The sequence below is a fragment of the Chenopodium album genome, chromosome 20, assembly GCF_948465745.1.
Source record: "Chenopodium album chromosome 20, dcCheAlbu1.1, whole genome shotgun sequence".
NCBI classification, from domain to species: Eukaryota; Viridiplantae; Streptophyta; class Magnoliopsida; order Caryophyllales; family Amaranthaceae; genus Chenopodium; species Chenopodium album.
Genome location: NC_137853.1, coordinates 15154897 through 15226985, shown reverse-complemented (window position 1 = coordinate 15226985; position 72089 = coordinate 15154897). Strand labels below are relative to the sequence as shown.

The window sequence follows — 72089 nt, the reverse complement described above, 5'->3', positions numbered from 1 at the left end:
CCTTGATGTTAGGCAAACAACATACTGTCCCTGAGAGCGATGTCCCTGAGAGTGAAGAATTTGAGAGACATGTTCAGGCTATTAGAAGAAATGAAACCCCAAGTAATGTCCCTGAAATTGAGTTGTTTTTACCCCCACACACAGACATAGATGCAACATGGGCATATGAGGTTGCTGAGCAAGAGTTGACTAGGAGGGGGAGAGGAAGGGGGAGAGGAAGAGGTAGAGGGAGGGAAACTGGGAGAGGGAGAGGTGTGGTTAAGGGTGAGGTTGGTGAGCAAGCTGATGGGATGCCAAGAGGGAGAGGGAGAGGGAGGGGAACTGGGAGAGGGAGGGGAACAGGGAGAGGTAGAGGGAGAGGGAATGCTTTAGAAAACTGGTTTAATATTTCCCCAACCCCATGGGTGCAGCCTGAACAACCTATTTCTGTAAAAATGCCTATCTCTAACATTGAATCTGATCAACAACCTTCAATGCCAACTGAAATGAGCAACCAACAAACTCAACCTCAACCCTCAACCCAGTCTATCATACCTCCTATGGTCAATGTTGGTGAGCATGGGGTTGGGCAGTGTAATACCCCGTATTTTTATACGTATTTTATTTAAAGTAGGTATTTAATGAAGTATTTAATTAGTTATAATCATTTTAATTAAAGCATTTTATTAATATTTTTATAAAAGGAAAGTTTATTTAATTATTTTTATTTTAAAAGATGGGGTTTTAATTTAAGAAAGTTTATTTTTAACAAGTTTTATTTGGGAAGGGATTAGGAAAATTAAAAGAGGAAAGTTTAGGGTAAAAGGGTTGGTAGAGAAGGGGTATAAATATCCCACTTATGAGGCAAATCAACTTTGCCCAGAGTGGAGAAAACCCAAGGTAAGCTTCTCCCCTTTTCTCCTTACTTTTCTTTCTTTTTTTCTTCCTCTTCCCCTTCCCCTTTCTCACGGCCGGCCACCACCTCAGCCACACACGTGGCCGGACCACCACCGCACACCACCACAGCCGCCGGCGCACGACCAGCAGTTGCGGCGGCAGGCGGCAGCAGCCCAGCCTTGCCGCGGTGGCTGCTGCTGCCGTGTTTGGCTCTCGAAAAAAAAAAAATTAATCTTTCTTGCTTTAATTTAATCTATGCTTAGATCTAATTATAAATTATGAGTTTTGGGATTAAAACTTGATGTTTGAAGGTTGTAATTATGTTAATTAATCTTCAGATTTGATTTTAATTAAAAAGCCCCAATTTTTGAAACCCTAGGTTCTTGATTTATGAAATTATGAAAGTATATGATGTATTAATGTTTAGACCTTTAATTTAAGTGCTTTAAGACTAATTTTCAGCAAGTTTTAATTATAAAAATAGTGCAGGAATTTTATGTAGTAACCTAAATTTTATGTTTTAAAGGAAATTTAAAATTACCCATTAAAGGGGACTTAATTATGGTGTTCTAAATATAATTTCAGCTTATTCTAATTAATTTATGAAGGGTTTTAAAATAGTATATATTGCTGGAAATTTGTTTAGAGTGGACTTTGATACACTATTATAATTTTAATGTGTAGGAGACTTTGAAGTAAGCGATTTTTACTAGTCGTGGCGAATTTAAGATCATATTCAACGTACGTTCGCGTACTTAGCATATTTTGATGATGTTGAATCATGCTAGGCTTAAATTCAATCAAATATAAGTAGTATCATGCTAAGGTTCATGTATAGAATTGTGAATTATTGGTGTTGGTGAGTGAATTGTGGAGCATGAATTATTTGTGATGATCTATGGATTAGAAAATTATATTTTGGCATGATTATATGGACTACATATTTATTTATGGCATGATAAAGAGCATATTTAATCAAACTAATTGTTTAATTATGTTTGGATCATTGAAAAGGAATTTTATTATGGTTCATATAATTTTTATTGATGCTTTAAGCATGAGGAAGGAGCTATATAAGTGTCTATGTACATAAGGAATAAATTGTATGTTGGTGCCTTTGTGCACTTAAGGTGTTTTTAACACCGAGGGATAGGATTGTTGGCGCTTTATGCGTTTACAGGTAGAATTAAAAGGGTTCAACATTAAATATTATGTGGTCACTAAGTATTCAAGAATTAAATTGGTATGTTTGAATGGTTGAATTATCATTGTTGATTGATTTATTATGCTTTGAGAGTCATCATCAAGTCCAATAACATGTAAATAACGTAAAGTGAAAGAGATTACGCACCAAAACTCTTGGAACGTATATACCTTAAGTATGAACATATGGGGGGAGTTATGTGACTTTATATTTGATCATAACTTCTAATGGAGTACAGGACGCTGTACATTCCTTATATTATTATTATTATTGTTATGCGCTGGAATTCCGCCACCAAAGGATGTGGCATAGGTGATGCTGGCACGGTTAGCTCCCGTGTCAGTGGTCCTCAATGGGGAAGGTTTGGTTAAGTTAGAAACCCGTTCGATGCGTAATCAACGCTAAATAAATTATTTAGTGTCCAGTTAAAGAGTCTTGTTGTTTGTCGTGTGTGCTTGTAAACAGGTGCAGTGAGGTAAGTGTGTGTAATGCTAGGAGTTGCATGATAGTGTGTTTACATACGCTTATGTACTCAGCTTTGCTGATTGTGCGTTTTGTTTGTGTCTGGCTATGTCTTTATCTTGGCCCTACGATGATCCATTCTAATGGAGAGTAGTGGGGGCAAGTAGAGATACTCTTTTCAGGTATTGAGGCATGTTCATGATGGGGCATGAGTGAAGAGAGAACTATGCTAGTTTTCATTAGGATGTGATATGTTTATATTTTGAATATTTTGTTTTATTATTTGTTGGACTAACATTATTATTTGATTGGACGGTTTTGAATAAGGGCCTTGAAGGTTCCAAGTTGTAGTGGTTTTTATTTAACTTGGTTTGTTGATTTTCAACTTTACTTTCGTTTAGTTCGGTTTTTAAATTGTGTTATTTCTTAGTTTTGACTTTCAAATCTTCCGCTGTGTGTCTTTGATAATTTCCTTAGCCGTTTTTACGGTGGCGGTAATGTCTTAGATATTCCTAAATCGTGTTTTAAAGAGGGTAAAGTGTATTTTAGAGGAAAGGAATTTCTAGGGTGTTACAGGCAGACTTCTAATTCGTCAAAATCTGACATGGGGTCAATATTCTTTAGGAGAAGAGTTCTTAGGACTACAGCAAAAAGAAAAGGGATTGTAGTAAGCTTGAGTACAAGTGAAAGTGATCAACATAATGAATCTGGGGTAGGAAGTAGGGCCTTAAGTGTGTCAGTTGGGTTAAATGGGAGTGAGAGCTTGTCTGTACATGATGATCAACATGCTGATGGAGGTGGTGAGCAAGAAGATGTGCCATATGAGCCATATGACAGTGATGAGGATACAATTGAGAGTGTGGGCACAGAAGATCCATTAACTGATGATGAATATGGTCCAAAGATTGAAGATTCATGGGATCCTTTTGAGGAACATGTGTTTGAATGTGAGAAAGATGAAGACAACTACTTAGCAAAGTTGTACAACAATGGAGAAGTCTTTAAAGATGAAGGTTATGGGAGAATTGTTCTGAAAGAGTGGAAACTCTTCACTGACAAACAACATCTCAGAGATGTTGTTAGAGACTACTGCATTCAATGTGGTTTTGCAGTAATAGTAGATTATGCCAGCAACACTAGATACTCTGTGAGATGCTCGAATGCTCATTGTGAATGGAGACTACATGGTTCTGTCCTACCTGATGGTATTACTTGGGCAATCAAGCTAATTCAGAACTCTGAACACACATGTCAAGGACTAGGTTTTAGGAATAGCATGGTCAATGTGAAATGGGCAAAAAGGGTGTTGCTTGATGATATCAAGGCACATAATGACATTCCTGCTAGGTCATTGAATGAGTTGTTATGGCAAAGATATGGGGTGGTAATGGCACTGTCTACATTGTATAGGGTTAGAACAAAGGCTTTGATTGAAATTCATGGGGGTCATGATGAGTCATACACCCTGTTGCCCAGGTATTGTGATGTACTTAAAAGCTTGAACCCTAAATCAGTTGCTCATCCTATTTGGAATCCCCCAAATCACCAAGAGAGCCCTTTATCATTTAATAGCATATTTATTTGCTTCAAAGCTGCTTTAGATGGGTTGATTCATGGTCGCAGAAGCCTAATAAGGGTTGATGGAGCCCACCTAAAAGGGAATTATGGGGGTTGCCTACTGTCAACTGTGGCATTGGATGCCAATAATGAAAATTTTCCAATAGCCTGGGCTATTGTGAGAGGGGAGAACAGTGACACCTAGTGTAGACACCTAAAGATGTCTCCCCAAAACCAAACCCGATGATGAACACCTTTCACCGCCGTTATTGTTCGGGTTGAGTATTTAATATTTGGAGTGCTTAAATCCATGTTTCTAACCAATACATTTAATAATCCAATCCATTTCCTAGCTCATTTCCCTAAACCATAACTTACTTTCCACTTTCCATATCCACATTACAAAACCGAGCTGAACTGATTTCATAGCTATATAATTTTGACCTAATTATTATTTTTTTGTATAGGACTTTCAATAAGCTTTCCAACCATATATCATAAGCCCAATTCCGAGCTATAACGAAAAAGATATGAGCAAAACACTAAACTTGGCCCAAAACCGACACCCTTACTAAAACGGTCATATCTTAAAATCTATAATTCATTTTTGACCAGATTCTAATTGGGTTGGAAAGTAGACTTGACAATCTTTCCAATGATATATTATATGCCTTATTCCGAGTTACGGATCAAAAGTTATGATGATTTTAAAAAGGGGTAAAAAAAACTGGAATCACCGCGCACAGTGCAAAAGCACCGTGTCACGGGAACTTTCCCCGTCTGACGGTGCTTTCTCCCGTCTGACGGTGCCTGGACCATGACACGGTACTGTGCATCGTGTCGCGGTGCCATTTTTAAAGCTTTTTTGCGTCAAATTCCACCGTGGCACGGTACCTGTTGCCGTGACACGGTACCTGCTGCCGTGACACGGTATTTCCCACCGTGTCACGGTGCTGTTTCCGTGTAAATTCCGCGTCTCCCATACCGTGACACGGTGTACTGTACCGTGACACGGTAGATACTGCCGTGTCACGGTACCTGTGCCGTGTAACGGAATCTTCTCGTGTCTTTTCCGCGTAAACCCTTCACGCGTTTTTACTCCAGTAGGTTAAATATTTCCCGCGTCACTCTAAATTTCCCCGCGTCACACTAATTTTCCCCATGACACGGTATAACCTGCCGTGTCGCGGTATAATCTACCGTGTCGCAATAGCCTTTTTTAGGGTTTTTATCTTTTTAGGGTTCCGTGTGTTCCCTCTGCTCATTTTCCCTATAAATAGAACCTCCCTTTATGCAGTTCGGGGCATCAAATCCTTCTCTCCTTCTCTCTTTTCCACCAAATATCATTCTCTCTCACCTTACACCTAAAATCATTCTCTTCTCCCTCTTTAACCTAATTTCTAGCTTTCTTATTCTTCCATAATAATTCCCCTAAGCACTCCAAGGAGTCCATATAATACCCGAAGTTCTATACTGAAACCAAGGCGTGAAAGGTATAATTAACTGAGGGTTTGGACCAAATCAACTCTACTTTTATTTAATTTAATTATTTCAATTTGATTTATTTTTATTGAAGTTACTAACAATTTATTCATGATGTAGCAATTTTAAGGAACGCGCGAAATGTGAGTAATTAATTAATTACTTATTATTATTTTATATTGCTAATATCATGATTATTATTATTATTTGATTTGACTAACGCTATTATTGTTGAATTGCTTCCAATATTAATGTTTATTCTATTATTATTTATTGATCACCATATTGCATGTTAAAGGGAATATGTAATTGAAAATCACGCCTAATAAGATAATTTGGACAACCGGTTTAGGTTCCTTTTTAATCTTGTTATTTAATCAAGTGATCACCAATATTTTAGAATTATATGTTGCATTAATATTCAACCAATTTAGCTTAATAATAGTTTGGAGCAAATTGAATTTTGTTTGTATGCCTTTGAGATCACATGAATACTTTTCATTATAAGAATCGAGTAGAGGCCAATACGGGCGAATGTGACTCCATGACTCACTTCGTACTATCATCCCCGATCCTCCTTTCGTGGTTCCGAACCATATGGAGTTAGTAATCTCATGGATTATGAATGGGGTGTAACCTTCACGGGTCAATCGTTGTTGCCTATCGTTGTCCCTTTTCGTGGTTGCCTTTTATGATCCGTGAACGGTTTACAAGTTCCTTAAAAACTTGTTGGCGACTCCCTACTTTCCTTGTCCCTAATCGTTGTCCCTAATCGTATGTCGATTCCCACTTCCTATGAGTGCCAAGCATATTCACCCCATGCTTTTTACGTAGGCGCACTTCGAACGACGCCTACACCTGGAAATTCTTCATATGGCACTTGAAGAATGCATTAAAGGACAGTGGCAGAGGTGATGAGTGGTGCATCATGTCTGATAGACAAAAGGTAACATTTTACAGATTTTATTACATTTTATAACTATTTTGATTAATTTCTCAAACTAATATGTCCTGCTAATTGTTTGAAAAGGGTATAGATGAAGCAATCACTGAGTTGTGGCCTAAAGTGGGAAGGAGATATTGTTGCAAGCATCTTTTGAAGAACTTTAAACCACAATTCCCAGGCTTGCTTATGTTCCAATTGTTCTGGAAGGCAGCTGGAGCTTATAACCCTTTCACATTCAGAAAGGCAATGGAAGCTCTGCAGAAAGCTAATCCTCTAGCATTGGAATGGCTGGCAAAATTAGGTCCACAGTCTGTCTGGTCCAAGAATGCCTTCAACCCTGCTATCAAATCTGATGTGAACAAGTCTAATTTTGTAGAAACCTTCAATGCCACATTGGGCATTGATAGATGCAGACCTGTGCTTACTTTGCTTTAAGGTAATGTCTTTAACTTAAGATGCTTTATTATCATGTCCACCCTACAGTACACTATTAACATGTATGGTTTATTTATGATGCGGGTGTTAGAAGACTTACAATGGTAAGAATGGCAACAAGAAAGGAACAATGTGAGAGCTGGGGGGATGATCTCTGTCCAAATATCATAAAGAGACTTCAGGTTATTAGCAAGGAGTCTAGATCTTGCAAATGTTTGCTGTCTGGAGATGGTGAGTTTGAGGTATTAGATGGGAAATCTGTTCTTCCAGTGAACTTAACGGAGAAGACATGTTCTTGTAATGCATGGCAGATATCTGGTTTGCCATGTAAACATGCAATGAGGGCCATTTATCACTCCAATGATGATCCTCACAAGTATGTGAGTGAATGGTACTCAGTTAGGAGATACAAGCTAACTTACAGGAACAATATTAAGGCCATCCCTGATGTAGAATAGTGGTCAGATAACACCTACCCAGAAATTCAGCCCCCCACCTATGCAAAGAGGAATTGGGAGGCCAGCAAGAAATAGGAGGAGGGAGGAAGGTGAGAAAGCAAAAGGGAAGAGATCTAAGACTATTAGATGCAGCAAGTGTTGCAACTTTGGTCATAACAAGGTCACATGCCAAGGAGGACTAACTGGTAAAGAGAAAGCAAGCATGGCAGCAGAGCAGCAGAAGACTAAGCCACCTCCTAAACCCAAGAAAGGTGTTTCTCTGTCTCAACCTGACCCAACTATAGTTGCTTCTGCATCACAGCCAATAAGAACTTCAAAGAGGGCCATAAAGGGTGTTTCTGCCTCCCAACCAACCTGATTTGTAATCACAACAGCAGTCTTTTTGAACTTATTTAGTGTTACTAGCTTATACCAGTAGCAATTATGCAGGAAAACTAAGTTTTTTGGAACATATTTAGTGTTATTTGAACAGTAGTCTTTTGTGACATGATGTGAAATTGCTCAGACAAAATTTTCATTCATGATTTATATAAGTCATCAGGTTTTATGTTCAAAAATTTTATGTGAACTTGACTGAGTAATGTACTGTATTGAGCAGCAATTGAAAGCATTTCATAAAATTTTGGTAATTTTATTCATCTTCAAATATCATTGCTTACATTCATAAGGCATAAAGCCAAATACAAACACCACTTACTAATTCTTACTAACAATAAACAACAACACAAAATACAGAATTAGTGCCATTTTGACAACAGCTTTGATAAATTTGGCTAATTCGTCTACTTTTTCATTCACATCTGCATTTGGACCTTGTTCAACTTCCATTTCCTCGCCAACCCTAACAATATCCTCTTCCCTAAGCCAAGCAAAATAATTGCACGTCCTGCATTTAAAGAACAACCTTCTTGGATTTTTCATGGTTTCAGAAATCTTCACCGTAGCCACTTTAGGAGGAGCGCAATTGCAGGAAACGTGCTTCACCCAAGCAATCTTGTCGTCCATAGTGATAGGCCGCATCGATACAGACGAAAAACCAGACCTAGCCATGAAAACGGAGAGAGAGTGAGAAATTCAGAGGTTGAAGATGAAAACAGGGAGGAAATTAGGGCTTTAAAAAGGGGGAAATCGAAAAGAGGGAAAATTGGGATGAATTTGGGAGGTCAATCCCTTAGGTAAGGGTATTAGTGTAAAACATGACCATTTAACCAAGATTAACCTTAATTAGTCTTTTAAATGAATTAAATTATCAATTAAGTCACCATTAGTTTACTTTAATTAATTGTTGATTACCAATGATAAAATCTTTTAAAGCCCTTTACCAAAGAGAAAAATAAAAAATTGGATGCTACCATTGAGAATTTCCCTTCCCATTATTTTTTTGTGCAATTTCCAATTTTGGTCAATAAAGTGAGCGGTTAAACACATATAATTCATATTTTGGCAAGAAGTCCAAGTATCAGTGGTGAGATTTATACGTGAAGTGCACTTTATAAAAAAGCTCTTTATACTTTTTTTCTCATCCAAATAAATCCTAAAACAATCTCTAGTCACTGTCCATCGAAGGAATAATAAAAAAGGGTTGTGAAGTTGCGAAAACCTTCATGCTCCACCGTTTTAAAAGATATTTCATCCATAATCACCATCTTTTCTAGAGCTTTCCTACTATCTTCTTGATTGAATTTCCACAACTCAAGTCGACCTTTTTTTTTATCCACCAGATTTGTATCAAGAGTTTGTTGACTAAGGGCCAACAGTTGCTGGTTCTGATCAATGTTTGGGGGGTATTCCTTACACCTCTTTATGTGGTTCTTCATGCCAGAGGTACCTTGAAGTGATGCACAACCAATATATGTATGGCAATAGATACATTCAGCCTTGTTTTCTCCATCCTTCTTTATAAAATGCTCCCAATGAGGAAAGTATCTTTTTCTTGTCTTTTTTGAAGTTTCACTTAAGGGGGCAGCATCATCAGCACCTTCAGAAGGTTGGTAGGGGTCATTATTTTCCATCATTAGACAAGGGTCATACTCCCAAGGCTCGGGAGGAGGACTTGGAATTGGAGGAGCTTGACTTGTAGCCGATGAGTCTTCCATCTCCCCACTACTTCCAAATTCCATACACTCCTACAAATGAAAAAGCAAATAAATTCAATCATGTATAGACAAAAAACAAGAAACACATCAATAAACCACTAAGTTGGCAGATTAAACACATTAATAAGTTGGCAGATTAAACAAGAAATTATTAATGGATATAAAGACCTATAAAAAGCTGCATTTGCACCTAAAGACTGCAAATAGTTGAAATATTGAATTTATACAACTTATAATCTTATGTATACACTTCCAGACAAACACCTAGTTCAGCAACCCTACCATCAAACACATGCTTGCAGCCTTGCATATATTGCATTTAGCTTTACTACCAAACATAGAGGAAAATATCGCAAGTCAAGCTATGTCCCTCTTTTGATATAAATCAAGTCAAGGGAATAACAGTCATGAAGACATAAACTCATATAAATTATCAATTACACAATGAATAACAGATTAGCAGTCATAATAGTATAATAATCATAAACTCATACTTCGTATAAATTATCAACAAACTTCCATGATTCCTTGTAACCAAAAGTCTAAAACCATGATTTATTTTGCTATAAAAGTTAAATAATAGGTAGCACCTTAGAATTACTTGTAAACATTAACTAAAAGAACACTATAATTGCAAAATAGTTAGGGAAACATCAAGAGTATTAAAGTTGGGTTGAAAAAACAATAACTTCTTCTGGCAAAAAATATATATAAAAAAAATTGAATAAAAAAAATTTTAACAACAAATATCGCTGGTTTCAATTGTTCATAACTTTAGCAATTTACCAATAGTTTAATAATCCACCTTAGGAAATCCCTAAATTGACTACACTTAATTTAATTGACGATAAACCCTAGAATGCGAAAAGAAAAACATCTTACCTTAGAATGAAGCTGCCTCAAATCTCAATGGAGCAGAGAAAGCTCACAAGCCGCCGAGCCGCCATGGAGACCTCAGAGTACGCTTGAGAAATAGCCGTGAGGATAACTGAGAAACAAAGTTAACAAATAATTAGAAGTCAATCAATTCATATATTGTAAATTATTCGATTTGGAAAAGGAATCATTACCTGAGATGAGAGAATAGACTTAGAGAACCAAAGAGGCAGAGATGAGAGAAGAAGAGGAGGAGGAGGAAAGAGAGGGGGATGGAGGCTGAGACGCTGAGTAAGTGAGTAAGAAATGAGATTAGGGTTCGTTTGTTTTGTTTGTCTTTTTTTTTTTTAAAAAAAACGGCTTTTTTTTATAACTTTTCTGTTTCAATTTTATTAAAAAAAACTGACATTTTTTATTTTTGGGAAATTCGGGTACCCGAAACTGCGTTAACGGGTACCCGCTACCCGAATTGTTAATTTCTTAATGGTTCGGTTACCCAACTCGAATCCGTTAAACGGTTCGGGTACCCAATTTTTCGGTTTGGTTACGGATCGGTTTTTCCGATTTTTTTGCTCAGCCCTAATGTAAATGTTTAGAGATTCAATGCACAATGTGAGTATTGCTAATAATATTAAAGATCGAAATTATTAGTTCTAATATAAATTAAAGTACAACAGTCTAGATTAAAACATGAAATAAAAGTGAGAACGGTGCTTAAATTATTAGTTATTTGGGCTAAACAACATCAATCGTTGAGACACACTAAATAAGTTAAGACTGGTCTTTATACATATCAACAACTCCCGAGTTATCATGGAGATCTGCAAAGAAAAGGGAATACAAATTAACGGTGCTAAGTTATAAATCTGATTGTATCAATTTTGCCTTAAGGTACATTCAAGACGCCCCTTATAACGAAAAACCAATAACACATGTTAATGTTGCTACACAGTTTAAGAATAAACTAAAATTTACCATTCAAATCAATTCGGCCTTGACTCCATTGTCAACATGGAAGAAATTCATAAAACTTTGGAGTTGGAGAAGTAGAGGGTACAAAAACCCAAGCTCACCAACATGCTTATAAAAGCTTTTAACACATTAATTCTTACCTTAATCCTTGTTTTCTTGCAGATGAACAAACTAAAAATATTTTGACTCCTCTTTTAGAAGACAATTTTCGAAAATAAGCTCCGAAAAATTTCGGCCATCATTAAAAAAAAAAAACAAGGGACACCCCAAAATAAAATAAATAAATTCGGATGTCCCTATTAAAAAAAATTCGGACCTCTTCATAAAAAAAAATAAAAAAAAATCGGTCCTTCTTAAAAAAATAAAACAAAATAAGCACTTAGCCAAGTTTTAAAACAAAATACTTTAAATAACATTTTTGGCTTTAGTGGTAATAAAATCTCAACCAAAGCTCCCAGATATTACTTTGTAACAACCTAGAAATTCCTTTCCTTAAAAATACCTGTTTTGCTCTTTTAAAAACCCAAAATAGGAAAATCTAAGACATTACCGCCGCCGTGAAAACGGCTAAGGCAATTATCAAGACACACAGCGAAAGACTATCTTTAAAAACATTCAAAACAAGCCAACTTAAAAGGTCAACCAAACGAAAGTAAAGTCAAACCAAAGTCAAACAAAGTCAACATACAACTTGGAACCATTATAGGCCCTTATTAAAAACCAATACAAACTTGAAAACCTTTGCGTTAGTCTCACAAGCATAATAATAAAATAACTAAGGCAATAACCACATCATAAACTTATAGAAACTAAGCATGATTCGCTCTTCACTCATGCCCATCATGAATATGTTTCATCACCTTAAAAGTTTCTCCCTACTTGTTTCCACTATTCTCCATTAAAAAATGGGTCATCATAGAGCCAAAGTAAAGATAAGGCCAAACACACATACAAACACACAATCAGCAAAGCTAAGTACATAAGCGTAAATAAAACACACTAACATGTTTTCCTCCTATCATCACACAACTTACCTTGTTGCACCTGTTTACAAACATACAGCATGACTCCATAACTAAATAACTAAATAATTTATCTAGCTTGATTACGCATTGAATGAGTTTCCCCCCTAGCCTGCTCCATTAAAGGAGTACTAACACGGGAGCTAGCCATGCCAGTATGAAAGAACCACTCGTAAGTGGCGAATTTCCTTCGCATAATATATAATAAAAAAGAATGTACAACATCCTGTACTCCAGTAGAAGTTATGCTTAAATATAAAACTCCATAACTCCCCCATGTGTTCCTACTCAAGGTATATACGTTCCAAGAGTTTTGAGCGTAATCTCTTTCACTTTACGTTATTTACATATTTTTAGACTTGGTGATGACTCTCAAACCATAATACAATCAATCATAATACTTATTCAAACAATCAAACATACCAATTTAATTCTTGAATAATTAGTGACCACATAATATTTAATGTTGAACCCTTTTTAAATCTACCTCGGTGTCAAAGACACCTTTAACACATAATGCGCCACAAACCTATCCCTCGGTGTTGAAAACACCCTAAGTGCACTAAGACACCAAAATATAATTTATTCCTCGTGTTCAAAGACACTTAAATAGCTCTTTCCTCATGCTTAAAGCATCAATAAAAATTATATGAACCATAATAAAATTCTTTTCCAATAATCCAAACTCAATTAAACATATAGATTAATTAAACATGATTTCTATCATGCCATAAATAAAAGTGTGGCTCATATACAACATGCCAAACAATAATTTTCCAATTATTAATCCATTACAAATAAATCATGCTTCATAGTTCAATCACCAATATCAATAAATCCACAAATTCCAATCATAATCTTATCATAATACTACTTGGGATTAATTAATCAAGCCTAGTATGTTACTACATCATCAAAAATATGCTAAGTATGCGAACATACCTTTACAATCTTAGAATCGCCACGACTATGCGAAATCACTTAATTGGAAATCTCCTACAAATCAAAATTATAAGGAGGCATCACAAATTTCCAGCAATATTAACACTCATTAAATCACTCATAAATAAATCAAGACAAGTTGAAAATCAATTTAAAACCCCTTACTTTAACCCCAATTAATGGGTAATTAAAAATCGCTTCAAGAAATTCAATTATGACTTAATAACCAAAATTCCAGTTTTATTAAATCATTACAACTTGCTGTAATTTTGTTTTAAAACACCCAAAATGAAGATTTACAACATCCATAATCAAATGCTATCATAAAACATTAATTTAGAAACCTAGGGTTTTTAATCTGGGGCATTTCAAATAAAACAAAAACCTGAAAATTAATTTGCATCAGAATTAAAAAGAACAAGTTTTTTTTCGAAGGTGGTGCGCCAACAGCAGCCACGGCACCACAGGCCCACAGCCGGCTGCTGCTGCCGCCTGCGCGTGCTGGTGGTGCGGCGGCCCACCGGTGGGCGTAGTGGTGATCGGCGGTGGTCCGTGCAAAAAGGGGAAGGGGAAAACGAAAGAAAGAAAAGAAAAATAAGAGAGAAGGGAGAGAAAATTTACCTTTGGTATTCTCCACTCTGGACAAAATTTAATTTGCCCATGTGTTGAATATTTATACCCCTTTTCTCTAGAAACCCTCCTACCCTTGAATTTCCTTTCTATCCTTACTAATCCCTTTCCTAATTAAATTAGACTTTTATAAAATTTCCTTTTGTGAAACATTCCTTTTATAAAATTACATGCCCCAAAAAAAAATTTTAAATTATAAAATAAAGTAAAATATTTTAAATAATTCATTTTCTAATTATTTAAATACTTTACAAAATACTTATTTAAAATAAAATACGTATAAAAAAACGGGGTATTATAATGGTGGTGAGTCTGGTGACCGGCGGTGGTGCCGAGTAAAAGGAGAAGGGGAAAAAGAAAGAAAGAAAAATAAGAGAGAAGGGAGAGAAAAACTTAACTTGGGTATTCCCCACTCTGGGCAAAGTTTAATTTGCCCATGTATTAAATATTTATACTCTTTTTTCTCTAGAAACCCTCCCACTCTTTAATTCCTTTTTTATCCTTACTAATCCCTTTCCTATTCAAACTTGTTTTTGACTTTGACTTTTTAAAACTTCCTCTTATAAAATACTTTCTTTTACAAAAATCACATGCCCCAAAATATATTTTTAAATTATAAATAAAGTATTTCCAAAATTATTAAATAAATAAGTAAAATACCATAAATAATTCATTTTGAATTATTTAAAGGAATACTTTACAAAATACTTATTTAAAATAAAATACATATAAAAATACAGGGTATTACAACAACAAACTCATGTTAAAATAAGTATTTTTTATATGCCCACAGTTGAGTGCATAAGACTCGTCAATACATTCTTATGCCCACAAAATTTAAATGGTTGGATAGAATTTTAAAATTTATAGAAATTGAGGTTTCATAAGCTTTATAATGATTTATAATGAATAATATATAAGTCATTGACTAAAGTTAGGCTCAACTTTGACACCCTTACAACCTTTAGGCTATATCATAAAATATATAAACTATATGAGTATGGGACTAATTCTATTAGAAAGTAGACCTCAAGAGCTTTACAACGATATATTATAAGCCTAATTTCGACTTTGCAATCAAAAGTTATAGGTTTCAGAAGATTAGAATTTTTGCATGCAGGAGTGGAATCGTTAGAATCTGTATAGAGTCATAACATCAGTACCGATTCCACCAATTCTACCGTTCTATGAGTGATTCTATAAACAATCTATATCATTTAGGTGGATTTGGATCGTAGACGATTCTACGATTCAAATTGACACTTTAATAACATTGTCTTACTTAAATTAGAAGGGTTCAAACTTTCACCATTATGAGGAAAACCCTTTGGTGGTGCCCCCCGCCTTTTCATTGCTTTATGCCCTTATTGAAGAGTATGAAAAAATTGAAGACTAGCGTCCTATATTTCATTCATTAAAGATAGACAATAGAAAGGAAACAAACAAATCATTAGATACTTAACTATAACAATGTCTATAAATGTAATACCCCGTATTTCCATACGTATTTTCCTAATTAATTAATTAAGAATTATTTTATAAAAAGGGTATTTTAGTAAATTTACTATTTAGAGCCAAAATAATATTTGAATTTTGGCGCTAAAAGTATTTTGAAAACTAATCATTATATTGGATAAGATTTATTATCCATTTTTCTTATCTTAAAAACTGGATTATTTACATATTTCAGATATTTTAATTAAAGCAAAACAATATTTTATTCATTATTTTATGATGGCCGAAATTTCCCAATAATTAGCTACGATTTTCGGATTTTCCATGTATGGAAAATCTGATTTTTCTTGATTATTTGTTGGTAAATAATTGGTATTTAATTTAATTATTTAATTATTTATTCTATATTATTTATACACTTGTTTTATTCCTTAAAAACCGAGCAAAATCATTCTAAATATATTTAGAGGAGTCCGAAAATTTGAGTTATGGTATGCTCAATATTTTCGGCCTTATTGAATTATTTCGGGGGAATTTATTTGGTAAAATTATATTTTTAATTATCTCCTAAAATCTCTTATTTTCCTTAATTCTATTTCTCTATCTTTTTAATATCTAATCATCATATTTTCTTGCAATTCATTCTTCTTAATTATTCCCCAAATAATTCCAATTTCCTTATTATTTTTCATGACATACATACCATTCCATATTCAATTATACACAATCATCTTAATATCAAAACTTTCATTAATTCTTTTACTCACTTCTCTAAGAAATCCCTTAAACCCTAATTATCATAATTCTTCCTACATTTTCCTACCATAATTCATGCTCATACTAGCCAATAAATACCCCTTCAATTCATGATCAAACCTCACACAAATTCTCATAATTCTCTCTCAAATTTAGGGATGTCAGTGGGGCGGGTCAAGCAGGAGACCCACCCCATCCCCGCCCCAGTGGGGCGGGGATGGGTCTCGGTTTGGCGGGTGGTGGGGCGGGGATGGGGATGAAAACCATACCCGCCATGGGTGATGGGGCGGGGGTGGATTCTAAGTTATACCCGCCCCATCCCCGTCTCGCCCCACCCGCCCCACTTCGTACCCGCCCCATCCCCACCTCATACCCACATCTATATATCTTTTAAAGAAAAATTACATACTTTTGTAGTATTTATAAAATAATTACGTAAAATACAATATTAATTATAATACTTTGTACGACACTTATATTATAACACAAAAATGTGCGTAGAACGTTTATTTTATAATTTGTATTAATTATGTAGGATTGTGTATTTGAGATACGGAGATTAGGTGGATCTTGGGTGGGGATTAGGCGGGTCTTTGGTGGGGATTATGTGGGGATGGATATCCAAATGGGGGGTGGGGCGGGGATGGTTTTGGAGTTGTACCCGGTGGGGCGGGGATGAGGATGAAAATTGGACCCGCCGCGGGGATGGGGATGAAAATATTAGGTGGGGATGGGGATGGGAAGGCCAACATCCGCCCCGCCCCACCCCATTGACATCCCTACTCAAATTCTCTAATTAATTTCTTGTTCGATCTTTATCTTTTCTCCTTCCGCCAACCACCACCACCGAGCACCACCTTCCACATCGGCAGCAGCCACCTGTCGTCGTGCTGCTGCCCTTGCCGCACCTCCTCCCTTCTCTTCTCCTTGGTTTCTTATCTTTTCTTCTTTTTCTCTTATTAAATTATTATTATTATTATTATGGGAGATTTATAAAAAAAAAATTATTATGGGTAGTTTTAATCATATAAAATTAGATTTTAATAATGTTTATGTTGACTTAATTTAAAAGGTTCATGTACATATAGTTGGGAGAGTTTTAATTTAATTATTTGTGATTATTTGTTAACCTTATATTAATTAAGGTTATATTTATTTGTAGGGTGTTTTTGATCAAGATCCTTGAGGTTATTTTTGGAGTGTTTTGGCTAACCGAGGATCAAAGTACGTTAGGTGACTAGATACCTTGAAAGTGATTGGTTGAATAAGCATGTTTGAATGATTTTGTAATGATTGAATTAAATTGAAATGAATTATGGTTTATGAAATAAAAGTATGTTTAAATGATTGGTTTTAATAATTAAATTGAAGTATTGATCTTTTATCACATATTTTGATTAACTAAATGATTATTCATGTTTTAAAAGGTTTGATTTTGGAAGCATGATGAATTTAAATAAAAAAAAATACGAGTTTTGGAATTGTTATTATTAAAGCTTGGAATTATTGGATTTAAAAGAGGATTTATTAATCATTATATTATTATTATTAATGCTTTATAAGCATGTTGGTAATCCACTATGCGGATTTGGTGTTTTGATAAGGCCTTGGACTTTGCATGACCGGGTCTTTCCTCAAGAATAGCCTTGTAACATAAAAAGACTGGCTTGGGGGTGTGCACACTTGGGAGAGGAATTGGCTTTGATATAAGGAATTGGTTTTAAAGTAATTGGAATTGGTTTTATTGGATATTGATATTGGAATATTGAGAATTGGTTTTAAATCATGAGTTTGGAATTATAGGATTAATTATTGGAAATTGGTTTTAAAGCATGTTTGCAAATAAATTGAGTTTAATTATCTTGCATTTATTGTACTTAGCATATTTTGCTAACCCGTACTTCTTATTTTGTTTTGGTTCGCCCTGTTTACCGTAATGGTAAGCAGTGTTGCTTAATTTCAAGTGGAGTCAATGATTAATGCATTTGGAGTCTCGGGATTGGTTTTACCTAAATTAGGAATATTGGTATTTGAATTGTATTTGTTTTTTAGTACTCATGACAATGGTTACTATTTATGGCTATTGTTAAATAAAGTAGAATATTGAAGTTTCCGCTGCAAAGTATTGGTTTATTTAGTAAGTTGAGTAGCCTTGCGTAATCACGCGGCGGTAATACGCCTAAGTCTATCTCTACGGTATAATTATACATATTATACAAGTATTTCCGTAGAGGGATATTTGGGGGTGTTACAGTAACATTAATTTTACATGAAAAAACCACTACAGTCTACCTCTTTTATAAAGGATGGTCCATCAATATCTCTTGCTTCCTCTGGACGGCTCTCACCGTACGCAACATTATCCATCGTCTATAAAACAAAAGGCAAGCAAGAAAGTATTAATAAACCCATAAACATTACATATGAATGACAAAATACATTGTAATTGAAATGGTAATGTAACCGACCCCCCAAAACACCATAATCACCCCTCACAAGCAATTCGATCCTCTTTAGTGGCTAAGCTAATTTTATTTAGGTTCCACACCTTAATCCTCAATAATTTTCCCCATTAAACGGGAAACCCGTTCAGCTTGTCCAAATAAAATACCTTCAAACAATATATACACGCATAACAGTGAAATTTACAAAACCTACCACAGCAAAAATGGTACAATCACCATAGCCTTTTGCTACCCCCCGTCGAATAATAACGACGAGCAAAACTAGCTAGCAACGCTTTCCATCAATAACTTATTCAACACAAAGTTTACACCAAACGAGGCAACATTCATAGCACATGTAAGGGTAGGAATCAAATCGCACACCAGCCTTGGAGACAGCGTCGGACAAAAGACCATCTTTAATGATATTAACAGAAATAGAGTCTTAAACTCCTCTTCCTCATCTACCTCCCATTTACCCTCCAACCTTTCATATCCATCAACCTAAAATTCACAGATATTCTAGCAGAGGTATAAACACAGTGTCCATGCTTGCGCGATCTGGTCTTTGATGATTGACCATATTTTTGCTCGATTTATTTCACCTTTTTTTGCTATTCAATTGACACCGATTTAACAGTAAGGACAGTTAACCCTCCTTTTGGGTAGGAATGGCAACGGATCGGACTATATAGGATCCGACTCCGACTTGCCACATAATCAGACCTAAAATCTGGCTTCAACTCTGCATCCGACTCCGAGTAGCTAAGCGCCGAATCCGAGTTCGATAACTTTCGTCAACTCCGGCTTCGACCCTAATTCGAATAGTTTATCTTTTACTTTTTTTTCTTACTTTGTACATCCAAATCATTGAAAACTCTACCTTCATGTATATTTGCAATTAAACTTTCGACAGAATTAAATACAAGTATATAATTTGAATTGATATTTTATAAATTTAAAATTGTAAAAAATTACAAACTAAGATGTAGAAATATATACTAAGTTACTAACACTAATAACTCAAACTAGCATAATACTTACGTTTCTCTCAAATTTCATCCTTATGAACAAGTTGCAAACTAGATCTACAAATTAATAAGAACACTTTGTGAAGGAATCTTGTAGATTTGAACCAGTACAACCATAGCTAGTTAGCTACACATTAGAACCAAATTTGAGGTCTTATTAATTGTCGAGATAAAAAAAAATGTTAGGGTTTAAAATGGGGGATTTTAGAGAAAAGGAACTTTGAGGAGAGGGAAAGAGCATAGCAAAAGAAGAGTGAGTAGCGGAGAAAATAAAGTGGCAGGAGAATCTAGACTAAGGGTTTTGGGCTTTTGGCTCTTTAAATGACCCACATAAACATGTAGTATAAAACCTACCGCGTATTATTATTACATATATAGCGGGTCGGACTTGGACTCGGGTTGAGTCCATCGGACCTCAAGCAAGATCCGAGTCCGACCCAATTCCATTCGGATTCAGACTTTTTAAATCGAATTTGGATTCAGATTTTCTATTTCGGATTTGGATCAGACTTTTTTGTACAGATCAGATCGGACTTGGATTGAAATTCCATCCCTACATTTGGGATACCAAAAACCCAATGTACCTGATTAACTAATAACCTAAATAACAAGCACCTTATTCAATGGATCAATACGACTCATTAACCAGTACCCATTTAATTTGTCAGGGTAAATGAATGTCAGTTGGAACATTTAACAACCCACCTAAGCCCATTTCATTTACCCATCGTGTCCTTCTCTCGTCAAAAGTATTACATATCCCAGAAAATGTCTCAATACGACAATTCATATTCGGTGGCTGCAAGTAAATGACAAATGTGAGACATTTATTTCATTTAGGACATTAAATAACATGCTACTCTTATTACTTAATACTGCAACTGAATTCATCACATACCCGACATAAAAAATTATATTGTTGCTTTATAACTTCACCCTTTCCCTTCACTTTACCACCAATGCTAACACTATCATCTTGCAAACCACCAAGCATAGCAGTAATATAATGAGAAAACTACATTTGCCTCAATATTAGATTTCACAAAAGTTCGACTTCAATTCCTTGCTCAAGACTTTCCTCTTAGTATTAAATACTACATTCTTAGCCTATTGAAAAAACAATATCCAAAGATTACATCTACACAATCTTACACATCTATCTATACTTATATATTAAAAAGCGTTCCTAAGGGCCTATTCTCATTGACTGAACTTAGCTGAACTGAACTGAACTGAACTGAACTGAACTCAGCTGAACTGAACTGAACTGAACTGAACTGAAATGAATATTTTATAAGAGAAGGAAATTAGGAGCTGAACTGATGATAGGGCTAGGATAGGTCGTTAAGCTACTACCCCAAATCAAATTAACTATTTAAAAAACCTAAACCTAACACTAAACTAGTTAGTGGCAAGCAAGGGTCGATCCACTGAGGAAGCTTTCTCATTTAATATCACAATCACCATGTAAGAGTAAGAAAAGGGGTATATATATTGTTGGAGTTTGGAATGTAAATACTAGAACTATAAACAAGCAAGTAAAAGGGTGATTAAATCAAGGTATAACAACGCTAGGGATTAGGGGGTTTCAAACATGATTAGAAAAAAGGAAAACAATGATAAGTATCATGATTAACATGCCAAAGAATATAAAATTCTACCTAAACAATTCATTTTCATGCAATAGTTTAGGCAAACCAATGAAAGTAGTCTAAGCTAATTAGGATCATCATCATGCATCCTATTAGGCACAAGCTAACCAAGAGAATAAAGGGGCACAATACATGGAACTCCATTTTAACAACTCATTCTCATGCAATAATTAAAATAGAGGTGATCTAAATCTAGTTCAAATCATTTTCATGCATTTAAACTAGAATGCAACCAAATAAAGTACTACAATAATGTCAAGCCATTAAAAATCATGTCTTTCATTAATTTAAGGCATGCAATCAATCCACTATCATCATTCATCCATCATTCAATATATATTTTACACCCCCCTTCCCCTAGATAAGAGATTAGCCAAGAAAAGGGGGACTAGACATGATAACAAAACTAAATGAAAACACAAGAAACATGAAAGCAAACATGATAAAAAACAATGAAAATACCAAAATATATTGATCCACAAAATAGATAGAAATAAACAACTAGAATGCAAATAAACAAAGCTAAGAGAAAGGATTAGAGATTACTAAGGAGGAAATAAAAGAAAGATTAAATCTTGCAAAGCTGCTTGATAGATTGAAAGGAAACTTGAACCAAAGTTGCATACAAGGAGATAACTTGAGCAATACTACACTTTCTCTCTCTAAGATTAGGTTTTATTGTTTCTAAGATAATGCTAGATGATCCAATAATTCACCCTACGCCCTATATATATAGGTCCACTAAAAAGAAACAAAGATTCGAATTAAAAAACTGAAACCCAGCGGTGCGCGCCCGCACAACTGCCATGTGTGCGCCCGCAGATCTGTGGGTACGGAGAAATTAGACCCATGGATGCGCGCCTTCTCCCAGCTACTGCGCGCTCGCGCATGGTGAGTGCGCGCCCGCACACATGTCGCACATGCGGCGTGCATCACTCTCTGTTTTGGCTCTGCTTCTGCTGCTATTTCGTGCGGGTTCTCACAGGCTTGCGCGGGTTCTCACATGTGGAATGGGAGTGAATTGCTCTTCTTTCAACGCCGAGATTCCTACAAAACGAAAACAAAGAAAACAAGGAGAAAGGCAAACAAAGAAAAGAAGAACAAAAAAGGGGGGAAAAAGGGGGCAAACAAGCTACAAGTGGGAGGAAAAACCCGTAAAATGAGCACTAAATCGTGGCATAAATGCCACTCATCAACTGAACTGAACTGAACTGAACTGAATTTCAACGTAAGAGAACAGGCCCTAATACAAGATATGTGCCACGTGGCACCCTTCACATGTATTAGAAGTATGCCACATCATCCATTCATCGATTGTAATATGAATGGACATGTTTCATTTGCAATAAAAAAGTTTATCACAAGGTTTGAACACAAGACAAATAACAAATAACAAATAAAGTAATGTTATTACCAACTTTGCTATCTTTTTATTGTGCTCCATATTCAATAATAATACACTAAATACTTTAATTATATTTGTAGTTTACAAGACATCAATTTGAGAGTGTTTATTTAATTTTATTAGTTATTATTGTCCACTTATTTTTTGTAATTATATAGTATATGATTTTATATCCCAAATAATATATGTATTGATATTCAAAGCAAAACCCGGTGCATCGCCCGGGGCCACACACTAGTTTTATATTAACAATGAAACTTGAACTAAATTTTATAACAATAACACTCACCATTATTTCCAATACACAACCTTTATCCACTGAAGAAAATATCCTTGTTACCCATTAGCAACAAACTAAACTGTATATGGACAGTTTTCAAATACATAAGACAGACACATATGGTCCATTTGATGTACAAGACCAATTTCAGGTAGAAATCCAATTACAATATAAACTTCAGCACCAAACAACCATAATCTCACACATTAAGGGGCCGTTTGGTTGGGGTTATTAATCAAAGGGAAAGAGAATGAACATGCCTGTAGACACCTATAAATGTCTCCCCAAAACCAAACCCGATGATGAACACCTTTCACCGCCGTTATTGGTCGGGTTGAGTATGTAACCTTTAGAGTGCTTAATTCCATGTTTCTATCCAATACATTTCATAAACCAATCCATTTCCTAGCTCATTTCCCTAAACCGTAACTTACTTTCCACTTTCCGTATCCACATCATAAAACCGAGCTGAACTGATTTTTTGGCTATATAATTTTGATCCAATTATTATTTGGTTGGATAGGCCTTTCAATACGCTTTCCAACCATATATCATAAGCCCAATTCCGAGCTATAACGAAAAAGATATGAGCAAAACACTAAACTCGGCCCAAAACCGACACCCTTCCACTAAAACGATCATATCTTAAAATTTACAAATGATTTTAAAAACGCAAAAAAACAGGAATTACCGCGCAGCAGCTAAAATGCCGCGATGCGGCAAGATCTGACGTGGCACGGGACAAATTCCCGTGACACGGTACTTTGGATGTGTTTTTCATGTTATTTAATGCCCCGTGACTTGGCATTGGTACCGTGACACGGCGCCTTATGCCGCGACTCGGTGGACTTTGCCGCGTCACGGCATTTTCTGCCGTGTCACGGTGGGTTGCTGACGTCACGGTGCTCACAAAACTTCCGTACGTCACGGGAGACTATGCCGAGACACGGGGAGTACTGCCGTGTCATGGTAGGAATTCCCGTGTCACGGTGCCTTTCACGTGACACGGGACAACTTCGTGTCCTATCCGCGCAATCCCTCCACGCGTTTTTACTCCCGTAGGTCAAATATTTCCCGCGTCACTCTAATTTTCCCCGTGTCACACCATTTTCCCCCGTGACACGATAGAATCTGTCGTGTTGCGGTAGCCTTTTTTAGGGTTTTTATCTTTTTAGGGTTCCGTGTGTTCACTCTGCTCATTTTCCCTATAAATAGGACCCCCCCCTTTCTGCAGTTCGGGGCACCAAATCATTCTCTCTTCCTCTCTTTTACACCAAAAATCATTCTATGTTTCTCTCTTTCATATTCTAAGCCTTAAACCTATATTCTTAAACACTATTCTTCCCTTAAGCACTCCAAGGAGTCCATACTTAACCCGAGGTTCCGTCCTTAAACCAAGGCGTTTCAACTCTACTTTCAATTAATTTAATTATTTCAATTTGATATATTTTTTATTGAAGTTACTAACAATTTACTCATGATGTAGCAATTAAAAGGAACGAGCGGAATGTGAGTAATTAATTTAATTACTTATGTTTTTTTTATATTGCTAGTATCATGATTAGGGTTATTATTTGATTTGACTAACGCTATTATTGTTGAATTGCTTCCAATATTAATTTTTATTCTATTATTATTTATTGATCACGATATTGCATGTTTAAAGGGAATATGTAATTGAAAATCACGACTAATAAGATTATTTGGATAACCGGTTTAGGTTCCTTTTTAATCTTGTGGTTTAATCAAGTGATGATCACCAATATTTTAGAATAATGTGTGCATTAATATTCAACCAGTTTAGCATAATAATAGTTTGGAGCAAATTGAATATTTTATTTGCATGCCTTTGAGATCGCGGGAATTACTTTTCACAATAAAAATCGAGTAGAGGCCAATACGGGCGAATGTGACTCCATGACTCACTTCGTACCATCATCCCCGATCCTCCTTTCGTGGTTCCGAACCATATGGAGTTAGTAATCTCATGGATTATGAATGGGGTGTAACCTTCACGGGTCAATCGTTGTTGCCTATCGTTGTCCCTTAATCATGGTTGCCTTATAATGATCCGTGAACGATTTACAAGTTCCTTAAAAACTTGTTGGCGGCTCCCTACTTTGCTTTGTCCCTAATCGTTGTCCCCAATCATATATGTCAATTCCCACTTCCTATGAGTGCCAAGCATATTCACACTATGCTTTGACGTAGGTGCACATCGAACGACGCCTACAATGCCTCATTCCCTTTCTTGTTGTTTGTTTGTCAATTTTTTCATTCCCTTTACCCATTTTTGTTTTTGAGTTTACCCAAAATCCTTCTACATTGATTCCTCACCCCCTAGAATTTTGCATTCCCTTTCCCAAGCCAGCACTACACCACCATATCCACACCAGCCACTACCTTACCTAGTTACCCCCACCGCCAACCACCTTGCCGGAATTCGCCGCACCTTCCCCACTCCTCCCCGGAACTTCCTTACTCCTCGCCGGAACTTGTTGCATCTCAATCTCTCCTCACAGAAACCTACTTTTCACCATCGGAATATCAGTCTCTTTCTTCCTTTTCACGACGACGCTTTTTAGATTAGGCCCATTTTCTCTCTCCTACCGCGATTCGTACGACGATATGCTTTGACTAGACCTAGAAAGACGATCTGAAGAATGAGTTTTCTCGAAACCCTAGTGGCTAAGGGAAGGGGAAGGGTTGGCCGACGATTTTAAGGGGAGGAGAATCGTTTTCTAGGGTTTTCACGTGGGGTGGGGAAGGTTTTACTTGGCGACAAGGGGTGGGGGAGTTTTGACGACGGGCAGCGAGTGTTGGTGAGGCCGTGGCTGGGCGGTGGAGTGGGTGGAGAAGAAGGAAAGATGGGTTGTGTGGTGGTGGTGGTGTTTTCCTTTGTTTTTGTAAACTAAACAACATACTATATTTTTTCAAAAAACAAAAAAAAACAACATACTATATGGAAAGGGTTTCATTCCATTCTCTTTCACCCTCTTTATTCAATCCATTCCGATTACCCTCTGCAAACCAAACAACCCCTAATAATTTATTTCAATATCCCAAAGGAACACTTAATTGATTCAATGTAGAGGTTATCAACATTAGCCTGGCCTGATTCAGCCCGAAAATAGGGCAAGTTTGGGCAAGCTTAATTAAATGCACAACACCATTAATTAAATTTTACAGCATTGCTAAACTCATTTCAACCAATTACAATAGAATTAAGCAAGAATCATAAATCAAACAAGTTCGATTACATTATATATCAACCTAAATTGAAAATTAAAAAAAAAGTCCAAATTATTCAAGCTAAATTTTAATCAGGGTATCATTAAACCTAAATTGAAAATCAACCAAGTCCAAAATTAAAAAATTAAAGCTTTAAGAATATCCTTACAGGAAGTGATTAAATAGCGACGATTCAAGTCATATAACTCCACCGATAGCTACCTCACAATCCCATCACAAGTCCGGTAGCACCCACACTTTCCACTAGCCTAGCAACTAGCAAGCCCTCCACACGTTAAGTAAGGCAAACCTCCACTAGTGTAACACCTCGTACCCCGTCCACCAAACTTCTACAAACTGCGCAATCACCACCAAAGGCACTTAGCTTACTCACACCAAAGACACTTAACTTACTCATCTAGCAAGCTGTCATTTTTTTTTGCATTTTCTCACGCCAAGGGTTTCATGAATGGAACGTTTGCAAGACCGTTTGTCGTTGCATTTGATTAATAATATATTTGTGGCATACTAAGAACTAAATCAAAATTAATCCTACTAGAATTCACTTCTTAAATTGGAAAATAATGTTGCTTAGCGTATGATGAGAGTAGGTTAGAAGTATAGTCATTAAACTTTTCCAAGTGTTTGTTAGCACATGAAGTATTAGGATCATTTAACATCAATCTAAAATTTACATTGCAGTGTTGGAATGGGGGTGGGGATGGAATTGCAACTGCCACGATCATGGTTCTTGGTGATACGTGCACTCGTGGTTGCATATTTTGTGCTGTTAAAACGAGCAAAAACCCTGCACCACCCGATCCAATGGAACTAGAGAATACTGCTACCGCTGTTGTAAATTGGGGGTATGTATAATACACTATTTTGGTGATTTTTTTTTATTATTATTTTACTAAATTCCTGTCCTCTTACTTTCCTTTTGTATTACATGATGCTTTTTGATTGGTATATGTAAGCTCTAAAACTTGTTAGTGTTTCATTTATTAATTTCATATATGGAAGGTAAACATTTCACCAAAAAAATAAAAGTGTTCCTCAGGTGCATGATTAAGTAGCCCTTAACAGCATATGGCTTAAAAAAGTTATAAATGATAGCCTAATAATGCATACCTGAAGGAACCATCACTATATGCTGAGTTAGTCCATTTTTTGTTTGGAAATCAAAACCTAAGAGTAGAAATTACCAATAAAGTTCAAGTAATCTCCAACAAACTTTATTTAGTTCTTATTAACCTTTACAGCAACTAAAGAACATAAAATTAAGGTTAGATTGTCTTAGGGTATAGAAATTGCTGATATGTCTACAGAATTCAGAGTATAAATGTCTTCATTTATTTAGGGTTTCTGATTGACATGCACTTGTAGAAGCTCCATCAGAAAAAATATATGGTCTATTTCATGTTTTTTTTACTTCCATTGAACATCTATCCAGATGTTTTTTTTTAAAAAAAAAATATTATCTATAAGCGCCACATCTTTATCGTGGAGCTCTTAGCATATTCGCACTGTAATATTATTCCATGAAATCTCTCATAAACAATGCAGCCTGATCTTGATTCTTTTAACCATATGATTCTTATACCCATCAAATTTGGGTTTATAAATTAGGAAGAGATATGGTGTGTTGTAGGGCAGTTACCCGTTTATTAGTATAGATCAGCTGGTCTGGAGTAAGGATGCCTACGTAATCACTTTAGAACTTTTTCATGACAAAATTTATACTTTGGTAAAGAATAGGCTATTGGTTGTAGTTTGTTGATTATTATATAAATATACATATCTGAGCGCTAAATGTCTTGACCTATATACTGATATCCTTTGGGAATACATTGTAGTGTTGATTACATCGTTCTAACAAGTGTTGATCGTGATAATTTGCCTGATGGTGGAAGTGGCCATTTTGCTCAAATAGTTAAAGCCATGAAGGCAGGTGGAACTTTTTAGTAGCTTATTGCGGACCTTTTCTTTAGCTTTCTTAATTCTAACCATGTCAATTACCAACTATATTCATTAATCATTCATATAAACCTCAACCTAAGCTTCCACAAACACATATCCTTCATTGAGCGACCTCGATTCATCGACTTTTCATCCTTTCATTGTCCCGTTCTTCCAAAATCACTCCTATAGCGTTCGAATAGTTATAGAAACTACATGAAACATTAAGAAAACACAAAGGAAGCGTAATAGAGCATAAAATGGACAACTTGTGCAATTGCAACCTGAAAAGAGACAAAAGACTCAAAAAGCAATTATAAAACTAGCATAAATGTGCCGATAAACTCTATATAAATGTGATTCATCAATGTGCTAGGGAGACAATAAAAGAAATAATTGATGAAATAGGTGATGGTTTTTTTGCTATATTGGTGATGAATCTTCATATATATCGGATAAAGAACAATTAGCACTTTGTTTGCGATATGTTGATAATAGAGGAGAAGTAAAAGAACGCTTTCTTAGCATTATGCATGTTCTTGATACCACTTTTGCCACTCAAAGATGCTATTGAATCAATGTTTATGGAGCATTCTTTAAGTCTTTCTAATGTTCGTGGTCAGGGTTACGATGGTGCAAGTAATGTGCAAGATTCAATTAATGGTCTTAAATCTTTAATCCTTCAAGAAACTAAACAAGCATATTGTGTTCATTGTTTTGCTCACCAGCTTCAATTAACTGTTATTGCCGTTGCTAAAAGGAACAATAATTGCAATTGGTTATTTGTTGATGTGCTTCCTCTACTATTGTATTTTGTTGGTAGTTCACCTAAGAGGAAAGAATTTCTTAAAGAAAAACAAAAGCAACGTGTTGTTGAGGCGTTGTCATTATCATTAGGTGAACTTGAAACCGGAACTGGTTTAAATCAAGAGCTTAGCTTGAAAAGATCGGGTGACACTCGATGGGGATCACACATTAAAGCAATCTTGAATGTGCTTGAATTATATATATCGTCCTATCCTTGAGTCACTTGATAAAATTTCATATTCTTCTCTTGATAAAGCCAACCAAAACAAAGCATGTGCAATAACAAACTTGTTGATGACTTTTGATTTTGTTTTTGTTGCGCACTTGATGGTTTCTATTTTTGCGATCATAAATGGGTTGAACTTGGCCTTGCAAAGGAGTGATCAAGATATTGTGAACGGCTATTTCACCAAATGTCCCTGAGTAATTTTTTTATTCACCATATACCCATGACAATTTTCAAATTCACGATATACACTTGAGTTTCACATAATTATCACCAAATGCCCTTATTGACTAACGACAGTTAACTCCGTTAGTTATTAAGGCTAACTACGCCACGTGGCGGCTTATGATTGGTTGCTTATTAAATTAGTAAATTAATTATATAATAAAAAAACTTAAAAAAAAAATTTTTTTAAAAAAAACTAATCCACCACAGCCCACAACCACCGCCACTGCCACCACAAGCCTACCCCCACCAACCTGAAGCCCCACAACGGCGACCCTGCCCAACTTCCCCGCACCGCCGACACAGCCCAACCACCTTTCTCCCTCGAAAATCCACCCTCTTCTCCCTCGAAAATCCACCACTTTCTCCCTCGAAAATCCCTCCCCTCTCCACCACCGGCGTCTAAACCTCCCTCTTTCTACAGGCAAACCTAAATCGTGTCCTCCCCTGCCATCTCCACCCCCTAAACCACCTCACCGAAGCCCCCCAAAGAATAACCCCTAAAATCGAAACCCTAGATTTGATTTTTAGGGTTTTGATTTTGGGGTTTTAGGGTTTCGGGGGTGGTATTTTTTGGCTAAGGTGACCGACGGCGACGGGAAAGATGAAATCTAGCTGCCGGTGACGGGTTTCGGGGAATGTTGGTTGTGAATTTGGGGTTTTGGAATTGGGGGTTGCGGATTTGGGAGTTTGGAATTGGGGGTTTCGGGGTGGTTGGTTGCCGGAGACGGGGTTTTGGATTAAGGAGGGGAAACGGAGGGAGAGGGGGCTGGGGGTAGGGGAGGGGTGTCGAGGGTGGGGGGGCTAGCCTCGCCGGCGACCGGCGCCGCTGTCGGCTGGGAGCTGACAGCCGCGCGCCGTCTAGCATTGGCTAGTGGTGGGGCGGGGTGGGCCTTGGGGGTGGTGGGGGTATTTTTTTAATTTTTTTAAGTTTTTTTTTTTTATATTTTTAAAGTTTTTTTAACAATTAATTTATTTATATTACGACAACCAATTAGAGGCTGCCACGTGGCATATTAGTCATTGATGACTAACGGTGTTAACCGCCGTTAGTCATTAAGGGCATTTGGTGAAATTTTTTTAAACTCAGGAGTATTTGGTGAATTTAAAAGTTTTGATGGGTATTTGGTGAATAAAAAAATTACTTAGGGGCATTTCATGAAATTTCCGTATTGTGAATGCTCTGAATTTAGTTGGAGTAACTAAGAGGAGTTTGTAAAGGTTAAGAGATAATGGATCGGATGCTCACTTGAATAAATTTACTTAATTTATGGAGAAGCATGAAACTGAGATTCCTAACATGGAGGGTTTATATGTTCATTCGGGTGGATGTTTCATGGTAATACACCAAGAGTGACTAATCTTCATCATTTTCGAGTTGAGGTTTTTCTTAGTGTCATTGATTTGCAATTAAAAGAGATTGAAAATCGGTTTGATGAGAAAAGCCAAGAATTACTCATATGTATGTCTTCTTTTGATCCTTCTAATCGATTTGCATCATTTGACATAGCAAAATTGATTCGACATGCCGAGTTGTATCCTAATGAATTTTCAAGTAGTGATTTAATGTACTTTGATCATTTACTTTGAAATTTCATTGATGACATGCAAAATGATGAGAGATTTTGGAATCTAAAAAATCTCAATGTGCTATCTATGAAGCTAGTTGAGACGAGAAAGCATCTAGATCATTCAAAGGTTTACTTGCTCTTGAAATTAGTATTGCTTCTTCATGTGGCTACTGCAACTGTTGAAATGGCCTTTTCCGGAATGACTCAAATCAAATGCAAGCTACGAAATAGCATGGGAGATGGATTGTTAAATGACACTTTAGTTACTTTTTTGGAGAAAGATTTATTCTTAAATGTTAGTCTTGATGCGATTGTACATCGTTTTCAAAATATGCAAACTCGTCGTGAACATTTGTAATTTTTTTTTCAAGTATTAGTATTGTAATGTAATTATATACATTATTATGTACTTTTTGAACTTAGTGTCATAGCGTACGTTGTCGGTTGTGCTATCCCTCCCCCAAAATCCTTGATCCGATCCGCCACTGAGCGTGTCACCACCCTACCCCAACAGCAGACCACGTTTGCCCTAACGCTAACCAGAACTGCCACCACCACCCACACTAACCCTAATCCGGTTCACCACCACCCTAACCCGATTCAAACCCACCACAACTCACACCCTAACTCTAACCAGATTTCACAAACACCACCCTATCCCTAGCCCAATTTCTACACCTCCAACCTCTAATTCAGATCCACCACCGCCCACACCCAGACCTTAACCCAACTTCGCCACAACCACCTTCCCCCTAACCCGAATTCTTACCCACCACACAAATTATTCCAGCTGCCCAATAAAAATTCCAAAAAAAAAAAAACAAAACAAAATCAAGAAACCAAATAAAATCAAAATAAAATAAGACAAATTCTCGTCATACCTGAATTCCACCATACGAACCTTGAAATTGAGTTTATAAGATCAACTTCTACCATGGTCGTATTTGACCATTAAACCTTTTATTTTGCCCAGAAAAAGGGAGGGCCGTGAAGGAAGAAGAAAACGAGAGAGAGAGAGATCTAGAGAGAGAGAGAGAGAGAGAAAGAAGAGGAAAAGAGAAGAGGAAGGGACGGAGAAGGGAGAACAATGAGAGGAGAAGAGCGTGAAAGGGAGGACCGAGAGAGAGAAGAGAATAGAGGAGAGGAGAGAGAAGATATGAGAGGGAAATGAAGAGGGGCGACTGAAGTGTTGAACTAAAGTAGGATTTTGTTGTTTTTTATTTTTTTATGGATTCCGTCCGAAATTGATTTTATTCCGTCGGAAATTTCCGACGAATTTAAATTCCGTCGAAAAAATTTCCTTTTGACGTGAGCTTTTGGTCGGAAATTAATTTCCAATGAATTTTCCATCGGAATTATTTGAAATATGTTGGAAATTTCCTACAGAATAAAAATCCGTCGGAAATTACGTATTTTCTGACAGATTTTCGTGTTCTTCGGAAGAGTTTCGTTGGAAATCAGCCTATTTCTTGTAGTAAATCACAGTCGGTAGGAGTCGAACATGTGACCTCAAAGTCACATGGTAAAACTCTTACCAACTATACCAAGTTATATTTGTTTACTTCAATGCACATAATTGATAATAAATGAACGAAAGATTAGATTCGGAATCGTAAAATCTGTCTCTAAGTTAGGGAGAAATAAAAAAAAATCCATTTCTAAATTAGAGACGGAATTGAAATCCATCTCTATTTGATGTAATACAACTTGTTTCCAATGGCAATAAACTAGAATTTGATGTTGTTATAGAAAAAATAATAAGAAGAGTATCTCCAATGACAACAAATAAAAACTATTTTGTCATTTACTGAAAATGGTAAATGGTAGCAAGTAAAATATACGTTATTATCTAGCGACAATAGTTTAGACGACTTGTTTCTAATGGCAATAATTCAAAGTTCATTGCCTTTTGTTTGTTTCTAAATCAATACAAATAAAATATCAATTGTCACAATTTGTTGATATTTGGCAACAAGACAAAAATATGATGCCATGTAGTAACAACTAGTAAGACAATTTGTTTTAAATAGCAACAAATAAAAAACACATAGCAATTAATTATTTAAAAGTAAAACATAAAAAGTCGATTTTAATTAGGCAATGAAAAAAATTATTTTTGTTGCTCTTTAGCAACGTTTTAAAAATTAGTTGTTAAAAAGCTTTTATTTTTGTAGTGTACAAAACCCTAATTTTTTGAGAATTTGTTTGTGATTGTGTTTCGGGAAACAAAGTTCAATCGCTGAAAATGTATCAGTGCAAGTGTTTATGTTAATTATTGATCAATTTCAAAGTACTATTTCGAATAATTAGTAATATTAACGTCTACTTGCTTCAATTTAATTTTCAGTTCGGAAAAATCTATTTCAGAGAAGAAAAACATCGATTCTTTAGAAATGTAAGTATATATTTACTCAAACTTATTAAATTTAAAAATACTTCTTCAAAAAAATTATCAACAAATAAATATATAATGTTAAAACAGTGATGATGATAAAACACCTCTACATAAAATTAAAAAAAAAATGAACAAAAATGTCCTATTGTAGATCCAACACTTTTACAAAGATGTACAAGCATCGAGTGTTGCATTTGAAAAAATAATATCACATATGCATAGGTAAAATGAACAATTACAAAGCACTATATAATCATTTCCATATAATGAAAATAGTCACATGCGTGTTCACCTATAATTACATGTTATAATATGTGTTCATTAACATATTCTAATTGTTTGTTTTTAAAATATGTACTAATGATTTGTATAAATTATTTTAATACATACAAAACTTGAATATTTTGTGTCAAAAAAATGTCTATTCAATAGTTTATTATATGTGCTTTTACATTTATTAATATGTTCATTATTTTTAAATATAATGAACATTTCTACATACAAAACATTTATCAAATGCATAACAAACAAAGCTGGATTGTAATTTTTATACCATTTTAAGTGAATAGAAGATGATATACCTACAACTCAAGACACACTTTTTTTTTTTTTTTCTGAACACACTCAAGACACACATTCATACATAATAAAAAAGTATGTTCAAATATAGATAACTAGCTGTTCATATATAAATATAACGCTTAGTTATACATCCATATCATAAAATAAAGGAAGTATATATAAACTATCAATTTAACTTTGAAATTTCTTCAAAAGTTTGGCAAAAATAGAACTATAAGTCATAAATCTAGGTTTGTTCCTTTAAAGCTAACATTTTAAGTACATTTAATAAACAAGCACTAGTAGAAAATAACATTTTCGCACCGGTTCAAACCTGGCTTATCCCACCGGTTTTGAACCAGTGCTTATTTAAGGGATGCCAAAAAACTAATATTTTTCGCACTGGTTCAAAACCGATGGGAAAAGTGCACAATAGCACCGGTTAACAGATGCCCTTAATGTCCCAAAAAATATTTTTTTTTTCACTTGAATTTATCTCCAAATTGTACCACCAGCGCACACCATCCCTTCTAACCCGTACCACGAGCCCACACCACCACCCCCCACCACGAGCCCACACCAGCACACCCCACCACCAGCCCACACTAGCCCTTCTGACCCATACCAGGCCACCACCCACTACCCAACCTCCACCAAAACACCTACCCACTTAACCCTAACCCACAACCCAAATGATCTACAACCCCAAGCCTAACAAATTCGGCCAAACCATAACAAACCACCCCACCACCCACCTAAAACCACCGCCTCCGCAAATCACAACCTAACCTCCAACAGCCACCACAACCACATATATTCAAAAATTTTTGATAAAACTAACAACAAAACAAAATAAAAAAACACACATACCTTCATTCGACCACACAAAACCTTGAAATTGGGTTTACGAGGCCAAATTCGATAATGAAAACTCTGGATCTAGAGTTTTCATGGTCGAATTTGACCTGAAAAACCTTTGGTTTCATCACAAGGAGAGAGAGTGTGAAAAATTCAAAAATTGTTATTGATGTTGATGTCGAACAGTCGGTGCTGTTGTTGATATTGGTCTTGGTGTTGTTGTTGTTCCGGCGATGGTTAGTGGCGTTGGTGGTGTGGGAGATATAAGGTGGTTGAAAGAGGGGAAAGAAGAGGAGAGAAAGCGAAGAAGAATAAGAAGGAGAACGAGAGAGAGTAGAGAACGAGAGAGATCAGATCAGAGAACGGGAGAGAAGGAGTGAGAAGGAGAACGAGATTAGAAGGAGAGGAGAGAGAAGAGGAAGAGGCTAGGATTTTGTTTATATATAAAATGATAAATTAAAGGAGTTTTTTTTTTTAGAATTCCCACCGGTTCAAACCGGTGGCATTTCTATTATACTTAATGATCACTTTTTGAAACTAAATGACTAGCTTCAAATAATAAAATATTCACTTATAGAAGAATTTAAAAAAAAAATATTTCCATAAAAAGAATAGTACTTAATAACAAAATGTTAAAGGTATACTTATAAATATTAGGAGCCACTTGAGCATTTACAGGAAATTTTACATTTTTGGAAGCTAATGGAAGGAATTTGAGCACTTGATAATCTTTTGAACACTAGTAGCAACTTGATCATTGGCTTGACCACATAATTGGAATTTGAACACATTTCATAAGCTTCTTAAGCAGATTTAATTTTTTTCCCCATTAACTCAGACTTGCTTGCTTGCTTCTTCAAAATAATAATATCCTTTTTTCCCACTGCAATAATGTAACATGTAATAAATAAACAAATAAACCTCTATACGTGTAGAAAACTCGGGAAGTTCTTGGAAGTCTCGAAGCAAGGTTGACTGGAAAACTCAAAAATATGACTGGAAAACTCAATCACACGGCGGAGCTCTCGAAGATTTGGAGAAAGATCAATTTCTCTCTCTAAAAAGCTCTGACTTCTCTCTAAAAATTCTTAAAACGACAAAGTGCCAAAATGAAGTCAAACCCCTCCTATTTATAGGCCGAATTTATGAGGGCAAAACGATAAATCCGTCTTTTTTGCCCAGGAATTCGAACGGTTACTTTTTGAAAAAGTTAACCTAGAATTCAAAAGGTTAAAAATCGATTCCGTCATTTTGGACGGGAAAAGAGACATACATGCTAACAATGCGTCAAAATAGACGACCAGGTCAGCGGAATTCAAATCGCCATCCCGAGATCTCGAGCGTTCGGTGCCCCCTTCAAATGACTATTGGCATGCTGCGCATGCCTGACCTCAAGACTCAGACGTCCCCTAGAGGAATCTCAGGCAAACTGAGCAAGAAGTTTAGCCCAAGGGATTTACCCCTTAAGAGGTGGACAACTCCGTTTGTTACTTGAAAGGCTAAAGTCGTATCACCTAATCAAAAATAATTACCTAAGTCCACTAGCTTATGCAGATAGGGAAGTAGGGTCGAATCCACAAGGAAACAAGTCTTTCTACTCCTAATCAATTATTATAATCTAAATTATTAAAGTAATTAATTTGTTTGTGATTATAAACTATACTACGAAGATTATGAGTAAGGAGAATAATTAGGGAAGACATCAATAATAATAAAGCCTAGGGCATAGGTTCACTAATAAATAATATTCCAGAGTAAAACACAATAATTAATCATCAATGCATTAATTAATCAGATCATAAAGGGCTTTCGCTACGTATTACAATCACAGAGTTAATTTACCGGTATTAAATCTCATCTCTCGAATCTCGGCCTAACCATTTATAAATTAATCTGCCTATTGAAACTAAGCCTAAACATCAATTCTCATCTCTCGAATCTCGAATCAATATTGCTAAACTCATACAATTAAACCTGGCCAAATCTAATTGCATAGCATTTAAACAATCAATAGGAAATCAATTAAGCATTAACAATCAATAATCATAAAATTACCCCTTCATATTATTTATTAGATCCCCATAAACCCTAGAAAGAGAACTACTCAGACATAATTAAAGTTAAACAAAACATAGTAAATAAGCAAGACATAAGAAATTGAATGAATAAAATATAGAGATTAATAAGAGAGAAATCGTACCAAGACGGCGGAATTACAATGGAGTTTTAGGAACAAGAGAAAATAAGTCTAGAGAGAGAAAGTCTAAGTAGAGAGAGAAAGAACTAAAAACTAGAGTAAGAGAAGTGAAAAAGAGGTAGTTAATCTTGCCTAATAAAATTACATCAATACTTCCTTATAAGCAAGGAAGTATACGCTAAACAAAACTAAACGGAAGTAATTAATTCCCTAAAACTCACGCGCCTTGTCGGGCAGTGGCTCGCCCGACCGGGCCCGCCTTTTCTTCTCATGGTGTCTTCTCGTGCCCGGCCGGGCGCGTGCTCCGGGCGCGGCACTTCTTGAATGGTGTCTCGCCCCGCCCGGCCGGGCGCGCCTTCGAGCGGCCCTTGGTGGATCCGGGCGAGGCTTTTTAGCCTCAGGCTTCTTCCTTTGGGCCTCCGAACTTGGCCCAAGTGCCTTGTAACTCCAAAACTGAGCCCTTAGTCACTGATTTGCTACCTCCAATCGGTCTTGGGCCATCAAAAGTGGTCGCGGTCTTCCAACACTTGTAGATGCTCCTCGAAAACCCGGGAAAATGCTCCAAGTACGCAAATTCCTACAAAACTCAAGCAAAACTACCAAAGCACTGGAAAACACAAATTTGTAATAAAAGTGGCTCGAAGGAGCCAAAAACACTACTAATTACGACCAAGGGACGGGGGTAAATATATATATAAAATGAACACATCATTACTTAAAACAAGATTGCTCTATGTTCTCTACTTTCGGACGCGTTAGGACGAGTAGAGAATCAAAGGAGGCGGCCCGTAGCGTACGAGTCACCCCCTCTGAGGGGCGAATGTTTAGGGTAAAAATAGACCATAACACGTGGGCCAATCCCATAGTGGCACGTGGCCAATCAAAGGGCGACACGTGTCCCTATGGGAAGATGACGCGTGCAATCTCTACAGGAGAACTTGAAAATAGAGTTAAGGGTCTCCTTACATCAGGAGGCCCAAATCTCGAAAAAGCCGCAAAACAGTGCCCTAACCGAGACACGTGTCTATACCTGATTGCACCGCCAATCAGAGCACGCCATTCTAGGGTATAACCCTAAAGGGAACAATTTCCCACCCCTATAAGTACCCCAATCATTTATGATGGGAGGGTGGATTGTGACATAACATAAAAAAGTGCATTAAAAGAGCTCCAACTTCTCTCTCTAGTTTTTCTGTTTTCGATCACTAACTTAATCGTCGGAGGCAAATATTTCGATAAACGAATATTCGTTGTTTTGTAGGTGACCGAGTCTATCTGTCCGAGAGCACGACCAGTGTCACGAGGGAATTCCAAAAAAACCCCGAAACACCCACAAAAAAGCCGACATAACTAGCAAGCTCGCAAATCCCGCAGCTACGCCCGATCGGCCTGTCTTCTTTAGCGGCCCAATAAGGCTGACAACTTGGACTTCTCTCCCCATTTTCTTGTTCAGGCCGTAATTCCTTATTCTCCATATTCAAGTATTTGGCTACCAAAATAATTAGTATTCTAAACAAACCGAACCCTTAATCACCGAACCAAATTTAATCAGTTTAGTATTGGACTTCAAACATACGGTCATAAAATACGATCTGAATATCTTCGTAGTGGCTCAATAAGCTTGGGAAATTATCATAATTTTGCAAATTCCTACAAAATAATACCAATTCCACAAAAACACTAGAAAAACATATATTAGTGATAAAAATAGCTCCGTAAAGCTCAAATAAGCAAAAATATGACCGTGAGACGGAGAATATATATATATAAAAAGTCAACTGTCAATTGTCAAACAACTTCTAAATCAAGGAGCGTATGTAAATAGTGCAAATAAATGATGCATATATTTGAAAACAGAGCAAATAATTCAATTGCGCACAAGTCATAACTCGTAACTGGTGATGATTTATCCACTTATAGGTCAAGTGAGATTGACTCACCACCTTTCTATTTATTTATATGTATATGTATATTTATATATATATATATATATATATATATATATATATATATATATATACATATATATATATAATATATATATATATATATATATGTATATATATATATAATATATATATATACATATATATGTATATATACATATATATACATATATATGTATATATATATATATACATATATATGTATATATACATATATATGTATATATATATATATAAAATAGATTCATCAGGGTCTCAAGCAACATGGGGGTTTATATGTATATATGTATATATGTATATATATATATATATATATATATATATATATATATATATATATATATATATATATATATATATATATATATATATATATAAAATAGATTCATCAGGGTCTCAAGCAACATGGGGGTTTTGGGACAAAGGGAGGGGCCGTCAACAACAAGTGATTTTTGGGTGGTGACTATAGTGGATGCCATGGAAATAATCCAAATGTTAAGATTTTAATTTCCATTCTTCAAAAAATAAAAAATAGATTCATCAGGGTCTCAAGCAACATGGGGGTTTTGGGACAAAGGGAGGGGCCGTCAACAACAAGTGATTTTTGGGTGGTGACTATAGTGGATGCCATGGAAATAATCCAAATGTTAAGATTTTAATTTCCATTCTTCAAAAAATAAAAAAAATTGCTTCAAACTCCACCTTCCTCAGAATTTTTTTTTGGGGTTTACTATACAGTGCCCCTGAGGTATTGACTTTTCCAAGCTGTGCCCACCCATTTTTGAAATTCCACACTATACCCCTAAAGTACCTTTAGTGTCTACGATTTAACCCTACCGTAATCCTTCCGTTAACTTCAAAATAAATAATTAAAAAAAAAACAAAAAAACCCCAAACACCTCTCTCTCTCCTCACTCACAACCACCCACCACTACACCCCCAGCCGCACCCCCAGCCGCACCACCAGCCACACCACCGAGCCGCGCTCCTCTCTCTTCGACCCACCACAGAGCCGCATCTCCTACCAACGCTTCCCCCAAATCAAAATCCGAAAAAAATCCGAGATGATTTCATGATGTGGCGAAGTGTATTGGCGACGCTAAATTGATTTTCTTGAGCTTGAATTTCAAACCTCAACAGAGGAAAATCTAACAAGATTAATCGACAAAAGCTGCAAGAAATTAAAGGATTCAGCCACATCGCCATTGCAAACCAAATTCAACGTCTCCCTCGACTCATTGTAGATTCGCGAGCTTACTTTCCTCGCTCATGGCGGCGGGTGTTTGCGGCTGAGGGTGCGGCGGGGGTGCGGTTGGAGCCCTTGGAGGTGCGGCTGGGGGTGTAGTGGTGGGTGGTTGTGAGGGAGGAGAGAGAGAGAGGTGTTTGGGGTTTTTTTGTTTTTTATTTTATTTATTTATTTTGAAGTTAACGGAGGGATTAGGGTAGGGTTACATCGTAGACATTAAGAGTACCTTAAAGGTACAACGTAGAATTTCGAAAATGGGTTGGTACAGCTTGGAAAAGGGGCATTTTTTTTTTTTTGAAAAAACCTTCCTTGGTACGGAGTATTTATTATAGTTGGTAATTATATTTCTTCTTCTTTCACCACCTTCCTTTCTTCCCTCTTCTGTAAACCCCACGAACACCACCACCACATCTTCTTTCACTCCACAATTAAAACCTAGAATTTCAAACTCAATTACTTTTCTACTTTCACTCCACCAAAAACCTCTCTTCTCTACAATCCGCTGAATCTAAAATTGCTCTCCAAATCGCTGTGCTAGGGGTTTTTTGCTACTCGACAACGCCAAAAAGGGAACAATTTTTGCGACAATCAACTTCTACTACTTGCTTCAATTGTTGAGCGACATTATTTTTTGCGACGGCTCGGGTTTTGTTGTTGGTGGCCGGAGCTGCTACAAGGTTTTTATTTTTCGGTGTCGCGGCCGGGTTTTTGTTTTGTTGATGTGAAGGTGGCAACATGAGTAATGATGTGTTTGATGGCAAGGTATTATCTGAGAAGTTGTCTAAACTAAACAATTCTCAACAAAGTATTGAATGTATCCTTTTGCAAAATTCCCTTTTATTTATGCAAATTAATTACATTAAGTAGTTTAGATGTATTTGTCTGTGTTATTATTTTGTCCGTGTCTCAATTTTGTTGCTTTACTGTTGTTAATGATATTCAGGTGTTTCTGTTAATTTTGCTGTTTTTTGTACTTGAACTTTGCAAGGGTTTTGAAGGGTTTTTTGTTAGTTAATTCGGTCTGAGACTTTGAGACGCGTCGTTGACATAAAAATTGTTATTGAACTTGTTGCTAAGACATTTGTTACGGGATAATTGTCGCCGTGACTAATTTTCCATATATATGCTTTTTAGTGGTGTTGAGTTTTGGCTGTCTAAGGCTTTTGGGTTGCTATTCAGCTCTTATTGTTTCTTTTTCGAACTACTAAAAGTATATAGTGGGCTTTGAGGTTGCAGTGTTGCAGATATTAGTTTTTCTTTTGTAATGATCGTTGAATGTCTTAGAACATGTTGATAGGCTTTAACAAAGATTCGAAATCATTTGGTGACAATATTTTTAGTGTCTGGAGGGTGGATAAGACTATTTCTATTGCTAGTTCGGAACTTCAAATAAGTTACACATTCCCGAATGCTAACAAGAAATAAATGAAAGGACTTCATTATTGGCATTTTGGAGTCTTTCAATCACTTATCTTATGTTATCTTTGGAGGATACTTGTAGGAGTTATGCTACTTGAGATCCAGTAATTGAGGTTCGCCAATTGGACAATAGAAAGGGTTGGATGAAAGAGGGGTTATTGTACCTTTTTCTCTTTTTTGAGATCTACACTGAACATTACTGTCTTTAGAGCATTCCCATATTTTTGTGTTCCGTTTTTAACTTTAAAAACAGATATGTGAGAGAGATAGGAGAATAACTTAAGCTGATAAGAAAGAATATTCTGCATTATGTGTCAAGGTATACTTATTACCACCAGGTTTCAGTCTTTGAACTTGCAGCTTCTCATTTGCTCAGAAGCTATTCATTTTAAATTTTTCCGTCAGTAAATGATTTATACTACTCCATATACCATTAGGGTGTCCACTTCTACTGTTATATAAAACTGTGCCAAACTTATTATAGCTGGCAGGTTAGTGTTTGAGGAAGCTGAGAGCTGTTGGTAATATGATTAGTCTTTTTGAACGTGTAGTTTAGGAGTTTAGCATTTGGAAGTGGGTTGTTTAGGGTTAGATTAAGGGTTTATGGTGGATATGTATATTGGGAAATAGGGAGCTAGTGCTGCAGATTAAACTAGCTCATATAATATGTTTGAATATTGTTTCCAACGTAAGTTGTTCAGTAGAGTTGGCTTTGTTTAGCTATTATTTTAGGTTAGTTTACCTAGGGTGTTAACGTCTATTCACACTTCCAAAATCCAAGTTGCTTTAAGAAGGTAGTTATCTTACACAGTGCTAGAAGAGTACTTGGGTATTCAGCTAAAGTCAAATGTGTGGAATTAACCGATATTCAAGTATTTTGCATGCTTAGGGGTATGTAATTATTAGTTCTAGTTCTATTATGTTCTAGGAGTACCTTTTTTTGCTTGTTTTAAATGCAAGTACTTTCTTTTGATTAATGTTAAGAGTTGGAAAGGAACTTTAGAGCCTAATCTTCAATAATACTGAAGCATGATTTAGAGTTTGCCTTATTTTTGACTTAATTGAAACAAATCATTTCAGTCTAAAGAGCATTTCAAAAAGCTTCATCTTGATCTAAAATCTATATCATCTTGATGGGGGATCCAAAGGGCACTTACTCTTGGAAGTCATTTTTGGTTTGTCTATCTTTGCCAATGAGGAGCCCCTTTTCCCAATTCACAACAATACATTTGGAAGGCTAGAATTCTACAAAGATGAGACTATTTGAGTTTTTGCATGGACCTTGGTTTTTGGAGCTGTGGCTAGTTGACTTGCTGTCTTCGCTGGCCTATTCTCAGCTTGATCTTTTGTGTTTTACTATTCCCGATTTTCTCTTCTAAGGGACCATTCTATCTATGGGAGTTTAATTACTGAAAAGAAGTATTTTATAACTGTTTTACCATGTTAACTTGAAACTCCATACTGACTCCAAGTAATTTAGATACTTCATTTCTAAACCCATTAGAATGTTTGTTTAAAGAACATGCATGCCTTCCAAACTCAAAGCTGGAGTCTTGTATGACTTACTAGTACATCAAATTGGGTGCTGTAGAAGCAATTAGGTTTATTTATTTTTTATTTTTATTTAATATTTATAAAATATTACTTAATAGATTCTATTTTTATAAATAATTTATAGAAGTTTCTGTATTTCTCTATGAATTTATACAAATTCTGCAAGTTAAGCTATGCTTGTTGCTGTGACTATCTATATGGCATCTGGTTTTCTTTAACATGGGATCAGCATTGTCTCGTTGGTGTATTTCCAATCGGAAGAAAGCAAGGCAGATTGTTGAAACATGGGAGAAAATGTTCAACTCTTCTCAAAAAGAAAAATGTATTTCTTTTCTTTTTCTTGCAAATGATATATTGCAAAATAGCCGGAGAAAGGGCAATGAATTTGTGAACGAGTTCTGGAAAGTTCTTCCAGCTGCACTTAAGCATGTATATGACAATGGTGATGAAAGTGGAAAGAAAGCAGCGAACAGACTGGTTAGTACTAACTTTGACATCAATGCTATACATTTGTCATTTTCTACATAAACTTGCACATAGCTAACATAAGTGAAGTAATTTTGTGTTATTAATCAATTTTGTTCTCATGTATAAGCAATATCACTTTTTTTTTTCTTTTTTTCATTCAACATGGTGCATCCCTCCTCCCCTCCCTCCCTCTTTTCCCTGCGGATTGATTTCTTTCTTTCTTTCTTTAAGCTCTGTATCTAATCATAAATCTGTATCCATCTATTAATTTCATTTACATGTAATAGCAATTTGACTTGCTTTCTGCACCTGATTGAATGTCTTTTGTTAGGTTACTTTGTCTAATAGCTTTCTATCTTTAAGTTTTGAACTCTTTCCTACGTCACGTTATTGTCACTTAATGATAAATGATTAAATTCGTGAAGTTCCATCCATGAACTATGTAGTACTGAATAATTAACATGTAGCCTTAGAAGGTGGAGATATTCCATTTTTGATTTCCTTCTTCTTCTTCTTCCTTTTTTTTTTTTTTCCTTGTGTATGAAAAGTGTATGGTAAGATTTGGGGTAACTTAATGGCATATGAGATGACTTTTATTCGTCACTTTAAAAAAGATCAAAATATGGATTGCCATTTTCTTAGATTAGACTATTGAGTAATTTGAGTGTCCTAAACAATTCTTTCTCTTAGTTTTCCTTTGACATATAGAATGTGTAATCTTTACATACATATTCTCTAGTTTATTGTTTGTAAAAAAAGTTATGAGGTAGTTGTTGGCTACTCTAAAGTTTAGTATTTGGTGATTTATAAGTTAAACTGATGAGGTTTTTTTTTTTTTTTTTTTTGGTCTCTTCACCATTTGTTGATGACTTTGATACTCAATTTATTTTCATTGTGGGCTAATAGGATAAAAAATTGAACTTTTGGTGAGCAAATTTGAACCGCTTATTCATAGAAATTAGTGATATGGAGGGAGATGGTGTACATTAAATCAAGCTGATGGATGAAAGGAGTCGTTTTAGATTCTTCTGTGACAACATTTTATGGTCTTGTGCAATAAGAACTAACCCCTTAAATTCTAGGAAATTTTTATAATGTATATGGTTGTCAATCCATCTTTTCCGTACGACACTAAATGTTAGCCAATCTAGAGTCGAAGCTCAATTTATATAGGTCTAGTGGTGATTTTGTTTAATTTGGATTTGTTTTTGAGAGCACTAAGACGGGAGTAGGCCATGGCCCTTAAGAAGTCTAGGACAATCAATTTGTAAGCCATGGATTCATCATGAAATATCAACTGGAGGAAGTCAGTTCACTGTTTATAACTTAATAAATATTGCACAAACTGTCGTTGATATCCAGGCAAATACCGTATAAAATGTGTATAGAAATCTTAGTCTATAAGTTTTTTGTTTGCCTATATATTTTTGATTTTAAATTAAAAAGTAAAACTTTTCTTGGCTTTTTAAACAGATTTTATCTCTTATTTTACTAAATGAAATATTGTCCAGGATCAATTAGAATTTTTTTTGAGTGAAGTTTGAATTGACTATGAATTTATTTATTGAGTATACAGTAGAATTTGCAATTCTAGTATCTTCTTAACACATAGTTTGGAACTAAATTTCAATATTTCAATTCAAAGATTTGAATTCATTGGTTTGAACCGTTGAAATGAAATCCAGCGATTCAAGCACAACCTTATGGTATTTTGATCTTAAATGGGGCATGCACCACTTTGACTATGCAAGCACAACCTTATGGTATTTTGATCTTAAATGGGGCATGCACCTCTTTGACTACTTGTAGGTTGACATTTGGGAAGAAAGAAAGGTTTTTGGATCTCGTGTTCAGAGTCTTAAAGAAGAACTGGCAGCTAACCAGATAAAAGATCCAGCCCCACAAGCTGTCGGCAATGGAAAGAGCCCCAATCCCATAAAAATTGTGAAGAAGGATGCTCAGTCGTTGAGAATTGTCAGTCTTTTTGTTTCAACTGGTTTTTCCTGGATATGTATATTTTGGTTTACCTTGGCTCAAAATCTCTTCTTATTTATCATATTTCAGAAATTGGCTGTTGGAGGATTTCCAGAAAAAATTGTGTCAGCATTTCATTGTCTCCATGATGAATGTTCAAATGAAGAATCTATGCTGGTCAATTGTAATGCAACTGTTAATTCTGTAGAAAGAATTCTGAAGGAAATAGAAGCTACCACAAGTCAAGGTATGTCATGTACCACTCTTGTTTTAGACCTTATGGTCTATCTTCCTACTAGACTAGGTTAGATCCCGTGCCATGCACGGTAATTTTCAATAACTATTATTTTAATACTCCATATGATTTATGGTCTTATGGAAGAGTCTATTATTAGAAATATAGGTATTTTAAAATACACATATATGTATGTTTATACACAATATATTTCTCCAACAAATTTATATCATTTTCCTTTTGTTCCAAATGAATAACTTAACAATATGTATTTAGCCTATAAATGGAGTTCCTTTTTTACCCACTATTACGTATTATTTCATTCTCTTTTATGCAATATTTCTTTCCAGTAATCAACTGACTTCAAATTTTTTTTTTTTTTCATGTCTTTCCTAGCAAGCTTAACAATTTTACATACATAATATTATGTATCACAAATTATGTTAAGAATTTGATTTTATTTTTATTTTCTTACTTAAATTAATGGTGTGAATGTATATATATTGTACAATGATACAAAAAATCTTTTTTGATTCTATCTTTTATTTATGTAAAATATTCTATTAATTTTTTTTTTAAAAAAAATAACTAATAGACACACCAGAAAATGACACGTGTCATTGCTGGTGTGTCTTTTAGTATATTGTTATTGATGGCAGATAAGAAAAGCTTTACAACTTTCCATTTGGAAGTTGGAACATTTTATTTCCATTCCCCATTCAGTGACTCAGGTTGTGCTATCACTTCTATCATGTTATGTGGGCTGGGTAATTTTCAAGATTGTTATTCTAAGTACTATTATCATGGTGAGTGATTGTCACATCTTTCCTTTTGGTTAGCTCTTTCCACAACATGTGTGGCATAGAATAAGCCTTTGTCTTATAGCATATTCTTCTGTTCGTTTGCAGCCATTGTTCTCTAATCCTAGCTATGGTTCTTGGACACTCTTTCACCAATCCATCTGCCCCCTCGTACAGTCCATGGACTTCCTAAGTAGGCACTTTGACAACTCTTAACTACATTACAACCTTTTGGCAAATCGAATTTTTGGAGTAGATTCGCATCTTTATCCAGAATTTTGTCCAAACGTATGTTCACATAGTTTCAGAACCCTGTTATCGGCTTTATACTAGGAAACAATAATACCCATTGAATCATAAATGGCTTCAATGAGAATGCAGAAATAACAGGTTAGCATTTTGTTCGCCATCAGTAAACGTAGATCTGTATAACTAGAATTAGGCTTGTTCCAGTACTTGTCACATGTGCAATATGGTAATTTGCCAGTTAACATATCTAACTACACCTTAGAGAAGTGGTGTACGTTGATGATCCAGTATTGTTGTTCCATAATGGCTTTGCTTGGAGGTTGAGTGAATCAGGTAACACTGATATAGATCTTAAGCTTTGTGAAAGCTTTAGTTGATTGCATGAAAATCTAAAGTCAAGCCATAATTTGGGAAGACCAAGGTGCAAAAGGTCCTTGTGGCATAGGCACAATGCCAAAGGAAAAAAGTTACTAGTCTTCTATGGTATTGGGAAAAAAGATTCTTGAATGAAAAGAGCTTTGTTTAGACTGATTTGTGTTGGTTTGGCTCCAAATGTATGGGCTATGCAAGTTTCAGAATTTTCTTGCTGAAGGGTTAATGCTGAACTAGTTTGAATTAATATTTCGTTCTCTACTCATCTTTCAGAGGTCTACTTGAATCTGAAAGTTCTATTCACAATCTTTTTCATGAATGATTATTGAGCAAACACCTAATATTTCTTTGCTGAAAGTTGGACCTTTAGAGCAAATCATTGCCATGAGTTAGGCATGGTGACTATCTCATCTATGGTACTAGACATCTAAGTCCACCTCTAAAATTTTCCTCTATAATATAATTAGTCCACTTTATATTAGATTTTTGGACTAATGTACCTTTTTGTCACAGATTCAGGATTGTGCTCTAGGGCTAGGATTTTTTTCTTTATTTTATTTATTATTATGTTTTTGCTTCTCATTTAATTATGTTCACCACTACTCTTGTAAAGGATGTATTAGCTAATATTGATTTATGATTATTTATTAGTTTGTTAATTTTCTGAAATTGATTGTTTAAGACTTGTTCTCAAATGTATAAGAATAACTGTATTAGATAAATTTTTGATAGAGTCGGCTTAATGTGTATTTTTAATATATTTTTTTTAATTTTTATTATTATGCAATCTAAGATAAATATAAAAAAGGTAAACAAAAATAAGATCGGTCTAATTTCTTAATTTTCGAAAGCTCGCCTTAGGCGCCCTTAGGTGCAAGGCACAATCAGGCGGGAGTGCAGGCGCCGAGCTAAGGCGTAAAGGCCTACTGAAGGCACTTGCCTATACACTTTTTCTAGGCTGTTTGCGTCTTATTTTGTAAGGCCTTAATAGTTAATGTTTAACATAATCTTTTTTAATTAACACTTGTCTTTGCAATGATTAGATTTACTTCAATATTAGGAGAGAGAGAGAGGGAAGCCCCATATCCCTTAATTCCATTTGAAGAACCTAGTCATTGATCACATGCCTTTTTTTAGACTTATTTTATTGAAATTAATTACTCTTTTAATGTAAAAAAAGTGCGCCTTACTAGTGGTGCATGCCTCTTCCGCCTTGTACCTAGGCTCCAAGGACTTTTGCACCTCGCGCCTTTTAAAACTAAGTCTAATTCTAACGAGATTAAGTAAAATATATCTGAAATAAGGTGAGTAAGTGTTCAGGTTCTTGGTGGTAAACTTTTGTGATTCAAACTCATTTTCTCATCATAGTTCACACTACTTTCTTTTCCCTCTTGGCACCCCAACCCTCACCACCTCCCTGCCATTTGACCAAAGCACCACCACATCAAGTGACTTCCTCAGTCACCATATTAACCCCATCCCTATCTGATTGTCAGCACCTTCATCACCAGATCTTATATGATTGCATTTTGCTATCGAGTTTTCTCTAGTAATAAATTTAATGGTGCTTAATACCTTGCTGCGAATTTCTGCTTTAAATTACTTCATTTTATGATGGAAGTTTGTGTTTAAGATTGCCCCATTTCCCATTCTGTTATCCCAACTCACGCCCTTTCCTATCTGCAATTTGCTACATACAACTATGTAACCTACCTCTCCTTTTCTCTCTAATGTCATTATGCTCTAACTAACTGTTAATTGTTAAAATTGTTATTAATATCCAATTTTAGCCGTAACTAACCCTTTAGAAGAATTTTGGATCCTTAATAAGTAAAGCTATGTTACAGGGACTTGCCAGTTTTCACGCCATATCTGTGATAACATGACAGGTGTGGATAACTAGATATGTGTGAAATTCGTGTCAGACCCAGCACTGTGCATTTGGAATAAACAACACAGAAGTAAGAGGGAGAAGTGAATTTAATCCAAATTGTATATAGGGACAAACCATAAAGCCTAGATTGCAATTGGGTTATATAAGACATTTACAAAGCTCAGAAAGATTGGGATTTTGCTCGCCTGAGTTATGTGAGTCCACCGGTGAATTCACCGGCCTTGGTACATTGTTGCATGTTGTAGCGTGATATTAGAGAGAAAATAGGTAGAAGGAGCATTTACTATTTCCTATTATCTTGGGGTAGGAAGTGTTTAATAATTACCAAAAAAAAAAAAGAAGAAAAGAATAAGGGAGAAATACACTATGCATCTTGCTGACCAGCTAGCTAATACTTAAAACTAAATCTTTAAATATGACCATCTCCACCATGAAATTGTCCCTTTGGCAGCGCCTATTTTTCTCCCCTTTTTAGCACCCATCCCCATTTTGTCTTCTATTGTTTTACTTTTATTTATTTATTTTTTAATTTCCTTTTTTTTTTTTTTTCTTGTACTCCTCTTGCCTTATATTTTTATATGTTACAATATAAATGTGTGGCCTTATATCTGACTCCAGATCTCAGACAAAGTCCCCGTGTCTTGATTTTTTTGGAATTGTCACACCAGACCCTTTGATCCCCATACCTGACATGGCGAGTCCCGGTAACACAGAATTAAAAATTCTTTCTTAACTTAAACAATTAAGAAGTCTTCCTCAAACAACAACAACAACAAAGCCTTAGCCGGTTAGTCCCAAAATGATTTGGGGTTGGCTAACATGAATACTCATAAGGAACTGTATGATATAAAAAGGGACATAGCAAGATAGTCAATTAAAGGAGTTTGAAAAAAGGTGAGTAAAGTAGGAATAAGAAAGAGCATTTAAGAAAAATGAAGGGAATTTTCAAAGAGAACAAAAGAATAAAATACAAAAAAGTTTTGAAGAGGTGGTTAAAACGTTTAGAGAAAAAAAACATAAAGGTTTGAGAAAACTTTAGCAAAGTCTACAATGTATTCTAAAAATTTTTAATAGTACTTCCTCCGTTAACTATTATTTGCAACATTTACCAAAAAAAGAAGCTAACAATTAATTGCAACAAACTTATTTCTTTCCTATTGTGGTAACTTTTTATGTCAAAATGACCAAAATACCCTCATTTAAAAATCATTAGCACATAATACTACACATAAATACAAATCATTATAACTCTAATCTTAATTGTCTAAACCTTCCCACTCAAATAATCAGATTATCTCTTAATTTCTTCTCCCCATCATCTTTCACTCTCCTTTTCATCTTCCACTTCATCTTCTTCATCTCTCATAATCAAATTCCAGACCATCCTTATCCTTTAAGTGGGTTCCAGATATGGTTGTTCGTGGGTGGTTTGCGTGATTCGTGTGTGAATTTGGTGGTTTTACAGGTTCGTGGGAGTAGTTAATGGGTGGGTTCGCATGTTCATGGGGGTGGTTAGTGGGTGGGTTTTGTTATCGGGGCGGTTTCGTGATTGGTGGTTAGTGGGATTTGCTGAATTGCCATTGATTTTGGTGGTTCGTGGGGGGGTGGTTTTGGTTCGTGGAAGGGTTTCAGTGATTCGTTGGTGGTTTTGGGTTCGTGGTTAGGTTTCATTGGTGGTGGTTCTGAATTTTGGAGGTTTGGGTTTTGGTGGTTCTGGGTTTCGGTGGTTGTGGTGTTGGTTCTAGGTTTTGTGGTTCTGGGTTTGGTGGTGGACCGGTGGTTTTTGGTGGTGGTTTTGTGTTTCGCTGGTTTTGGGTTTCTGTTTAATTGTGTGTGTTTTTTTTAGTTGGATTAATACTTATGTACATGCCCTTATGTTTCAATAATCATGCTTAAAAACTTTTTCCTAATGAGTCTGCGCGGACCCCCTTTGTTGCAAATACTAGTCAATGGACGAAGTATTATATTCAAGAATGGGGTTTGCTAGATTATTTTAGTTTTCGAAGAGAATATATGGGAATTATATGATGTTTAGGAAGATGACTAATGAAGATCATGAGATTATGGAGATGGAAACCCTTGGCTTTTCGGTCAAAAGAAGAGGAAAGGTTAGAGAGGGATAGGGATAAAGGTGTAAGAAGGGAAAGGAGGAAATTCCAATACAAAAATAAAACACTTAAAAGAAAAATAATTTGGCAAACCAATGAGAATATGCCACATGGCACTAGATATGTTAATGAGGGTAATAAGACCATTTTGTGAAGACACATGAGTTTGTTTAATTTCTAGTTTATCAAAAGGTTAGAGTATTTATAGAATGAATATGCATAGTTGGGATTGGTCTTGTGTAATTCTCTGTTTTCTTTGTCTTATTATGTATGTGGAAGTCTTAGGTCCCGTATAGCTCACCTTATTTCATCTGATGTTAATATTTTATTTATTATTTTTTTTTTCTTGATTTGCTGATTTGACCATACTCTTACCTTATATCTAAGCTAATCTATGAAGAAAAAAAGTATCAAAGGGGTCTTTAAATTCGTTATAATGTGTATTTTATCACCCCCTTTGTATTTTATTACCTGCTCCATTTTCTTGGGCACGTATGCCAATGTAAATCTTTGATTAATATTATCTTTAATTATTATAACAATTGAAAATTAATAATTTATTCATGGAGACAATTCTAACAAGTACCCATAAGATTATATTTTTACTTATGCTTTAAATCCCAAACATTAGTCAAAGTAAAGCAAATGAATAATGCAAAAAGTGCAAATGGATCAAGTAATAAAATACAGAGGGAGTAATAAGTAGTTTTTATAAATTTTTTCATTACGAAGTTAAAGATATATAACAATGAAAATCCACTCATAAAACGGTAGAGTGTGTTATGAATTTGTGTTTTTTGATTTGATTTGAACTTTTTCTTTTTTCTCTTTGGTGTGATATGAAATAAATAACGAGCTCCTGTAATAAGATAAACCAAACATGACCTTACTCTATAAATGGTGATTTGCTTGATACTTGGAAACGTTGATCGATTTTCTTGATTTCTTCTTTGTGCACAATCACTAAATCCCTCATTGTCATTCGAAAATTTTCATGTTTTCCCATTATTGAAAAGATTAAGTTACGTAGATGTTAAACGAGATAATGGGTATTATTGTATTGAAAAAGTAGATGTGATATAATGGGTTTTCTTTATTCAATGCAAAAGTGAGTGGGACTCGAACTTTGTGGTTGTAGAAACAAAGATGTATTAATAATGGGGTCATCTCATAATGCTAGTGTAAAAACTAGTTTGGATTTTGGTTTAGATGAAAAAAGAAAATACACCCATCTATACTTATATACTAAAGTAATCCCCATACGTGTCATTATTTTATTAAAAATTTTCCCGCTAAAAAATTTGTTACCCCTTTTTTTTTTGGTAAGTTATGGCCTTGTATATGTATATATATTTATCTAGGGAAGGGAATGGTGCACACCAATAATAATTTAAATAAAATTAGAAAATATAGTGCTGAAGAATAAAAAAAAAATGTTATGTAATTCTACAAAATACTACATAGGATATTTGTTTCAAAAAAAAAAAAAATAATTACGTAGGATATTACTATCTAAGAATATTTATTTTCTTGTTATCAACAAAAATAACACGAATAGTGAGTACTTTTCATTTGAGAATAACGGTAAGCTTTCAAATTATGAATACTAAAATATTGTTATTACTTCTTCCATCTCACATTACTTGTACTATAAAATATCACAATGTTTATTATACTTTTTTTTTTAACTTTCACTGATTCCGTTTTGTAAATTTTTTAATAAACGAATAATGAAATATTATTGTACAAAAAAACCGTGCATACAAGTTCTAAACTAGTTAAATATTATTTGCAACATTTACATTATTTGCTACATTTCCAAATCTTTTTATTTTTTGTAATGGAATCACAAAATCAAATTTACTTATAAGTTATAACTCTATAACTTTAATTACATGCTGAAAGCATAATGAATTAAAAACTAATCTATACTAATTAAACTCATCTAATCTTTAAAATATCATCAAATTTCTCCACATTCATCTTCTTTATCTTTCTCATTATCTGTCTTTCCCATCCTTCATCATCAAATCTCTTTACCTTCATCTTCCCCCATTAACTTTCTCTCTCCTCCTTCAACCCCATTCTCATGAATTGAAGAAGACCACCCTTTTAATTTTTTCGAATCCAAATTGGAGATAGGCGCTCGTCGGTTTTCGTTGGGTCGGGTGGTTAGTGGGTCGGGTGGTTCTTGCGTCCCGTGGTTGGTTTGTGGGGGTGGCGTGGGTTTCTTGGGTGGTTCGTGGGGGTGGCGTAGGTTTCGTGGGTCTCGGTTTGAACCAATTGGGTGGAGTGGGTGAGTAGTTCAAAGCGATTGGGTTGGGTTAGTGAGTGGTGGTGAAGGTGGTATGGGTGGTTGTTGGCGGGGTCTTGGTGTTGACGATGGGTTAGTTTGGTTGGTTATCCACTCTCTCCTCTTACTACTTAATTACCCTTACTTTTCATTAATCATCCTTAAGAAATTTAGCTTTGGTATCCGTGCTCCGTCCTTTTGTTGCAAATAATATTTAACGGAGGAGGTAGCACAAAAACCAATTTCGAATTTCGGATAGAGGGAGTAAATTTTTACGATTTATTGATCCTAACATTGACGAAATCGTGAATCATCGGTAGACTCATTTAACTAGTCACTTCTTGTCTTTCTACCCCCACTTACCCCCTAAAAATTGTACCTCCTCTGCTCTCTGTTAAATTGTAACATTTTCCATTTAAGGAATCTGCAAATTAATTGCAACATTAACTCTCATTACATGGTACTTCTTCTCTTTTTTATTTTATTTTAATTATTTTATTTTTATTTTAATTTTTTTTAATCTCATTGCTCCTTATAAATTGTGCATCCTTCCTTTGTAGCAATTAAAAGGGGATGAAGTATAAATTTACTCCAACAACGAGTAGGATTTTAAGATTTTTTTTTGCTTGTGTTTATTGTTGTTATTCTTCCTGTCTCTTTCCCTTCCTTCTTGGAGTGTTTTTTATTGCTGGTAGATAGGGAAATGGTGGCGGGGTAGGGAGAATATATACATCCAATGCTTTCTTATTGAAGGTTGTAATCCCCAATAATGAAATTGTGCCAATGGAATATCATACGCATTGACAATTCTTCTTTTCTTTTGGATCAGGAATTCCACCAGGGACTGGTATAACAGATGAGATGGAGGAGCAGGAACATGCCCTTAAGCAATGTGTCGGACAACTTGAAGGTGCAGAAGCCATACGGGTAACTCTAGTTTCGCTGCTTAAAGAGGCAGTTCAGGAACAAGTATGTTATCACTTGCCTCTGATATCAATTTTCTTTGTGACTTTGTTAAATATAAGAGATTAATAGCAATAGGTAGAAGAAGGAATATTCGTATGTTTTATGTGTGTGACAGTCTTATCATAAAGGTACAGTCTTGCTTTCTGGGCTACCTTATTCTAGAATTGGTCATGATTCTTGTCATCATTAGTGTCCTAGAAAAGGAATTTACTTTAATAGTGACCTTAGAATTTGAGATACAATTAAAAGCAGGAGAGTTTTTTGGTTGGGTAGGAATTGGAGAGCATTAATGAATTGAAAGTAAATTTCCTAGGAATGCCGGCTACCAAAACCTTTGCACTAAGGGTAGTCGAAAGGATTCCAGGGTTTCCTGCATTTATTTGTTGTTTGTGTAGTTTATGGTTCTATGATACCCCTTCCTAATAGTTGTAATCTTTCAGGAATTGCAGCTGCAGACTCTACAGCGTCAATTACAGGTAAAGTTCTTCTTCCCTTCTCAGGGCACTTCTGTAATATCTCCCATGACTGTTATTTGCTAAAGATTCTCTTCATGAATATGAATTTATGATACATTTGTATGTCACATCTTTTTTGCTCAACCTACCAAAACTCTTTAATGGTGACAATGGACCATGTGACCCTATATAACCTTTTTCATGTACCCACCCTTAGAGTGGGAACCCATTACAACAATAATGGCAGCTTAAAACTTAATTATTTTTTTCTGGCCTTCTTAACAGAGATAAGTGTTGTTGAAGGATTCTTGTCCCTATTGATCAAATTTCAGTGGCTATAACTGTCTATACACCTCCTGTACTGACATAGTATTGCTTGCTGATTAGACATGCACAACTGACCTAATCTTAAATGGTCTGACATAGACCCAAACCAAACTAACTTGAGATCGAATAACTCCATTTGGACTCTAACCCTCAAACTGATTTAATTATTAAAGTATCTTCTACTGTGAACTATTACACAATGACTTGTTTGGTATCTTACCTGTGATGATGTGTTCATTGTGATGTAAAGTGTAACTAAATATAGTGTGTGTGCCTATTTCGATTGCATTATATTAGTTGAAATTTTTTCTTTTACAAGGTATTATATACTCCCTGCATCCCTTATTTTTTGCCCCTTTGCAAATTAATGGGTCAAACTTTTAAAACTTTAACCATAAATTGTCATTAATCTATAAGAGATTTATAGTTATGTGGGATCTTGTTGGATTCGTCTCATTGTATATATTTTATAATAATATCAAGTTTTTATAATATTTACCCGCATAGAAATAGAAATATATACGCTTTAAGACGCGGGTCTTGGATACCATTTAAAGTTTAATGGGGCAAAAAATATAGGGATTGAGGGCGTAATATGTTATTCTTTGTACAATATAATGTTTTAGTCTTTTCTTATAATATATATAAATGTCCATCATTAGTGGATGATAAACAATGTTTCTATGGTCCCTAAATGGCTAAATAATACAACAATCCCTTTAATTTTACGCTTTCCTTTTTTTTTTTTTTTTTTCGAATATTCCAAATTAATTTTTTCCACTTGTACTTTAATTTATTCCAATTATTTAATCTTCCTTTTATTTTTATATCTCAATGTTTGGAATTTCATACTATTTACACACGCTCTTTTGAATGTCTTAATTTATTTATTTATTTATATGTATGGAAAAATATAATTAAAAAAAAAAGAAAATAAATTTTCATTAGCAAGTATGGAATCTGTAAAATTGCATTATATAGAACAATGGAAGTACATCTCTATTTCCATTGTAAAATGTTAAAAGCCACTCAATCAAATGTAATATAAAGATTCATACTATCGTTTATCACATCTACATTTTTTATAAATTAATACTATATCTATTTTCACATCTACTTTTTCAATAATATAATGATTTATACTAGACAAGCTATGAAAGGGGGATTATAACTATGTCTATAAATCCTTTGACTTTGCTTTCAAATGCCCAAAAATATAACTCCCAAATATATTATACTGCTAAAACCTCGTTGATTATTATTTTTATAGTAACAATAGTAATTACATTTGAATATAGTTGCACAATCAAACAATGCAAACAAAATCTACAATATTCAAATAAAACCAATTAGTACCCTAAGCACAAAATATCAAGAGGCTAATGAAACATCATAAAAGTTAATGTTAACCTATATGGGTATCATATAATACATCATAAAATTCCAAAAAGATAATGTTTGATTACCTTATAAATAAACTTCAAAACAAGGACGAGAAGAAAAGTGAATTGTCTAATTATAGACTGCTAGTTTGCTTACGGGGGCACTTCATGATTAGATTTTGATGCAAGATAAAATTTAATTTTCTTATGGTATGCTTGGGATGTAGGATTTCATTTAAAATTCTTAAATTGGACCAAATGAAGTGTTTGGCAAACAAAAAAAATTTGTAACTAGATTTCATTCAAACACATGACACTTGAAGACATTCTTTAGATTTGTGAGGCACACCTTATCTCCCTCCTTTCCACTCTTATTTTTCTCTCTCTTCTATTTGTGGCTAGGATACCAACCTCTATAGCTATATGAAACGAAATTTTGTTTGTTTATCGATGGTGGTTATGGATTAATAAACTGATGGATGAAATATGGAGCTTTAAGTTTAAAAGGAGGAAACTACCATGCTTAATTAATAATGTTTTTTTACTGTAGTTGTAGGCTAAGGATTATTTTAATGCTGCACCATCCCTCACTTCTCCCTCTTTCTTTCTTCTATCCAAAATTCATTTTCTTTCTTCTTCCTTTTAAGAGCAAAGCTAATTGTTGCCAATTTACTCTCTTTCTTCCCATCTATTGCGAACTCTATGCCCACTTATGACCATGATCCCATTAGTTATGTGGACATAGTTTTTCTCCCCTACTTGGGCTTGTTCACTTCACCTATAAAAATACTGTTCAGTAAAAGTAATTTCAATTCTGTAAAAATAATTTCAGTTTAGTAATTTTAAAGAGCTATAATAGGGAATTAGTAAGAAGAATTTCATTTCACCAAAAATAATTTCAATTCACTAAGTAAAAATTTTTTTAGTTCAGCAAAAATGAGGTGAAAATAAGGTCAGGGTCTTGTACCCTACAAAGTTGTCAACAAAGAGAAAAAAAAAAAAAAAACCTTACCCGTGGCAAGATACTAATGCATACCCATTTTCTTATTGTCGTCATGACTCTTGAATCATCTCTTCTCATGCCCACATAAAATGGGAACCAATGGCCGTACTTTAAATGAAACTTCAACTAATAGTGCCATAAGATTTCTCAATTCTGGAATTTATAACTTAAAGATTCAAAAACACAATGTAAATTTGAAATTAATCAATTATGATTCCATAATTGAATTTCATTATTTCAAATGAAACTTGAGTTCCCAAACGCACTCTTAGGGTAATAGGATTTGCATTTGATGTATATAGATGGAAGGATTATCATCTTTTTTGTAATGATTACCATAAGAAGTATAATTGTGTAATGTAATTATATCAAATTGATAACCGAGTGAAGTAAATAAGGGCATATTGTTATCATATGAACAACTCGTATGATAAAGCTTTTGATTTAGTTCTTAATATGGATATTAGTGATGGAGATAAGTCTTTTCAATTGTAACGTAGAACCCTCATGCTTAAGACTTTGACTAGTGGGTTGTTTCCACGAGAATCTTAGGTGGCAACACTATTTGTGATGTTTCGTGTACCTTAGGTTATAGATCGTGTTGTTTGAGCTACTAGTCAAAGTTTGTGCAGCTGAGTGCAACTTGTTAAAAGTTCATGCTTTTGCGGCCAATTTTGACAAATATGTAAGAAAAGCAAATGAAACCTATTTGTCTTGTAAAGTTGTAAGTAAACTAAAAAGCTCTAATAATTAATTAGTGAACCACGATAGCTCATTAACTAGTTAATATAGTGAACTAAATAAGCCCTAATAATTAATTAATGAACCACGATAGCTCATCAACTAATTACTCCCTCCGTTTTAAAATATTTGCTCCATTTCTCCATGCGCGGAGTTTTAGGAGAAATTGGAGAAAGTAATAAAATACGGAGGTAGTGGGGTAGTTGAGAAAATAAAAAATTGTAAAAAACAAAAGTAGTGGAAGAATAGTAGGAGAGAGAGTATTGTGTTGGGTCCACTAAGTGTGAGAAATAAATTAAATATTGTAAAAGCTTTCCAAAAAGGAAATGGAGCAAGTATTTAAAAACGGCCGGAAAAGGAAAGTGGAGCAAGTATTTAAAAACGGAGGGAGTATTATAATAAAAAAAATAAGCCCTAATAATTAATTAATGAACCCGCTCATTAACTAATTAATACAACTCTAGAAGCCCAAGACCCCATATTTAGTATAATTAAATACTTCATAATCTAAAAACTCGTTTGTAAAAACCCCTACTTTAAGAGTAAGGCAAAATCAAGAGAGTACCTTCTAAAAGCAATAAAGATAGTTATAAGGACTATTGATTCTCATCTTTCCGTCCCTCTTAAAAAATAACATGCCTTCAAGTTTCATTGGAGGACATGGCACCAAGTTTGCAAATTCCCTTGGAGAGAACAATAATTCTCCCTATGCAATCTTGAAAGGCCCTTCCTCGATTGGCTCATTTTGACCTCTTAGATCATTGAAGATCGTCTAAAAGCATTCAAATACAAGAAAACATTGTATGAATATATTTAAGTTATACATCACAAACAATGAATATAAATTTTAAGAGGATTATATTTGTCATTTGCCCATTTGGGGGGCATGGTAATAAATCTTGGTGGTATCTTAGCATTGCGATCGAATTGTAAAAGAATTTCGAGTTTACGATAACTCAGATATTGGGGGGCCGCAACAGCCACAAATCATAGTGGTTTATGGCCATTACTTAGATTGCAAGTTTGCAATCACATCCAAGATATAATACATGTATGAGGGTGCTCCAAAGATAAATGACCAAATACTATTTGTAGAAGAATGTATCATTTGCATGGTACATCAAACATATAATGGGCAACCCTCATGTTGGGGTGGTTGGGTTTGGGCATCATTTTCCATTTTTTCTATGCTACAAAGGAATGAAGTATTGGTACATGTTTTTATTTTTATTTTTATTTGTTTTAGTCCATTTTTCAACTAATCAATAACATTGGTGTAGTTTTTTTCCCTCCAAAAACACTCCTTTCCTTTTTTGCTAGAATCTTTTTTTAAAAATTTTAGTATAATATAATTTCGTAATATTTTTTCAAATCTTTTATACGTATCTTTTATAACATATATTTTCCTTTATAGCTTCATTTTATTTCCCATATCTTTTATAATATGACAATATATCATAACATATATTCATCTATATCCCTTATCTCTAATACCCCTTATCTCTAATACATCATATTTTATTTCTTCAAATAATTAATATATTTTGAATAAAGTAATTTTGTAATAATATTTATTTAAAATGATGGATAAATTTAAATTCGTACTGCACAATTAATTTATTATTATTGTTGTTGTTGAAAAAAATTGAACAAATATCATTAAATTAGGGTTATTATTCCTGCACATTAGTTGTATGTAAATACATAATGTTAAATACTTATTGGTTAATAAAAAAAAACTTGATACTAATAATATCATTGAATTTTTAATACACTTTTATGGTCATCTAATATGTAGTTTTAATATACTCATTTGTCTAATTGACTCTTTTGTTTTATTTCATTTTCATTTCATTATATTTGTAAAATAAGAAGACAAAATATGTTATACTTGTATTTTATCTATGTTATTTTTAATACAATTTTTTCTTTTATTGATAAAATGTAGTCGAATTATCATGCATGGCACGGGACCTAATCTAGTTTGTTTTCTATAACTATTAGTGCATTATTGTTATTTTCTTTTATAAATTTCAATTTTATAGTAGGTTGTCAATAAATAAATTTTTAGTAGGTTACAATTTTGACAAATTGTTTTTAAAGAGAATTTAAGCCTTAAAGATCTATGTAGTATAGCTATAGCCATTCAAGTCAGACCAAAGAAAATAAAAATTAAAACTCTTTGTAGTTATTAAAAATTCATCTGACGACTTTTGTCCCATAAATAGATCGGCTTATGTATAAATCCATGCATGTAAGCTATTCTCTCAAAAACTATAGTACTTCTCACTGTGGTCCGGGGTGCCTTGTAGTCAGATTGTCACTAGCTTAGTTTTAGTAGTACCCTTTGTTGTTATTATCATTTGATCTAGGAAATTTTGCCCTTTGGTGCCTTGAGTTTGCCATAATTACATTTTGGTGCTTTATATTTCACTAATTTCGCGCGTTTAAATTTTTTTCACAGAGGGCCTTGTAGTTAACTGGTATTAAGAGCTTCTTTGAGTATTTCCCTTGTTCCTGTTTCGTGTTTAAATTTTTTTGCTTTAGTTCCTTGTAGTTAGCTGCGTCAAGTGCCTTGTTAACCTACTACAATGTGATCAAACTGATCAATTATTTAGATGTTTCAAAGTGCTGACAAAAGTCTATATGACCTACCTGATCAATCCCATCAACATTTGCATAGTTTGTTGCTATTGGACTCCGAAAAATCTCCCATCTTTCTTTATTAATTATTCTCTCCATTATTAACTCCTTGCTTTTCCACCTTAATTAATCCTTTCCCCAGGCCGATAAAAGACTAAGACATCTATGAGAGGCCAAGGGTGTAACAGCTGCATCTACTTGATGTGGTAATCTACTTGAGAAGAACTTGATGTTTCTGTCTTGCCATATCACCAACTATTTTGTTAGAACTTCCCTCTGCTTATGTATGCTAAAGGAGACATTTTGTGATTTCGTCTCTAAAGGGTGATTGGATGATGAGCTTTTGTTGAAGTAAAATAAAATAAAATCTATACTTAGTATTAAAAAACTTAAATTAGGAAAGATATTTGTCTCATCTTATTACACTTCCCTATGTTCTATTCCAATCCCATGTGTCACATGTCTTTTTACATTTTTGATTTTTCATTACATTTTTTTTCTTAACTCTTTCATTAAACTAATACTTTTGTTTTTCAGAATGCCCACAACAATCCAAACTAATTGTACTTTATCTCCCACACACACTTCATCTCCAACGCACACTTCATCTTCATTTCCCGTCTATAGTTCAACCTTTTCCTTTTCTCTCTTTAATTTTGACCCTTCACCTTCTTTTTTTTAAGCCTCATTTTGAATTCAAGTCCCAAAAATTTGGTTTGTTTAATCATGTATTCGGTTACACGTTACACACCATAATGACTAATTGGTATTTCCTCACTATCTCTCAATACAATTTTCTATGAACAACTTGTGCATTCCACGGACAGAAAGCTAGTTATATTAGAAGGATCCACGGTGATAAGCTATTACTTGACTTCATTATTATAAGCCTCAAATTTTCTCTAGTGGGGTAGGTCATTGCGGGGTCATTAGCAGGGCATGTTGCTAGCGGGTCAGGTCTCGTCACGTCACGTCAGGGCCATGTACAAAAGTATAGAGGGTTTCTCTCTCCTCTTCTAAAAGTCTAAAACTCCGTCCTCCTTCACCTTACACTATGATTAGTCGATTACTATGGTTTTTATCGTATATAACTATACAAGTACATAAACATACAGAGTATAATTTTTCCCTTCATTTTATTTTACTTTAAATTTACCAATTTTGAAATTCAAAAAAAGGGTGTCTGTACAACAATGAAACATGTTGTCGCACCACCAACACCACAACCATTGACGACAACAGCCACAATAGCAACTCCAACACCAACCAAACTGGCTAATCTCTACGACTCTACTTACCTCGGTGATGCTAGTGAAGCTAGTAAATTCCTAAACCTCCACTTGGTGGACACTCCAGCGGGGATGTCTATGATTATGACACAATCAGGTGAGTTGACTTACAATGAGGAGACCTGAAATCCGGAGATTGGCGATGGCAGGGGTTCCTTCAGCGGCCAAAATAGCAGCAGTGGTGGCGTATTTGAGGATCACAACTCGATCCATAGTCGAAGAGGAGAGAGATAGCTATGATAATGGGCATTGTGTGTAGCCCTTTATTATTGGACTCAAATAAAGACCTTATAAAATCTTTATAAAATAAGATCCTATAAAAGCCATGTCCATTGAAATTAAAGTGCCAAAGCCCTTACCTAAACCTTTTGCCATTTGGTAGCCTTGTTTACCAGGTTTACCCTCAAATTTCTGTTAGATGGCAGACTTTATGCAGTTTGGGAACTATTTGTACATCTGAACCGTTAGATTATGTATTTGTGTTATAGGAAGGAAGTTGGGAACCTTGTGCTCTTTGGTGCTGTAGGGTCATTGTGTGTGGAATTTTATTCCCAGTACTGCAGGATTTGGAATATAGGCCCTGCTATAGCTCGTATGTGTAAGATGCAGATCATGTTATTAGCTGTCTTTAGAAAGGCAATAGATTTTTTTTCTTCAGAAATTAAAGTTTGTTCTACCTTTATTAGTTGATTTATTTATTTTTTTTAAATGTGATTTTTATGCATTTTGTCTTACGATTATTGCTTACATTCTTTCAAATATTAGTTTGGCTAAGTTGGTTATATTCTTGGAGTTGCAGATTGCTCGTAGTCGAATCAATGAAGTGGGAATTATGAGACCAAAGGTATTATCACATCATTCACATGATCATGGTGTATCAGCTGCACCAGTTCCTGTGTTGACTGATCCGCAGATGACAGGAGAGCTTAATAGCTCTGCTTTGCAGCCAACAAGCAGTCTTCAGATCCCTTCAAGTCAACCAATTGGCAGTAACCAGATTCATGTTCATCAAGTCCCTCAAACTCCCACTCAACACTCAACTGCTTTTGCTGCACTTGCAGCAACTGATGAAGAGAGTAAAAAGGCTGCGGCTGCAGCTGTTGCTGCTAAGCTTGCTGCCTCCACATCTTCAGCACAGATGCTTACCTCAGTCCTTTCTTCCCTTGTGGCAGAAGAAGCTGCTTCAATGAATGATAGCTTGAGAAAGGTGGGGTTTCCTGCTAACTTGTCGATGTTCTCTCCTGAAAAACGGCAGAAATTGGAACAGCCATCATCAGGAGCGGATGCTGTAAACCTTGATTCAGGTAGCTCACCCTATTTCACCCCTGTCCAGCAACCGATCTCGAGCAATCCAGCCTCTCAGTCCAGCATGCAGGCTTCATTGGGCCCACCTCCCCCGCCACCACCTCCCCCAGCTCTGCTACCTGCCAATCCAGTTCTGAATCAGTATACTCAGTCTGCTGGTATGATGTTAAATATGATGCCTTATGGGTTTGGTAGCAACAGTCTACCACCTCCACCTCCTTTGCCATCCCATGTTGCCATGGGCCTTGCCCGGCCACTAGCCCCACAAAGCTCGCAGCCACTCCAGCCTCCTCAACAACTGTCTCAGCAGCAGAATGCAAGTGGAGGATTCTACCGCCCCCCTGGCATTGGTCTCTATGGTTCAAGCAGTCAACCATCAACACCACCTGTGCAGCGGCAGTAGCTCTATGCTGAAACTTTTGGAGGGGAGTGGATGTTTTGATATATCTCCCGTGCGCCTGTACATTATTAGGCTCTTGTTCACTTTTAGGCTATACACCTTTTGGCACCATACTGTATTAACTTTGATGGATATTGTGTAGCATTAAGGGGTAATTTTAGTTGTTACAAAATAACTTACATCTGTAGCTTAGACATGTATCTTTTAAAAACAATCAGTAGTTTTTAAATCTCTTAGGTAACAATGAACATCTTAATTCTTATTAAGCCATGTGATATTCACAGCACCGTACCTCCGAAATCTGAGTTTAGAACACTAATGGCTCATTTGATAATCGGTTTTGAAATAATGGCAATGGGAATGAATTTGTATGGAAATTTGGAAAGAAATTCAATGTTAATCCCTTGATCACTCAAGATGACCACTAGGGCAAAAATTCGAGCTTCAATGTCGCATTTTGAGCTCTTAATGCATCATTTTTGTTAAGTAATTTAGCACTGGGCTCTTTGTGTGACTCCATTGCTTTCGATAGTGAAGATTGAAGATGGTAGATGAGAAAGAGGAGAGATTTACTCTGTATAAAACAATATCCGATACAAATACAGCAACATAAAATTTAAATAATCCACTATAAAAGTATCAATTTCAAATTTTAAAAAGTCAAAAATTGATACGTATTAAAATTTCAAAATCCAATAATAATAATAATAATAATAATAATAATAATAATAAATGATATTTGCCATCCTTTTTTATCAAATCACCAACAAACTAAATGAAGTCACAAAATTACCCTTACTCATCCCCACATAGTCTTCTCTCTCCTAAGTCCATCAAGCCTCAAACCCAATTGACAACCACTATAAAAGCAACCACCAGCACTACCAACCATGCCACCACCAACCACACCTCCACCACCCACACAATAACAAATAATTTATAATAATTTATTTTGACAAATAAATAATTATTGAGTACTTTTTTTTTTTACAAACAAAATAGCAAATAATTGCAATACTAATTACTAATAATAATGGAGTAACAATTATCAGTAATAACAACAATAATTATAATTATTCAAAAAAAAGTAAACATTAATTATAATTTTTACAAAAAATAAATCGAACCAGTTTCAACCGGAGACTAAAACCGATCAACCGCATCCAATCAACGGCACCCAAAAGCAATTGTCCTGGGTAACCAGTGCTTAAAATCAGTTGGCCTGGGTAACTACCTGTTTTGGACGCTGGTTACTGGAAGCGTCAACCGATTTTGAGCGCTGTAGTGCATGTCGGAGATGATTAAAAAAAAGACGAGCTGGTTTTGCGACCACCGCAATATACCAATTCGTTGCTGCTGCTGCCCTTCTACTTCCAACGTTGGACCGTCGTTGCCCATCACCTTTGACATACGGCCACCGCAATATACCAGTTCGTTGCTACTGCTGCCCTTCTACTTCCAACGTTGGACCGTCGTTGCCCATCACCTTTGACGTACGGCCACCGCTGTGGTGGTATGGTAGTTGAAAAATGGGTGATGTGAGAGAAAGGATGATTTGAGAAGTGGTTGTGTGTGGGTGATGAGAGAGAAAAAATAGAGAAAGAGGAAGAAAGGTGAGGGTATATTAAGGGTATTGGTGTCCATTCATTTTAAATGTTGGCGGTATTGATAAAAAAAATCTTGGCGGTATTTAACACCTTCCTAAAAAAATAACAATAATTTGTTCAGAAAACCTTTTAAAGTGACCTTTTTGTTCGGAAAAACTTTTTTAAAAATTTTTGGCCAGGAGAAACTAGCTTTGATTTTTTTTTTTTTTTTGTTCAAGACAGCCAAGGGCCATTTCCGACGTTGACTGTTGTTTTTTCGGTGTTGACCACCGGTTTGCCCACATGTGCATGTCATGTGAACTCTAATTTCCTAATGACAATCCCCTTTTCCGAAATCCACCCTCTTTTCCCTCCAATTATAACTCTTATTAAACACACACACACACTCTCTCTCTCTCTCTCTCTCTCTCTCTCCTTCTCTCTTTTTTCTTTTCTCTCTGTGAACAAGCATCGAGGTCATAACTCTTCTCTGCCATGGCTGTAACATCATCAATGAGAAAGTGAAGCTGCATTGAATTTACACCAACTTCAAACAGTACGTTTTATTTTAAAAATCGATTCTTTCTTTTGTTTCTGTAAACAAAGCATTCAAAGTTAAAAAATCGAGGCCATAACTCTTCTGTAAACAAAGCATTCAAAGTCCTCTTCGCAACAAGAAAGCCACACTCACACCTCATAACACCTCCTTGAACCATAATTGAGAAACTTTAAAGGGGGGGGAGGGGGAACCCAAATTTCTAATTAAGTATCGAAAAACTCAAAGATGGACAAATTAAACACTTATGTCTGGACGAAACTTGTTGGGAAAGCCTTTTATGGCTTTGAATTAACTGCACTTCCACAATGATATGGCGTGAGAACACGGAGCAGAGAAATAGGATATATAAAAAGAAGGAGAAAGAGTGTAGGAGAGAGAGAGAGTGTGTTAAATAGGAGGTTTATTAGAGGGAAAAGAGAGTTGATTTAGGATAAGGGGGAGTAACTAGAAAATTAGAAATCACGTGACACGCACATGTGGGAAAATAGTTGGTCAACGCGTGGAAAAACAACAGTCAACGTCGGAAAGTGGGACGTGGCTGTCTTGAACAAAAAAAAAAATTAAACCCAAAAAAATTGGGACAGACTCTCACAAATGGAGAGAACAAAGCAATAAAAAAAAACAAAAGGCAAACCAAGTGACTAACCAAATTAAATTAAAGAAAACGGGTCGAAAATAGTCTAATTTTTAGACTATTTTTGACCTTAACGTTTAAGAAAATCAAAACTCTAGAGGAGAGAGAAGAGGGATTAGATAATACTTAACGGAGGTAGTATTATATTTTGAGACTTTTACATTAGATTTAGATTTTTTTAAATTTATATTAGATTTTGACATTCTAATATCAAAATTTGACTATTTAAAATTATAATTTGCCATTTTTACATCGAATTTTAAACTTTTAAACATCATATTTTTGAAAACTTATATTCGTATTAGATTTTGACTTTTTCATATCAGATTTTATTTTTTTTCCACATCTTATTTTGAATCTATTACATTTGACTCAGATTATTTTAATGAAAGTTTGTTCAGAAAAACCTTTTTTGTTTTAAAGTAAAATTTGTTCAGATTATTATTTTAAAGTAACCTTTTTGTTCAGAAAAACCTTTTAAAAAAACTTTGGCTAGGAGAAACCAGGATTTTGATACTCATTTATAAATGAGAATTTTATTTTTAGGGAAGGTGATTTGGATTCATATGGATTTAGGATTTGAATTTTATTTTTAGGAAAGGTGATTTGAATTTTATTTATAATTATTGGGAAGGTGATTTGGATTCATATGGATTTAGGATTTGTCATCAACTCTACTATCAAAACATCAGCCCGAATTGCGAAAATCTTTACTTGGAAAGATGCAAAGACATCGAAAATCACTACTCGTGTCAAGGTTGAAGCGGTGGAGTATGAGCTATGCCAAATATGCAAACTAGTTTATGATTTGATTGTAAAGTTATGTTAATTTCTCTAAATTTGTGGTTTACAAGTCTTTATTATTATTGTAGATGTCGTATGACTATTCATTAATGAAATTACTTATTCCCGTTAACAAAAAAAAAACGGTTATTTCACTAAATGCCAATGAGCACTTTCAAAATTCACCAAATGCCACTAAGCATTTTCAAAGGCATTTTCAAAATTCACCAAACGCCATCAAGGTTTTCCAAATTCACCGAATGACACCCAGTTTTTAAAAATTCACCGAGTGCCATTAATGACTAACAGTCGTTAACTCCGTTAGTAATTAGGTTTAATCATGACACATGTAATGATATGATTGATTCATTTTAATTAATAAAAATAATATTTTTTTCTTGATTTTCGTGATGAAAATTGTTTGGGTAAAGTTTTAGGAGTTATTTTTGACCCTTTATGGATTCAAATTTAGCTCGGAATTGACAAAAAAATAACGTAAATTCCTCGTTTTGTGTGTCGAAAAATACCTTGATTAGCGAGTCATTATTTTTCTACCATGGAAATTGATTATGTAAGATTTTGGAGGTTATTTGACCTTTATGGTTCAAAGTAAACTTGGAAGTGGCAAAAAAATAATGTAAATGCCCTATTTTAATTTGTGTGTTAGGAAATATCTGGTTAGTGTATAATTTTTTTTAACCATTAAAACTGACCGGCTAAGGTTTAGGTGGTCATTTAGTCCCTTTAAGAGTCTAATTAAAGCTCATATTTGGCAAAAAATATTAACATAAATGCCACGTTTTGCAATTTTTACGGTAAAAATATTACGAACTTAACACGCAAAATAGGGCATTTACATTATTTTTTGGAAAAATTGCTCCCATTAATCTGAACCTTGTCTCGTCCGCCGAAATTAATCCCAACTTTCGTTTATTATCTTCACTCCCAACTTTAGGGGGTATAAATTTCTACTGCACCCAAATGAGTTGCAACCGGTAAATCAGGTAAACATCTGTGAATTATTTTTTTTGCACACGTGTTAACATGTAATTGGTTGAAAAAAATAGAAAAAATAAAAAAAGAAATTAAAAACATAATTAAAAAAAACCCAACAGCCCTCCCTTCCACCACCGCCACCTCCCCTTAGCTTCTTGATAAGTGGTTTATTTGACCACTTATTGTGTTAATTTAAACTCGGTTTTGCACTCATTTCCCTCTTTCTAACCCGTTTTTGAATGAAAATGTTTTGTCTAGGCCTTGCCCCCTCTTTGTTTGTGTTTTTCCATGTTTTGTAAGTCTATGAACTCAATTTGGCAAGCATTTGGTGCATGGTTTGTGTTCAAGGCAAGAAAATTAGAGAATGGAGAGGGCGCTCCAAACCTTCTGCCAAGCTTCTGCCAAACTTCAAAAATTGCACACCCTGTGAGGAGTGGGCGTGCGCCTGTGAGGAGCGGGCGCTCCTCGCTGTGGAGCGGGCGCTCCTCGTTGGGAAATTCGTTTGACGGATTTCCTTATGTGTTTCGGGGAGTATAAATACTTCCTCTTTTATTCATTTGTAATCTAGACAGAAATAGCCTAGTTTTTAGAGACTCCTCTTAGTTTGAAACATTCCTTTTAGTTAATTTAACTTAATTTTCATCAATTCAATCATTGTAATAGTTGGTTTCAAGATTGTTTCTCAAGATTGGCACTTTGAATTCAACAATTTCAAGCTTCAATTAGTAATTTCCTTCTACTTTTCTCCATTAAATTTCTAATTTTATTTGCTTTTGCATGTTATTCTTAGTTCTTGATAATTTGTTATTGGATGATAGTTATTTCAATTGCTTATCACTTTTTCCCAACTATTGAAGAAATTAGAGCCCTAATACTTGTTTGCACGTTGATGAACATGAGTTGTGAGTAGTCTTCTTTGCTAGGGGTTGGGTGAAGCTCAACCTTTTGGGTTAATTATGCAATTGTGGGAGGAGTATTGATGTTTGTATTGCGATTAAATTGATTATATGAGATTGCTTGTTAGTTCTTCATGATAGGATTAGCTACCCTTGAGTTAGGAACTTGACAACATGGTAAATTGAGTATGTCATTACTTATTGCAATTCGATTATGTATCATCTATTGCTAAACTAATGAGGAATCTAAGTTTAGCAGTGTGAGTTGTTTTCTATGTGCATGAGGTTAATTTTACATATAGTCCTTGCTATACCTTTCTATTTAAATCCCCGTTTGCCTAATTGCCTTGGTTGCGTGGATCTCATTCCCTAGTGTCTTTAATCCATTGATTTAGAACCATAGTTTGTTTGTCTACTCGACAAACCCCAATTCACCATTGACTTTGAATTAGCTTAAGTGTTAAGATCTTTAGCAACCATATCCCGTTCCTTGTGGACCGAACTGTTACTTGTCATTATGCTTGGTTTGTAAGGTGTTTGTTAATAAATGTCTTTGATTGAGTGCGGAATGTGCGACCGTTCTAACACCCATCACTTTTCTCAGCCCCAACCTCCACGTTAGAATCCCTGGCCCACCTCAGCGTCGGAACCTTTGGCCCACCTCGGCGTCGGAACCCCTGGCCCACCTCGACACTGGAACCACCCTCAAAAACGCCCGAAAGTAACCACCAGAAACGCACACCCATTTCTCCCTGCAAACGGCCATAGAATTGGCCGAAAACGGCCGAAATTGGCCGATTTCGGGCTGAATGGTTGTGTTAACCCTAAATCGGCCGATTTTTGCCGTTTTCGGCCAATTTTGTGGCCTCCTTGCTCGGGATTTGGGGAATTATGGTGGGGGAAGAGAAGGGGTGGAGGAGGGGTTTTCGTGGGTGGGGTGGGGGAAGGGAAGGGGCGGGTTTCGAGGGAGGGGGAAAGCTAGGTGGCGGTTTCCGGCAGCAGGAGGGGGGTTTTCGGGGATGGGGCTGAATTTCCGGCGGGGTGGGGTGGGGGTATGGTGGCAGCTGCTGGGGGTATGGTGGTTTGTGGGTTTATGAAAAGGAAAGTTTATATTTAAATCAAATTCCTTAATCTTATCTTTTCAAAAAAGGATAATTAAGATCTTCTAGAAACTTATAAAAGATTCTAATCAATCCTAATTAGTTTAGGAATAGGATTAAACCTTTGGACCCTCCTCATGATCATTGGGTCGTAGGTAAAATCCGGTTTGGGCCCAGTTTAGTATTTTGGCCATAACTTCCTCATTATTCATCGGAATTGGGCTTATAATATATCGTTGGAAAGGTCTTTTCAAACCCCATCCAACTACACTATTATTGGACCCTCTTCATGGACCAAACTAAACTGGATTGGACGTTTTCATAAAATAGAGTGGGTTTTCGAAAACAGAAAGAAGAGAATTTTGAATAAAAACTAACCAAAACACGAGACTTTTCACACTTTCACCTCATTTGATTATGGTTCGACGCGAAGAGTATTCATCACTGGGTTTGGTTTTGGGGAGACACAAATGGGTGTCTACACTTGGGTTATTGAAATTTTTGGGATAATGTTTTAGAATTATACGGGCCCACATCTACACCACTTTTATATATATGTTACAAATGATAATTGTATTATTAGACAATTTGAGGGCCATTATTTTGTTTATTTATTTCTCAATAATCTTTTTTTTAAAAAAAAAAAAATATATTAACAATGGCATGTCCATAGTTTGCACAGATATTTGTCCTATCCTGTGGAATGTTTTGTGATACTTAAATTTTTGTTATGTATTGTAAATTAGAGTATTCAATATTTTTTTTTACCTTGACTTAACCATTTACAAATTAACATGTCTATTGAAAGTAAGTCTAAACATCAGTTCTCATCTCTCAAATCTCGAATCAATATTGCATAACTCACACAATTAAACCTGGCCAAATCTAATTACATAGCATTAAATTAATCAATAACAAATCATTCAAGCATTGACAATCAATTATAATAAATTACCCCTTCATATTATTTATAGATCCCCACGAATCATAGAAATAAAATTAAAGATAAGACATGATTAAAGCAACAATACAACTACTGAGAAAGCAATTACTAAAATACAAGCAATGATTAAACTAAGCTAAACTAATACTACCTAGGTAAAAAAAAAAAAAATAATAATAATAAAATAAAATAAAATAAAAACTTATTCTAAGAAAACTTAATAAAAAGCTAAGAAAAAAACAAATCCAAACTAAGAATACCCTTTTTTAAGAAGAAAAGTCAATTACATACTCCCAATTTCCAAATCCCACTAAAACGAGGATTAGTAACAACTTATTGAAAAGTTGTTTCCTCCACATTCCGCAATCAGATACGGAGTAAAGTATTGGGCCTAAAGCTGCACATTCCAGATAGCAAGAAAGAATCTCGCTAATCTCCCCTGATCGAGTATTGGGCCACCTGTTCGAGCCTACTATTTTATTTTCATCAATCGGCTGATTTTGAAGGCTTGT

At 35.1% G+C, this 72089-nt stretch overlaps 2 protein-coding genes across 2 annotated transcripts; both read left to right on the top strand.

The window, feature by feature from the left end:
- The first annotated feature begins 7072 nt into the window (after window positions 1-7072).
- On the top strand, window positions 7073-7420 carry LOC145596854 (uncharacterized). Its single transcript, XM_081653046.1, has one exon. The coding sequence runs from the start codon at window positions 7073-7075 to the stop codon at window positions 7418-7420; it is 348 nt and encodes a 115-aa protein (XP_081509172.1).
- Window positions 7421-39868: 32448 nt separating this feature from the next.
- LOC145598519 (uncharacterized) lies at window positions 39869-64380 on the top strand. Its single transcript, XM_081654883.1, has 7 exons — window positions 39869-41017; window positions 43406-43653; window positions 45454-45618; window positions 45709-45865; window positions 54399-54538; window positions 54976-55011; window positions 63175-64380. The coding sequence occupies exons 1-7, from the start codon at window positions 40939-40941 to the stop codon at window positions 64081-64083; spliced, it is 1734 nt and encodes a 577-aa protein (XP_081511009.1). The 5' UTR covers window positions 39869-40938; the 3' UTR covers window positions 64084-64380.
- The last annotated feature ends 7709 nt before the right edge of the window (window positions 64381-72089 follow it).

What these genes read in the sequence shown, in the direction of transcription:
- LOC145596854 (XM_081653046.1), top strand. Translation starts at nt 7,073, where the DNA reads ATGGCAACAAGAAAGGAACAATGTGAGAGCTGGGGGGATGATCTCTGT.
- LOC145598519 (XM_081654883.1), top strand. Translation starts at nt 40,939, where the DNA reads ATGAGTAATGATGTGTTTGATGGCAAGGTATTATCTGAGAAGTTGTCT. An exon ending in ATGCTCAGTCGTTGAGAATT is followed by an intron (nt 45,619 to 45,708) that starts GTCAGTCTTTTT and finishes ATCATATTTCAG; the next exon opens with AAATTGGCTGTTGGAGGATT. An exon ending in CTCTACAGCGTCAATTACAG is followed by an intron (nt 55,012 to 63,174) that starts GTAAAGTTCTTC and finishes TTGGAGTTGCAG; the next exon opens with ATTGCTCGTAGTCGAATCAA.